Source organism: Microtus oregoni, unplaced genomic scaffold (assembly GCF_018167655.1).
Source record: "Microtus oregoni isolate MIOR12 unplaced genomic scaffold, Mior012 000016F_ref0000370, whole genome shotgun sequence".
NCBI lineage: Eukaryota > Metazoa > Chordata > Mammalia > Rodentia > Cricetidae > Microtus > Microtus oregoni.
In genome coordinates, this window is record NW_024543075.1 from 2,784,405 (window position 1) to 2,854,957 (window position 70,553).

Here is a 70,553-nt window from a genome sequence, read left to right on the forward strand (position 1 = left end):
CAGAGAGCCTGGGAGCCTGAGACAGACAGAGCAGGAGGGGGTACTCCAGTATCAGGGTGAGGGGAGGAACTCAGGAGTTCTAGAAGCTGTGGCCCACCCCTGAGCTCTGTGAGTTAAGAGGAGATCAGAAGACACACACCTCAGCCTCCACCTTTGAGCCTCCCAGGTCCTATGGGCTAGCAACTGTAGGAGCAGGTGCATCCAGATTCACACACAGAGACTGCAGGACTCCTACCATGTACCAGGTATGGGAAAACTCAGGGACAGAGGCAGCTAGTACTCCTTGCAGAGAATGAGCTGCAGAGGGTGTGGGGTGGGGGTGACCCTATGGACACTTTACCCCGTAGCTGCACAGACTGGATATCTAGGCTGGCTTCCCCTACCTGCCTCCTCATCCCCCTCAGGCTATGCACCAGATAAGGCCTGCATCCCTACTGACCACAGCTGCTCTGGCCTGTGAGCACAACTGACTGCTGTGCCCTGCCTCTAGTCATGCTGACACACACTGTCCGTTCCCTTCAGCAGCCTGGTAATTTCATAGACGTCTATATTGGACCTGAGCACCCTGCAGCACTATCTGGGGCAGGGCTAGGGGCCCCAGCATGGTGCCCCAGAGGACCGTTTACCTTGCCCACCCATGGTCCAGCAGTTATCTCTATATAGCATCCTAGAAAGCAAGTGATAACTCCAGGCCAGGTCCAGTCTCTCAGATACCAGAGGATGGTCTTAGACCCAGAGATAGCTAGCTGCCTTAAGCTCTTGCCTCACATCCAAGGTTAGGTAATGTTTGGAGTGCTGACTGGAGGCAGGGTCCAGGCTGCGCTCACACACTGTGGCCTAACACTGACCCTGAGTGGGGAGTCTTGACAGAGGTCAAGCGCCCAACTTGGTGCCGGAACCGATGAGAATTGCAGCCCTGAACCCGGGAACAGGAACAGCTCATAGAGTGGGACATATGAACTGTACGGGCAGAGCATGCCCGAAAGAGCTTCCTGGATCAGACCCTTGCAAAGGTCCTCAGTGTTCCCGTCCTTGCTTGGACATTACCTCTCAGAGAGGACATTCTCCTTAAATGCCTCTCCAGGCTGTGAACTCCCCATGATGGAGAGATGAACCCCGGCTCTCTCCAACAGCACCTAATTCAATTGCTGGCACCAAGCAGGGCGTTAAGGAGTGAGTTCATGAAGACCCAAAGTGTAATCACAATCCTGGCCTCTTCTCCCTGTGCACTCCCTTCACCTGCCTTCTCTGCAAACTCACAGATCCTGGACCCTTATATTACTAGATGCATGGTCCCAGGACAGTGTGCTACATTCTGGATCTGCATGCTAGGTGTTCTAGCCCGAGGAAGAGGGGCATCGCTCTGGGGAGGTGAGTAGGCAGTAGACCTTTAAAGAGAACGGAGGATGCGGGTCCAGAAAGGCTCCAGGGAAAGAACACAGGAGGTAAGAAGCTTGGGTTTAAGCTGGTGTCCAGCAGAGGGTCAGGGCCCATCATCTAGGTAATGAGAATCTCAGTTCTGCAAGAAGACAGGTGGGGGGGGGGGGGAGGGACAGCGCCGAGGGTGGGGCTCCCCCCACGGACGCTTCCGGGACAAGGACGGGTGCGGTCTTCCTTCTCCCACGTGATCAGTATCCAGGAATTCTCTGGTCCCGGGAAAGTCTGCGGGCGCGCTCCAGATTGGCAGTACGCAAGCCGGGAGCAGCGCACGCCTGCGCCCGGGAGGTGTTGTAGGCGGTTCCCGGGTCGTCCCGCCCCGCGCCCGCGTCCCACGTGACCGGTTCGGGGGCAAACAAGCGGTCAGCTGACTTCACGGGACTGCGGCGTCATCCCGGCTATAAGCGCGCGACCTTTATCATACAGCTTCGCTCTTGCCGGGCCACCGCTACCATGCAGACCCCCGGCTTCTTGCTGCTCGCCCTCGGCCTCCTGGCCGCGTCCGCCTCCGCACTTATCAGGTGAGGACCCGGCCTGTTCCGGTGATGTGGGGCCCGTCCTCCGGATTCGCTCGTGCTCCAGCGGGTGCTAGAATGCACCTGTGCTCTCAGCGCGGCCTTCCACAGAGCCCTGCAGACTGTGGGGCGAGAGACTTAGAATGCAGGGGTCTCCTGGGTCCCCCTTTACTCCTGTGGTCGGACGGGAGGAGACAGTAGGGTGGCCACAAATGAGTATGGCTCTAACCTCCCCAGCACGGGGGGCGGGGGGGTTCCGAGGAGCAGTGCTCCACCATGGGTGGGATTGTGGTGACTACCAACTCAGCTGTGGAAGTCGAAATACCCAGTCTGCTCGTGTCCCCCAGAACCTGGGCAGAGCTTTTCTTTTAAGGGACCCTGTTTGACAGCTGTGCACTGGTGTTTACTGAGCAGAAGTTTACTCAAAAATGTTTCCACTGGTCCTGGGTGGTGAATCTCTCCTCCTCCCTCCTAAGTCGCACAAGTCCCCAGAGAGAGGAGGAATGGAGTGGCTCAGTTCAAATACCTTGGGTCTGAGGTCAGTACCATAAGGCGCCTCTCAGGCCTTTGGACTCAGCCTTTGTGCTAGATGGGGTCTTTGTGGTGGCCAGCTTCTTCCCACTCTGTGATGGAGTCCTATTGTGGCAGGTGGATGAGGCCACAGGCGGCTGGGGCAGAGCTGGCTCAGCCGGCTGGGCACCAGGGCTGGGTGGGAAGAAGTACAGCCTGTAGGCTGCTAGCTGGGGGTGGGTAGCCTCAGTGGAGCCATTGTAGGGAGTGGCCTGGGCTTGATCCTGCCCTGGCCTTGCCCTCCCTACCCTCAGGCCGGTCTTCTCTGAGGAGAGGTGGCATTGCCAGTGAAGGAACTCCAGACTCCCAGGGACTAGGCACCAGAATCAAAGCCACTCTTATGATCCTCAGGACCTTGGGCTGTTGGCATGTTTCTTGGCCTCTGCAGGATGTGTGCCCCCAACCCACTCCCAGGCCAGAAGCCTGGCTTCTTCCGGTTCACCACTCTTAGGCAAGACTCCTCCTATCTCTCAAGAGCACTCCCTCAGTGTGCCAGGAAAGGCCAGCTGTGACCTTGAATACAAATTCCCCGGGCAGGGAAGGTTCACCAAGTGATTGCAGACTCAGGCCAGCTCCCCAGGAGCAAACTGGGGGTGGAGAGGTGACCTGGAGGACCGGTCAGAACACCTCACTTTGCTGTCTAATGGGAGAATTCCCTATTATTGGGCTGCAGCAGGACTACAAGGAACATGTGTGGACCACGAGTCTGTGTGGTGGTAGGACATGTAGGTGTACCTGGGTTAGGGTGCTGGGCCTTATGAAGGGTAGCAGGGCCAGTTAGCAAGCTCCTAACTGACAAGAACCCCCAAGGGAGGCCAGGATGATACTGTCACTGCAAGCCTGGCGTAGGGGGCACATCTTTGTGGAGTTCACGTGGCAACAGATGTCACTAAGGGCCACCAAGTTCAGTGGTTTAGTCCTGGAGCCCTGTGTGCACCTTGCTTTGGATGCAACTGTGTCACCGCCTTCTCCTCCTGCAGGGTTGGGTTCTCCAGGGCACAGGGCACAGGGCACAAGTGCCTGGCTACACCCTAAACACAGCCCACTAGCCACTAACCCAGGAAAGACTAAAGTAGGCTGACAGAGAGGACTGGGGACAAGTATGTGTGTTGTTTGCCTCTGAAGTGAGAACCACCTGACGGGGATGTGGTTGGTGAAGGGAAGGGCTGGGCATACTAGCCTGTGCTTGAATGTGGGGAGCGGGGCAGGCTGGAGCCTGTGATGGTGAATTGAGGAGTCTGTGATGGTGATGGGGTGGGCCACTGGGCCTGTGGCTTTGGGACAGGCGTTTGTTAAATGTCGTGGCCAGTTTGAGATACACGGTGTCATCTCAGTGGACATATTTTGCTAGAAGCACCGAGGAACATGGTGGTGGGGAGTCATTCTGCACTAAGAGGCCTGCCCTAGCCTCGCCCGGAGTATCCTTGGGTGGGAGGTGGGAGGACAGCAGTCAAAGCTGTGCCCTAACACACTCCTGTCCCATCTTGACAGAATCCCCCTGCACAAGTTCACGTCTCTCCGTCGGGCCATGACCGAGGTGGGCGGCTCTGTGGAAGACCTGATCCTTAAGGGTCCCATAACCAAGTACTCCATGGAGTCACCTGCTGAGACCAAGGAACCAGTGTCAGAGATACTCAAAAACTACCTGGATGTGAGTAGGGTGGTATTTGGGGGTCTTGATTTGAGGGGTGAATGTGGAAGGGACTAGCTCCCTGGGATCAGAGCACTTAGTCGGCGAGGTGGGCTTGCAGGTTCAGCCGTGCCATTCCTTGCCCAACAGCTCTTCATTCCTGCCACCCTGCAACCCTTGCTCCTCCCACCTTGACAGGGGCCTGGTCAGGCTAAAGGGTAGGTTAGGGTGGCCTTGCTTGGTCCCTGCAGAAGGTTCTTCCTGGGTCTTGAGGTTTTTCCTTTGTTTTGTGTGCGTACTCCTGAGACTAGGTTCCCATGCAGGATGGGCCAGTGCTTGGTCATTGAGCTACATCCCCAGTCATGCCCTTCCCAACCCCACATTCAGTCTCAAACACTGACTTTTCAGTTCAGAGCTGGCTTTCTAGCTCAGAACTCTCAGGACCATCCCGTGGTGTCAAACCCTGTCTGGCCTGAGCCTGCCCTAGGGCTGGGGGAGCAGTTACTGGACCTATTTAGTTGTAACTTGTTGGAACCTGTGTGTGTGTGTGTGTGTGTGTGTGTCCCAGGCCTAGGCTGATCCCCTGTCCCAGTACCATCACTTTGTCATCCTCCCCAGAATCTACCTCCTCCTTGCTTTTTTTAGGCCCCACCCCCTTCCTGGGAATTGAACTGATTAGGGCCTTGTACATGGTGGGCAATTGCTCTGCCACTGCCCTCTGTACCCACCTCTCTTGTATTTTGAGATAATTGCCCAAGCTAGCCTTGAACTTGGAATCTCTTATCTTGGCCTTCTGAGCAGTTGAGATTACAGATCTGGCTCAGCGGCCCACTGTCTTTGAAGGGAAAACATTCTGCAAGTCCCAGCTCTGTGGAAGGCTCTGGGCCAGAACCTGGCATCTCTTATGCCCCTGCCTCCAAATCGTATAAGCCCAGGGTGGCTGTGCAGCCCTGGGCTTTGTGGCCCACTGGGCCGAATTGGCAGTGCCCTCTCTCTCTTGTCTGTCCTGAGCTGTGGCAGTGACAGGAAACATGAGGAAGGTGGAAGGTCTGTGTGTCTAGGTCCAGCTGGCTAGTTCCTATATACACACACGCATGCACACAAAGTACAGTTTGCTAAGCAATGCTCTCTCCCCTGTTACTTCTCTTGGTTTTCCGATGCTGCCTGGAGTTAAGTGGAGTTGGACCCTGGGCCTTATATACACTTCTGGGGCAGACAGAGTATGGGTGACCCATAGCCAGTAGTTAACAACTAGTTTTTCCCTAAGAGGGATTTGGGAACTCTTGTGTCTGCCTAGTCCCTGGAGTTGGCAGCCCTGGAGGTCCCTGCTGTCTCTGAATAAATGGGAAACTAAGGCCAGACTTCTCTATGAAGCAGTGACCAAGTTGAGGCCAGTACCAGTGCCTTCAAGGGTACCCATCTCACCATTGATTCCACAGGACAGTCTCAGGACTAAGGCCTCTCAAACAGCAGAAGGGTCCTCCTGGCTGGTTTTAGGCATCACTGGGCTTGTGGAGGGCCAAGCCCACCTGACCATTAGTGTCACATTAGGTAAAGGGACCCAGATGTTTGGAGTTCAGTACTGGGGTCTCAGGTCCACCCTTCTAGAATCTATTCTTTGTTAAGCTCCCGTCCCTTCATGGTCCAGCAGGTAGAGATAGATGTGCTAGCCGAGGTCTCCACCCCAGGGTGCTCCCTGCCTCAGCCTGGGCCTTTTAGGCTTGGTTTCCTAGACAGCCAGAAGCCCTCTCAGGTAATCTTCTCACACTTCTGAACATTGTTCCTCCCCTAGGCCCAGTACTATGGCGAGATCGGCATCGGGACCCCCCCACAGTGTTTCACAGTCGTCTTCGATACCGGCTCCTCTAACCTGTGGGTCCCCTCCATTCATTGCAAGCTGCTGGACATAGCCTGCTGTGAGTCTCCCTGAGGTCCTCTGTCCCAGCACCCTGCCAAGGATCTAGAGGAAAGACTAAAGGCACACCCTAAGGTGCCTGGCTCTGCTGTCTTATACTATCCGCCATGCTCAGTGGCCTTTGGAACAACCAGGATGACAGAGGCCCTATTGTGGGGGCCCCTGAGCAACTGGTATTGGCTTCCATTTCTCTGGAGAGCTGGGATTCAGCCCCGTCTCTTTGAAGTCCAACCTTTCTGGGAGGCTATGGGAGGCGGGTTGGGCTTGGGATTTGCAAATACTTAGATCCAGATCACCTCCTGGGCAGTGTTTTTCCACCTGTCCACTACATCCAAAAGCCCCTGCTCTCCGGCTTGGCCCTGAGGTACCCACTTACCCGGTCTGGTCAAGGATGGAGCAAGCTGAGTGCTGGGCCACCTGTAAGGCCAGGATCACAGCCCATGGCCCACGGGGTCCTCAGTATGTAGGCATAGGTCATGGTCAGAGGCTTTTGGCCCCACAGCACCCCAGGGAGGCCAGATACTATGGTGGTGGCAAGCAGATTAACGGCCCTGCCCCCCTCCCTGCAGGGATTCATCACAAGTACAACAGTGGCAAATCCAGCACCTTTGTGAAGAACGGCACCTCCTTTGACATCCACTACGGCTCAGGTAGCCTCTCAGGGTACCTGAGTCAGGACACTGTGTCGGTGAGTTCCTGCAGCCTGTCCCAGACTTCAGAGGCCCTGTTGTGGCAAGGGGTTCATCTTGGGAGCGCCTCCAGCTGAGGAGAGAGGGCTGCTGAATTTAGGTGGCTGTGTTGGGTGGTAGGGAACAGAGGCAGACCTGTTAGATTAGGATGCCACTTGAGAAAGGCCCTGGGGCAGGAGAGCCCAGCATGCTTGGAAAGGAAATGGGCAGGACATGGGAGCAGGCGACCTTATTGTATGTAAACTGGAGGGATAGCCAGGAGTGAGTGGGAGAGACAGAGCTGGGGCGTGCGGCGTTGGCTAGTGAGGACTACAGCCCTGAGCAGCTGCTGACAAACCCTGGCCTGACCAGCAAGCCATGGGCAGATCTGCTGCTTGTTACTGGGGTTGGGGGCTCTGGCTGAGGAGGACTGTTCTGGATACTTTAGTCTTTTTATTTTTTGTTTTTCGAGGCAGGGTTTCTCTGTATAGCCCTGGCTGTTCTAGAACTTGCTCTGTAGACCAAGCTTGTGTCAAATTAGGAGAGTTCCACCTGCCTCTGCCTCCCGAGTGGTGGGATTAAAGGCATGTGCCACCACCGCCTGGCAGCCACCAGAAGGTCTAGGCCAAGGGGCCAGGCCTGGAGATAGAAAGGGTCCCTGAAACTTGTCGAGGCTGAGATGGGTTGGAAAACACTGTTCGCGCCAGAATGAATGCTATGAAGGAGCTAGGAGAGTGCGTCTGGGATGGGCTCTTTGTCTGTTTGTAGGGGGATCGTGTAGGCCAAGCCTTCTTCCTCGAGGAGAGGCTGTTCACCACTCATGAGTTAGCATCAGGACAGCAGGGTTGTAGGGGTCAGAGGGCAGGAAACTTCAAATCCCAACTGGGCCCTTTTGGGGCTGGGAGTCCAGCAGGCATTCTGTTCACCTGGTCTTTGTCTGGAGAGCGACACCTTGTTCCTATGAGATCAGAGCTCTGCCCTTTCCCCGAATGTAGAGGGCTCCTGGTGATATTTCTCAGGGGCCCCTCAGCACACAGGATGTCGACCGCCCGCATTACGTCCTTCTGACATGTCCTCGGCAGCAACTCTTTCCATTTCCTGATCTAGTTCTGTCGGCAGCCTCAGCTTGGTAGGGTGGGCGGATGGGAGTGTGGCTTCAGGGTGGCAGTTGCTGTGGCTTACGCAGCTGCTCAGGCTTGCAGGCTCATCCCCAAGTCCAAGACAAATACAACTCTGTCCTGGTGGATATAGACATGGAGGGGTGTTGGCGAGGTGGGAGCTGAAATGGTGCATCTCTGTCTCTCTGCTCCCTCTTCTCATCTCTGCCTAGCACAAAGACCTCGTAAGTCCCTCAGAGAGCTATAGTTTTTGTTGTTGTTGTTTTGTGTTGTTTTTTTGATTCCATGTCCTTGTCTCCAGTTGTGTGGCAATATTTTGTCCTCTCTGTGTGTCTGCCCTCTCTGCTTTCTTGGCTGTCCTGAGAGGGAATGTCAGCTGAAACCTGTATTCTGGCCTGCAGGTGCCGTGTAAGTCTGAGCAACCAGGAGGTCTCAAGGTGGAGAAACAGATCTTTGGGGAAGCCACCAAGCAGCCTGGAATCACATTCATCGCAGCCAAGTTTGATGGCATCTTGGGCATGGCATACCCTCGTATCTCTGTCAACAATGTGCTTCCAGTCTTTGACAATCTGATGCAACAGAAGCTGGTGGACAAGAACATCTTCTCCTTCTACCTGAACAGGTGCAGCAGGCGAGGCGTGGTTCTCACCTTCCCCTGGGCTCAGCTCCAGGGGGAGGGATATAGCTGGAACTAGAGTCTATGCTGCGGGCTTGGTCATGACATCAGACCTGAGGGTGTCTGGCATGCAGGAGTTACTATTATCTGCCTGGAAGAGAAGGCCATATGCCAGGGGCTTCAGCCAGGAGATGCTGGTGGCCTGGGTCAGAGTCTTGGCTGTTGGGGTCTTCCTCCTATGACTAGAGTCCTGAGACTGGTGGGAGCAGATGTGGTCTCCGCTTGGTCTTCTGGTTGCTAGGAGAGACATGGGTATGAGCCCTGATATGACACAACTCTGGAGCCTTCGCTGGGGCAGAGGCAGAAGTGGCGGGAGGGAGGACAGAGAGCTCTGGTTACACACTGAGAGTGGCAGACCTTCCTGTTAGCAGAGATCTCCCCACAGTACAAATGATACACACACACACACACACACACACACACACACACACACACGACCTTGCAAGGACCCTCCACCATCAGTTTCTTCCCTCCTGCAGGCCTGTCTAACAGCTTGCTTCAGGAACTTCAGATAAGATGGACAGCTGGGTACATGGGGCTCCTGGGTGTAGTAGACAAGGTGTAAGTAGGTGGCCTCCTGCTCTGAGCTGCTGCTGTTGATCACACCCTCCTTTTTCTGTGCTGGCTGACTTGCTTGCCTCAGCTAGGGTAACCTCCAAATGCCCACTGTCTACTCCATGCTCTTTCCAGGCCTGACCCCTTGCTCCTGACTGTGGGTCACTGGAACTGTCCAGCCTAGAATCTTCTAATTTTGCTTTTCTCTGTCTACTTTTGCCCCTTACTCAGCTCAGCAAAGTGACTCGTTAGAGGCAAGGGGCATGGGTGAATGGACAGGGTCATTGGACCCCTGGGCTCTGTTTTCCTAGTGCAGGAGGGGGCCCAGAAGTCGACCAGGCTGGGCCTAGTGGCACATGCCTTTAATCCCCACACTCAAGAGAAAGGGGCTGGAGGTCTCTGAGTTCGAGGACAACCAGGACTGCATCATGTGCTCTAGGACTACATGCAGAGACACTGTCTGAAAATGTTGACCAGGTCACACAGATGTGAGACCTCTGTTTTACTTTTCAATAGTGGCCCTTTCCCGGGCCCATGGCGCACGATGAGGTGACCGAGTGGTCTTCAAATACCACCTGCCTGTAAGTCCCAAGGCTCAACTGTAGGATCTCAAAATAACCTCTCTTGCTGGACTTTGTTTTCTAGGAGGAGCCCCCAGGCTCAGCAAGTTGGAAAGGATGTGGTAGCTATAGCTTAGGCCCCAGGGCGCTTACTCTACCAGCCAGGTCCCAGATTGGTGACCCACAGGTGTGACTGCTGAGCAAGCAGGTGTGAAACCAGCAGAGTGAGGGGCTGTGGCTCTGTGACCCGGTGTGTGGGTGGAACTTGGATGAGGAGGGGAGAGGCAGGGCCAGGACCCATCATGTTTCCATCTGGGATTTCAGAGGTGATGACAAGCAAAAGCCAGGCAGGGTGGAGTCTGGGGCAGGAGAGCAGGGTGAGGCTCAGGGCCTCTGAGTATAGCATAGGCCCTGAAGAAGGCAAAGAGCCCGGTTAGGAAGGCCTGGCAGGATGGCAGATCCCAAAATGAAAGTTTTCCTTCAGTTTTAGGTGATCGTGCCCCAGGATGATCCTGGCCAGGCATGACACTCGAAGTCCTCTGCCCCTTAGCTTCGAGGTGACAAGCTCATACTTACTGCTGACATTCAGCACTGCAGCTACATGCCACACTCCCTGTGTTCCACTTGAGGGCATTGCTATGGGCGTTTCCATGAGACAAAGGTGGGGAGTCAAGAGAAGGATTTGGAGGGGAAGCTGAGAGTGGGTGCGGAGAATTCCTTGACAGCAAGTGCTGTGGCCATGGATGGAGCCAGCTTAACCTCTCAGAGCTATGGCTCTGGCTTCCTAGAAGCCTGCCTTGAGTTTTGCCAGGCAGAAGAGCATCCCTGGCCTTGAGCTCCAGCCTGACTCTAGCCTTGGCTTTGGCCACCCAGCCAGCAATCGTGCAGGGAAGGGCCAGCTGTACCCAGCAGTGTAAGTGAGTCTAGGCTGAATGCCCCACCCTGGGGTGAATGGCTCCACCTTCCTCTTTCCTCTGGACCTTCCCATCCCTATGAAATCAAGGATGCTCAACAGGGCAGCATGGCAGAAAACATGAATTGTGCTTAGGATCTGAGCCCTCAGCTGACTGTACTCCAGGCAGGCAGGGCGCCATGAATGCATCGTGTTGGAAATGTAGATGGACGTGCTGTGTCTTTCCGCAGTATTAGAATTTATTGAATAGCAGTAAATTCACAATCTAAATAGGTTTTATTTACTGCAGTTTGACTGGTAATCCCAGTTTTGCTTGATAGCCAGCCGCTGGGATCTCAGGTTTTTACTCCTGGTCTTTGCATTGCTGTGTTTCTGGGTGGGAGTATTTGCACGTGAGTGCAGTTGCCACTGGAGGCCAGAAGAGGGTGTTGGGATTCCCAGGTGCTTTACAGCTGTTTGGGAACTTCCTGATTTGGGTGCTGGGGAGTAAATTCAGTCCTCTGCAAGAGCAGTAAGCTCTTTTAACCACGGAGCCATCTCTCCAGCCACTTTTATTTCGATCGTAATTACAAACACTAACAGCTCACACAATACTGCCTGTATGTTCAGGTACAAAACAGCTAAGAAAGCATTCCAGAGGCTGCAGAGCCCAGAGAGGCTGCATAGCAGCTGAAGGTAGAGTTGATACAAACACCAGGAAGAATGTAGGGAAAACCGCATAAGAAGTCTTCTGAATCACAGACAGAGATGCCAGTTGTAGGTTTTGGCAGCAGGCCCTTTTCAGGGTCACTTTGGAAGTACACTGAGTTCAGAGGCAAGAGAATCTATTTGAGCCTACAACCTGGGGACAGAATCAGGGGTCTTTTGCCATGATAGTATTCCTGGATCAGGCTCGTGGTATACCTGCTGCATTTCTGCCTTGGGTGGCCTCTTTGGAGTCCCAGGTGAGGGGTTTCCATCTGGTGTGACTGATAAGCTGGAGTCTGTTGGAGCTAGGATCTGATCGTCTCGATTGTTGTTTATCAGTTTGTTTCCTGGTGTGCTGCCGGATGGATGGTGGGGATTTGTTTGTGTAAGATGTGAGTCATTCTTATTGCTACTTCACACTCAGCATAATAACGCAGGCTAAGAATGATGCTTTATAAAGTAGAGAAACTCAAGTCTAGGCACAGAGCAGGTCCAGCTGTACTCAACAGCTCCCCAGGTCTCTCCCCCCGGGATGCCCTCCTTGGTTGCCCCACTTAACCCCTTCCTGGCTCTGTTCCACAGCCCCTGTTTCTTAACCCCTGTTCTCTGGCTCTCTGATGACCCTCCTGTCTAGTACAGGCCTTTTTTTTTTTTTTTTTTGGTTTTTTTCAAGACAGGGTTTCTCTGGTTTTGGAGCCTGTCCTGGAACTAGCTCTTGTAGACCAGGCTGGTCTCGAACTCACAGAGATCCGCCTGCCTCTGCCTCCCAAGTGCTGGGATTAAAGGTGTGTGCCACCACCGCCCGGCTGACCCTCCTGTCTAATGAGTGGAGACTGACTGATCCTTCTCTTCCCAGGGATCCCAGCGGGCAACCTGGAGGGGAACTGATGATTGGCGGCATTGACTCAAAGTACTACGAGGGGGAGCTGTCCTACCTGAATGTCACCCGCAGGGCCTACTGGCAGGTGCACATGGATCAGTGAGTCATGGGTGTGGCTGGGATTGGAAATGTTATGTAGGGGTGGCATGTGGGAAGCTGGGGGCCCTACCAGCCATTTGTGCTACTTTGCCATTTGAGTCTTCTCATTTTGTAACCCTGGACCATTCAGGGTCCTGCGTGAGTTGGTTGGTCCTGACAGTAAAGAAGCCCATGTCTCCAGGGCTGGACTAGACAAGCTGTGCCCCAGACTCACTGTGTCAGGGTGAGGTGACAGATGACTCTTGCCCTATAGGTTGGATGTGGCCAATGGCCTGACACTGTGCAAGGGAGGCTGTGAGGCTATTGTGGACACAGGGACGTCCCTTCTGGTGGGGCCTGTGGACGAGGTGAAGGAACTGCAGAAGGCCATTGGAGCAGTACCTCTTATCCAGGGCGAGGTAAGCCACGAGTCTGTGTGGGCTGGCCCGGCAGGCAGAGGCGGGGTCCAGAAGCCAGACCCTCAGGACACGTTGTCTTTGTGTCTCTCAGTACATGATTCCTTGTGAGAAGGTATCCAGCCTGCCCTCTGTCACCCTGAAGCTAGGAGGCAAAAACTATGAACTGTCCCCAAACAAGTACATACTCAAGGTGAGTGGGTGCGGGTGGCAGTGTGAATCTGGGATACCTTGGGTGAGGTGAGAGCCACGTGATGATGTGACCATTCTGGCCTTGCAGGTGTCGCAGGGTGGAAAGACGATCTGCCTGAGTGGCTTCATGGGCATGGACATCCCCCCTCCCAGTGGGCCTCTCTGGATCCTAGGCGATGTCTTCATTGGCACCTACTACACTGTGTTTGACAGAGACAACAATAGGGTGGGCTTTGCCAAGGCTGCCACACTCTAGCTTGCCCCTTGCCCACCGGCAGGGAAACGGATCAGAGTCCAGTAGAGGAAGCCAGCCAGCCCCACCTTTCTACCTGCCCCGCTCACACACACACTCACACTCGCCTGGCATTGCCGGGCCCTTGGGAGGCCTGGCTGGCACTGGTCCAGCTGTTCTGTTCTGTGGTTCTGTCCCTGGGTTCAGAATGCTATCCTCTGCCTGTCTGAAGAAGGCCAAGGCCCACCCAGTATACAGGCTGCCTTGAAAGGCCCCTACTGGTTTGGTAGCTTGCCTTGTCCTGCTTCCGTTTTCTGTGGACGGGCGGGCGGCATTCCAAAGTAGGCAAACGGGTCTTAGGATCCCTCCTAGAAACCTTACCTGACCCAGGTCCCTCACCCAGCCTGGGGATGACCAGGCTCCACTGCCCCACTGTCTGAATCCTGGCCTGACAGAGGCCTGAAGACCAGCAGGAAGGAGCAAGAGGACAGAAGCAAAAGCTATGAACCTGGGGTGTTACCTGGGGCCTGACCTCACCCACCCTGGAAAGCATGCCTTAGCCTGGGGCAGAGGAAGGATGGCTGACTGGTTTTGGCTGGCCTCTGCTGTGTTCGTTTTGGGCTAAGCAGCTGGGAGCCAAAGTTGGTATACAAATACAGTTGTTTTGGGCCTCTTTCTCTGTGTTGGTGTGCTCTGTACGCTTCCAAAATGGGGCCTGAGACTGGAGACACAGTGCTTCTGAGGGCTCATTCAGGGTCAAGCTGGCCTGGGGTGGGGTGGGGCTAGAGCCTAGGTTTGGCTTTCAGGGCTAGGCCAGCCCACAGAGGGGACTCCCAAGGCTCTGGCTTGCTGTTCAGCCTTGTGGGCAAGATGAGTCTGGCCTAGAACTGGCAGGTTCTGGGACCTCAGGCAGTAGTCAGCGGCCGGATGTGGCCTTGGCTGGAGACTGGGACAGGCCTAAAATTCTGGGGCAGGGCCTGTGTTGAATCATTTTCAGAGGTGGCCAGGCCAACACCTGCTATACTTTGCCAGGAAACCAGCCTGTCCCCAGAGAAAACGGAATGAGCCCCATAAGGGTATCTAGGGCTCCATACATTCCCATCTCAACAGTCAGTCCTTCAACTGTTTTCTGGGTCTGTGGGCAGCCTTCCTCCTGCCTGGGCTTCTGCCAGAAGCAGCCTTCTCCTTTTTTAATCAAGCCAGTGCTGAAGCCTGCCTGCCTGGGGTCTTTGGGTTCATCAGAAACCCCTGGTCATGGGCTGCAGTCACCGTGCAAGCATTAGTGTGAAGGTTGGGTCTCGGGAGAAAAGGGGTGAGCCCAGCTACCGAGAGTAGGAATTCGTGAGTCCTTACTGGTAGGGCGGGGATTCGCTTTGGAATCAGTAACCCTGTCGTCTTGGAGTCCCTTCCCCACACCAGAAGATGCAGGATATAGGAAAGTGTGACCTTTGTCACCCTTTGGGGTTGTCCTGGCATCCTTCTCCTGCTGGACATTGGCTGTAATTGTCTCAGTGGGAGGCGTGTGGGGGACTATGGTACTGAGCAGTATCAAGGATTGCTGGAAGGCTAGTAAACATGTGCCCAGTGTTCTCTGAAATCCGAGGAGTCCCGCAGGGCTTGGCAGGACTTCTAGAGACTAGAGTTATCAAAGGCTTGTGCACCAAAGCTGAAGATGTAGCTCCTCCCTCCCTTGCGGGCCTGAGGCTGAGGTGCACTGCCAGGCCTTGCTGCTGCTGCAGCCACCACTACCACCCAGGCTTGCCCTGAGGATGCCCCGGAATCTAGCTCAGGGTTCCAATCTGGTTTCTTCTAGCTGAGGATACCCTCACATCGGCCTGCAGTCCCTGGGAAGAAGCAGCACCCATGCTGCCTGTAAAACCCTGCATCCTAGCTTTCTGATGGTGGGTGTTTCTTCCCTTAAACCCCTGATCTGGTGGACAGTCAGGCATGACCATACCTGAGGCTAGCCCTTTCCTCACCAGTGGAGAGTTGGGACACTGACTCTAGAGCCCTGAAGCTGACTTTTGGGAAGAAGGCCTCCCGATTCAGCGCTTACCTTGTCAATGACCTTGCGCAGACCTGAGGGCCAAAGGACCCCTCTGCTTCCTGAAGTCTGAGTCCCACAGGCCAGATATGCCAAGGGCAACAGCTGACCCAGGTTGTGTGGCAAGGAGAAAGTCAAGGGTGCAAATGGGTGGAAATTAGTGGTATGGTACACAGCTGGGGAGGACCTTCCTCAATTCAGACCTCAGCCAGTCTGGTTGCCAGGCTTTCCGGATCCAAAGGAGTGATGAAGTTGGGTGAGGGAGAACTGGCTTTCTGGCAAGGCCCATTTGCCCCCAGGCTCATTGGACCAACAAGGCTAAGGCTCCATTAGGGAGTGTCCAGAAGAAAGCCAAGAAAAGGTAGGAGGGGTCCCTGACTGCTTGGAAATTAATTCCACCCGCTAAAGGAGGATTTTTCTTCTTTTTGTAATCTACACTTAAGATCCACTTCGAACTGAAAATTCCTGATGTGCAGAACTGAGCTGTGCCAGGGGTCAGCAGGGGTCGGAGGTGGGGTTTGAGCTGGAAAGGGAGGATCTTGGCATGGGGCAGGGCTTATCCAGGAGACAGGACTTTGGAGGACTCAGGGTTCAGAGAGTCCGGGTTCCAGGAGACCAGAAAGACTAAGGGCTTAGGCAGCCCTGGACCACTTTAGAGAGGGTCCCAGAGAAGAGCGCGCTCTCTCTCTCTCTCTCTCTCTCTCTCTCTCTCTCTCTCTCTCTCTCTCTCTCTCTGTGTGTGTGTGTGTGTGTGTGTGTGTGTGTGTCGGAATTCAAAGAAGGTGGAAAACAAGGCTCTTGTGCACAGATTGGGTAACTTGAAAGTAGGGTGAAGAGGACCTACTGAGAACACCCCACACACATGGTGAGGTAGGGGTTGTGAGGGATGGAGGACTGGACTGTTGAGGGTCTTCCATGGTAAAGAGATCCCATTGGGACTTATCTAGATCTGGATATTCAGTTTGGGACAAGTGTTCAAGTGATTGAGAATTAGGGGAGAGAGATGGAACTAAGCCATGGAGGACAATATTGCCTAGGGCAAGTAATGTGTAGGGTCAATACTGTCAGGGGACTGGGGCCCAGGATGGGGGATAGAAGGGCTTATAGGCTGAGCTCCAAGGAGACCGGTGTAGGGGGTCTCAGAAGGACCAGGGTTCAGGGCATTGGAGTAGCACACCTGGCCCTGAGGGCAGAGGGGAGCTTGGCTGTGCAGGGACAGGCCAGCCTGTTACAGGTCAGATTCTTCAAGCCAGATTTATGATGAACAGGATTAGCACGAATGAACCAGGCTTTGGTGAGGTCAGACTTGGGAGATGGGAACTCTAATCCAACAGGGCTTGGCTGGTGGATGGGGATTGAAGATTTTTGGTGAAGGGCCTGGACTTGGGGGCTCAGGAGGAAAAACTCTGGACATTGACCTTGGGGACTTGAGAGACAGGATTGAACAAAGATGAATACTTAGTTGGGATTTGGTGTGTTGCATCCCGTTTGGGTAGGAACTGTGATCTGCAGTCTGGAGGCTTCAAGGGACCCAGAGACTCCAAAAGGAAGCCTGATTAGGGATGGGGGCTGGGTCAGCTCAGACAGGGACTTAGTAGTAAGGAAGGAGCCTGGCTGGGCAGGATCAAGGTAGAGGTGGGTGGGAGCTTGGGAAGCAGGTATCAGGACAGGCCCCATGAAAAAAGGGCAAGGACTACCATGGGGACCGAGGGTGGCAGATGGGACTCAACATGGCAAGAGGAAGAGGTTCAAGGTAAAGGGTTCTGAAGGCACAGGTCTTGGAACGAGCAAGGCTCAGTGTGGGAAATATAGGGAGAAGGGATCAGCCCTGGGAACAAGGTGGAGTGCTCAGCAGACAGGCTTGCGCGGGACCTGAGGACCCGCGAGAGAATGTGAGGACAGGTGGGTTGGAGTGGCGGCTCCATGGTCAGCGGATATGGGAGTCATGCAGCTCTTGGTTTACATGGGTCCCAGCTTCGCCCAGCTAGCGACTCCCTGGGGTCCTGGCTGCCGTGCTCGCGGGTCCTCTCCCTCCCTTTGGAGGAGGGGGAGGTGTCTGCGACGCTGTGAGTCAGGCTCTGGCTGCAGCCGTGGCCGGCCTGGCGCTGCGGAGCGCGCACGGGCAGCGGGGGAGGCAGCGGCGCCAGCCCCGTTCGCTCCCCGCCCCCAAGGTTGGGCCGCCGGGAAGCGATCAGCGGACAGACAACGGTCCGGGACGGCGGAAGGACGAGCGCTCCGAGGCGTCTGGCCCACTCACCGCCGCGTCGCCAATAGGTGAGCGGTCCTGGTGGCTGCTGCAGCCGGGGTCAGACCAGGGGCCACCCAGCCCGGCCGTTGTCCCCTGATAATCTCATCACCGGTTCCAGGTGCGCCCTGTGGCGCAGGTCTCCGGCGCCAAGCTGTCTCTTGGAAGTGTCCATTTCACTGAGTGTCATTGTGGGTCTGTTGGTGGCACGGGGGCAGGGGGGAAGTGAGTGGTTCTTTGTGACCGTGTGCGCTCTTAGGGTACCCGGTGCCACTTTCTGCCGGGCTTGGGGGGCAATGTGAGCGAGTTTGGAGCCCCGCACCTGCGCGTATCCTCCGGAGATGTGTCTGAGCCTGTGGGGCGGTGCGTGTAGTGCTGTGCTTCTTGGTGGGCAGTTGTTTACCTGGCACGTCTGGGCGCGCGGGTGTGCTGGGACTGGAGAGCCGATAATGTTTGCGGTTCATCTTGGCGTGTATGTGCTTCAGTGAGAGCTGTTCATTCTGCCAGTCGGTGACTAGAGCAGTGTCACTGTAGGTCTGAATGCGTGGGGATGCAGGGGCGCTCTGCTTATTCGCAACAGGGTGTCAGTCAGGGTGCTGAGGGGGTGCTGTTGTATGTGTCAGTGGGTGCAGATGGCAAAGCGATGAAAAGCCCCGATATGCTTGCCAAGTCTACTGCGAATGGCTTTGGTATTGGCCGTGGCCGGCTGGGTGGGGGAGGCAGGTGGCAGGCAGGCTGGCAGCTGGCAAGCTCGCAAGGATTTCCATCTCCTGAAGGCCATTTATAGGGCTGCAGGGGAGATGCTGTAAGGCTCCAGGGTGGGTGCTACTGGGCTCTCAGGACCCAGTTCCTCTTCACTCTGTCCCTTCCTCCAGGCCCAGGGCCCCAGCCAGTGCCCAGCCCTGCTGGGAGCCCCGGCCAGCACCACGGACGGCACCCAGGAAGCCCGAGTCCCCCTGGACGGGGCCTTCTGGATTCCCAGGCCACCAGCAGGTTCACCCAAGGGCTGCTTCACCTGCGTGTCCAAGCCTCCTGCCCTGCAGGCTGCAGCGGGCCCAGCCCCTGAGCCCTCAGCCTCGCCCCCCATGGCACCCACTCTGTTCCCCATGGAATCTAAAAGCAGCAAGACTGACAGCGTCCGGGCATCAGGTGTCCCCCAGGCCTGCAAGCACTTAGCTGAGAAGAAGACCATGACGAACCCTACGACAGTCATCGAGGTCTACCCCGACACCACGGAGGTGAACGACTACTATCTGTGGTCCATCTTCAACTTCGTCTACCTCAACTTCTGCTGCCTGGGCTTCATTGCTCTGGCCTACTCCCTCAAAGTGAGCCTGGGTGGGGGAGGGAGCAGGGTTAACCGGGCTAGCAGGATGCAATGTCACTTAGTGAAGCCCAGGGCAGAGCATGCAAGCACAGCCGGGAGATCTGTTATGAGTTCAGAGAGGTAAGGCTGTTTGTTGGCCAGGTCTGGACAGCAAAGAGCCACTTCCCTTTCTGAGGGAAACTTGATCCAGCTTGGGGAGTGGGGTAGGGCTGTCGGCTCTGTATAGGTAGCTTAGGTAAATTATTGGGAGCAGGCCTTCAGAGCTTGAGGTCCTGTCCTCTGGTCAGGAGACATGGGAGTCAACATAGCCAGTAGTCAGTCACACCTAGGTAAATGGGATGCAGACTGCATGGAGCCAAGGGACTTGAAATCCCGTGGCTGTGGAAAGCAGAGGGGTGGTCTCAGGGCCCTTGCAGACCCTCTGATGTCAGTCCCTCCCCAGGGGGATCTGTGGCCAGGATTTGTGGTGGAAGACTAAAACCTGACCTGGGGGGGAAAGTTGGGAAACTCATCCTATCCCCACCCACTCTGTAGCCACAGTGGCTACAACTTCCAGGACCAACTCCCTTTTGCACTGGGAGTCGGTGGCTGGGAAGGGAACAGCGTGGCAAGCCTGTGGGACCCTTCAGCCACTCCTACTCCCTACCCCTTCCCATGGCAAAGTGGGGCTGGGAGAGGCTGTGATAAATGTGTCCCAGGCAAGGACTGAGCATCCTTGGACTGTGGGAGCCCCACCAGCAGGGTACGGGGATGGTGCCGGGGTGCCCTCCTCCCATCCTGTGTCTCCGGAAAGAAGGGCTTGGCTCACAATTACACAGATCATCACTTCCTGAGCCCAGACTTGAATGGCTCAAGCCAAATGCAGCCCAGAGATTGCAGCTGCCCAGCAAGGAGGGGTGCCAGGGGCTGGCAGAGTAGCAGGGTGCTGCAGGGAGTAAAAAGTGAAGGCAAGACTGACCCAAGAGGAAGGATACCCAGGCAGCTCAACCCACAATTCATCTGCATACATGAACCCCGCCTTGCCTAGCATCACATGCCTGGCCACCAGGTTCTCCCCTCCTCTGCCTGACTCATACCCAGCATATCACATTATCTTCATGCCTTCATCTCCAGGCCTGGGTTTCTCACCTCGACTGGTACCACATGGGAGTTGTGTACATAAGTGGGCATGTCTGTGAGAACATGTGATAGCATGTGTGTGCACATGTACTCACATGCGTGTAAGTTACCATGTGTGTGGAGAGCATGGGTGGGTGCATTTGAGTGTGTTGCATGCATGAATGGCTATGTTTATATGGATGTGAGTGTGTACACTTGAGAATAAGTCTGAGCATTATTGTATGCATGTAATAATATGCATGCACATATGCATGTGTGTGAGCAAATGTAACTGTGTGTAAGTGTACATGAACATATATAGAAATGTATGTCCAATTGCATGTGAGCAGTGCCAACATAATCACATGCCTACATCCATTTAGGTATATCATGAGTGGACATATGTTTGAGTAAAATATGCATGCATGCAAATATTTGTAAGTCAATATGTGTTTGCATATAAGTACACCACAACTGTGTGTGTGCGTGTGCATGTGCGTGTACATGCTTGTGCTGAGAGGCAAGATGAGAAGGGAACCTTGGGACTTGGGATGTCCTAAGGCCAGCTCAGCTCTGTTCCCTGGGGCAGTGCCAGGCAGAGAGCACCATTGCCAGGCTGTTAGTGGAACACAGACTTCTCTGGTGCTCTCTGTCCCTACACTGTCTACAGCCTGAGGATTTGGGCATGGCTGCCCAGGCTCTGGTCCGGGAGCTGTCCCCTCCTCCCCTGGCTCAGGCTGTGTCCGGCTGGCTGGGCAGGTAGCCCATCTGGTGTGGGTTGTAGGTAGGTCAGGCATTTCTGGATGGTTATGGGTTTGTATTGGGATGTGAGGTGGACACTTTGGAGAAGAGAAAAGGCTTACTCTCTCTCCCTTGCTTTGCTCCCTGAGGTCTTCGAGGGAACAGTGGACAGGCCTTGGATCTTTTTGGAGGGATGTTCAGGGTCAGCATAGGCCAGGCTAATTCTGACTGGATGCCTGAAAATCAGTTCACCTGTGTATGTAGCTTCAGCCTCCTGACCAGCTGCATCTGCCACTCATGCAGCCCAATGCAAGCATGTCCAAGGACAGCAGGTGGACCAGGGGTCAGGAGGACTTGGCAGGTTTTCTGGCTGTCTTTGCTTGCCGAGCCCTTCTTCTCATCTGCTCACAACACTGTTCAAGTGGTCACGTGATCAGGCGGGGCTGGCAGGCTGGTGTGAGATGATGGCATTCTTGCCTGCCCTGAATGTCCATCTCCCATCAGGCCCCCATCCATTCCTCCCAACCACACGGGTCAGGTCAGAGCCATGCAGCCTGCTCTCTGTCTCGGGAAGATTCAGTAAAGCCACTCTCCACACACTGTCTCATAACCACACAGCCCCACTGTTAGCTGGACGGTGCCCAGCATCCAGTTTTGGTGTCCAAGTCCCCTCATGGTTCCTCATCACCCTCTTTCTGGGGAAATACTGAGTTTTGTGCACACATTGGTGCACAGATATCCTCTTTTTTGTAAGAAGCCTGTGTTTCTCCTGCAGAGCTTCTATGGCCTTCTTTTCCTGGTTACATCTGCTTGTCCAATCCTCAGGACCACCCTTCAGTGTCCAAAGCATGGTGACCATCATGGGGGAGGCCTAAGGATATTATTTGTCTGGATAGAAGATGCCACCAGAGGGGATATATAGCCTACTTGTCTTGGAAAAGGGAAACATCAGACTGAGCTTGGGGCCAAGTAGGGGTCAGAGTAAGGGCTTCTGGGAGGAGGCAGGATTTTCTATGGCCATTAAGGGGTGGGTGAGAGGAAAGTTTTACCTGAAGAAAGGAACAGACACTAAGCGGGGGTATCCTCTGTGGGGAGCAGAAGTGTGAAGGACGGGAGCGGGAGTACAGTGCAGCCAGCATGTGGCAGATGTTTGATCTGAGCTCCAGAGGCTTGGGGACTTCCTGTGACAGGAAAGCCTGAAATGCTAGGTTAGGAGGGTAGATTCTGGTTGGGTTTTGTACGTATGTATCTGTCCATCTCGCCCTTCTGAGTATCAATGTTATCAGCCCATTCATTCACCTACCCATCCCACCTACCCACCTACCTACCTATCTACCCACCCACACCTAATCATTTATCCACTCATCTTCTTATCCATCCATCTATTCATGCACCCATCCATCCACTAAATCAGCCGGCCATCCTCCCACTTATCCATTCTAGATACCTACCTATCCACCTATCCACGCCACACCTGTCCACTTATACATTCACCTGCCTGTGTACCATCCGTCTGTCCACACGCATTCACATCTAGTTATTCATTCTCCTGTTCCCAACCATCTGCTCAGGCACTCACCCATCCACCTACCACCCAGCCAGCACTCACCTGTCCATTCGCCCATTCAACCCATCCACTCACCTACCCCGCCATTCATCTGCCTACCCTTCTACCCATCCACACATTTGTCCACCCAACCACTTGTCAACCCATCCACTGACCCACCCACCATCCATCTATCCACACTACACCCCTCGTCCTACACATCATCTCCGCATCTACCCACCTATCCACCCTACTGTTCTCCCTCTCACTGCTCCATACGTTCACAACCCACCCCTCCACCTTTCCATCTCTTGGCCATCTGCCCATCCATGTATGCGGTCACCTCTGTTAGTCAGTAGAGGACATTTCAGGCAACAGCAGGTCACATGCACAAGACTTCCTCTCCTGCTAGTGTCATCGCTGATTTGCACATAAACTCGGTGATGTCAGCAGACGATGAGGCCATCTGGAGTTTCTCAGATACCCCTCATTAAGTGACACATGGCTATGCCAATCCCTTCTCCACTCTGTTCACGACATCCAGACAGCATCGGCTTCCCACCCACCTGTTGGCACAATCATCTGTCCTTCTGACTGCCCTCCAATGTCGCACTCCATCCCTACCAACCTGAGCACGGATTCGCTAAACTTTCTCTGGTGTCATTTTCCCGTAGCACTCACCAGCCCGACCTCCCATCTGCACGTGCGTTGCACATCCTCCTGCCCGTCCATCCCTCCACTCCAAGTAGCCATGTGTGTGTGTGTTTCTCACTCACCTTCCTCATTTGCATTCTTCCCTGCTCAGTTTATACATCCTTCTATCATTTTTCTTCTATTTTCTACCCGTGTATCCATGTATCCATTCGTTTTCTCTTCTCTTCTGTAGTCCCCCTTCAACTTCACAGGCTGAACTCCCCCACCCACCCAACTACTCACCCACCAACCCATCCTCCCATTCGTTCTCTTCTCATTCCAACTTTCATAACCTCCGTTCCCCCCCCGCCCCCGTGTAGAATTTCACCCTGGCACCCATCTATCAACATCCAAATCTCTCAGCCTCAAGCATCTGTCCTGTCTCCAGCTTTATGTTCTCCCACACATTTACTATCCTATTTCTTCTTCACTCTCTCCTACCCCCAATCTCTTCCCTATCTGTCTGTCCTGTCCAATAGCTTATTGATCCACATGTAGCTGGTGGACACACGTGTGCACTGATTCCTATGTGACTGTGAACACACATGCACACCGATCCATATGTGGGTGTGAACACACATGCACACCGATCCATATGTGGGTGTGGACACACGTGTGCACTGCTCCATATGTGACTGTGAACTCACGTGTGCACTGATCCATATGTGACTGTGAACTCACGTGTGCACTGATCCATATGTGGCTGTGAACTCACGTGTGCACTGATCCATACGTGGCTGTGGACACACATGCACACTCTCACTTGCCTAGCTGCACACTCATATTTCAGCCATGTGCACATTTGCCCCGCCCCCGTACTCCTTTATTGTTCTGCCTTCTCTTAGTTTTAGACACTGACACACCCTAGATGTGTCAGATACGGTGATGCACACCTGAAATCCTAACATTTGGGAGTCAGAGGCAGGAGGATTTAGAGCTCAGGGCCAGCATCCGTTATATTAAGACCCTCTCTTTAAAAAGGGAGAAAAAAGAAAGGAAGGAAGAAAAGGGGAAAGAAGAAAGAAAATATCCACAGCATCAGCACAAATCCTACTAATGGCTCACCCAACAATCTCCTGGCTCATCTCCCTGCTTTCCTTTCCCATGTTTTATCTTTCATCCATGTCCTGCCCGTGTGTTCTTCCATCCGTTCTCCTCCCACTGTCACTCTGTCATGCCACACAGGCCGTCTGCCTCTTCTACCCTCTGGTCACCCACACACCTACCGTGCACTTTCCCCTTCCTCTTGTCTCTTCCTCACCCTCTTCTGTCCATGAACTTGCCCTGTGTCCCATGCTTATCCATTCTCTTCACTCCTGTGTCTGTGTCAAGTGTGTGCATATTCACGTTCACATATGGGGTGTGTGCATGTTTGTATGTGTGCCAGTGCACACGTGTGTAAGCAAGCATGCATGTGGAGGTCAGAAGTCGGCCTCAAGTGTCATTCCTCAGGATCCACTCACTTTTATTAAAAATGACTCACTTTTGTGTGTGCATGAATACACACTCGTGTGTATTGTCTGGAGGTCAGAGGACAACCTGCAGGAGTTTACTCTCTCCTTCTACTATGCGGATCCCAGGGATCAGACTCATATTGTTCAGCTTGATAGCAGGTATCTTGATCCATCGACCATCTTCTCAGACCCCCACTTTGTCTTCTGGGACAAGGTCTCTCTCTGAGACTAGGGGTTCACCAGTTAAATGGATAGCCATAAAACTGCCTGTCTTTGCTTCCCCAGTGCTGAGTTATAGGCACGAGCTGCTATGTCTGAAATTTGAAAAATGTATTTGTAGATGTATTGATTTTGTTTTATGTGCATGTATATTTTGCCTGTATGTATGTATATATGCCACATGCATGCCTGGTGCCCAAGGAGGTCAGAAGAGGCTGTCAGATGCTCTGGAACTAGAGTTACAGATGGTTGTGAACCACCCTTTAGGTGCTGGCAGCGAAGCCTGGGTCCTCTCTGTAAGAGCAACAAGCATTCTGAGTCATTTCTCCAGCCACCCTGGCTTTTTGTTTTTGACGTTAAACACAGATTCCTTGGATCGAATGCAGGTCTTCTTGCTTGCTTGGCAAACAGTTTACAGGAATTGAGCCATCTCCCCAGCCCCCCATCTTTCCTCACCTTGAAGCTTATGTCTACCTTCCTCTTTCTCGTCTACTCTTTTGCCCTCTCCTATGATGTCACCATCATGGCCACTCATTAAACTATCTCTTCCACCATGTAGCCACGGGTTCATCGGAACGCATCCTCCCACTACCCTGCTCACTTCTCATGCAGTGAATTACTGCCCAGTGTATGAGGAGTGACCAACCACCCTGCCCCTGACCGTAGGAGACTTCCCTCTGGCAGGGAACTCAGACCATCATAAAATGTACTTATATAACATCTGTGAAGACTAAGGGGAGTGGCTGAGATTGGCATTTCATAAAGATAAAGGTGGACTCCGACAGAAGTCTGTGCTGGTGTATTGAGCCCAAGGTGGTCCAGAGGAAGTGTATCCCAGGATGGGGAGCAGGCCTTGCAGAAGGCCAGGGACAAAGTTCCATAGCCTGTATGGTTGAAACAGGAGAGGGACCAGACATGCCGAGTCACAGCCTTGTTTTCCATGGTGAGGGTTTTGTCATCTACTGTGAGTGGGTCCATGTGAGGAAGCTTCCATGTGGTGACAGACTAAGGATGCAGAGAGACAGGGCTGGGAGCCCAGATGGGAGGAGCTTCCTAGTGATACGGAGCTGCCCAGGGAGGTGGGTGTGGAAGGCTGTTGCCTGGCCATTCCTTTAGTATTTGGTGTTTATTTATTTAGTATTTAGTATTCACACATGGGATTGGATCCACAGACACACAAGTTCGTGGATGCCCAAGTCCTTATCTAAAACAGTCCAGCATTTGCTTGGATCTCACACACTCAGATGATCTCAACCCAGGGCTCTATGCATGCTAAAGCTCTCTCCCAGCTGAGCTACATTCCCGGCCCCTTTCTGTCTACTTTCCTGTACTTCCTTCCCATCTCAACTGGTCCATTCTTCTAGTCAAGTGAGGCCTACTCCTTTCGGCCCCATCTGTTCTAAATACTCACCCCCACTCTACCCAAATATTTCACTAACACTCTAAAATCTCTGTCCATGCGTCCTCTAGCCTCTCTCCTTTCTCCTCTCACTCACCTATCTGCTGACTACCCACCATGCCACCTCCCTTGCTCATCCTTCCTGTCACACACCCCCAATCTAAGTCACCTGCTTCGGTCTGCATGTGTGAAGTGACTTCCCCATAGTTCTGCTGACCTTCCAGAACTTCACAAGGCCTCAGCATGGTCAGGCTCCAGTGAGGTCTGCACTCTTCTGGGTTGTAGGCTCTTCACATCTCTCACACATGGAAGGGTAAAGGTCATGTGGAGCCTTTGCTATGTAAGGGCTGCCCCACTCTCCAGGGCCCCACCCCCTGCCATCGCTGGGGGCCAGGACCCGCACTGTATACGCTGGTGGAGTGCACAATCAGAGCTCAGCACTTCCTGACCATTTGGTCCCCATCAGCCACCGTTTCCTTTCCATCCCTTCAGCACTGGAGGATGAGCTGGCACCCACTGGTCTGCCCACCCAGGGTTTTCCCTCTCTCCCTTCCCTTGATGGATTTATCTCTCAGACCATGAATGTTCATTAGAAGGCTGCCTGTTCATAGTCCCGCTCATCTGCCCTTCTCGTCTAACACTCTTATCGTCTTTCCCTGCTTGCTCTGATGGACTCACCCACCAGTCTCTCCAGTATGCTCCATTCTCCTCTACCACAGCAGATTTCATCTGTCACCTCTCAGGCCCATGGAGCACTGCCTGTCTTTCCTGCTTGGGTTGCTTCTCCAATATTCCGCTCCTGCCCTACCCACATACTCTGCTCCTCTTATGTTTCCTATTGCTTCTCTGTCCAGTATCCCAAGTCTTACTGCTCCCATTTGGTTTCCTGGTCTTTGAATTTGGGTTCCTCATCTTTGTGGAGCCAGCTCCCCCAGGGTCCGATGTGGTGTCTTTCACGTGTTCATCTCTGCCCTCCACCTCCTCCTTGAAAGCCGGACTCAGCAGCACTGCTGTCCCCGCTGTCCAGCCGTAAGCCTGGTGCCGGAACCTGCACTGCCGAGCTCCCTGGCTGCCCAGTTTTCCTTCTGCAGCTTGACTTTTGTTTATCCTCAGGCCACCTCATCTCAAGCCCCATCCATCTTCATACACCGTGCTGAACTCGGCATTGTCAGTGCCGCCCTCAACACAGGTCCGGAGCCCATCTGTCAGCCCACTCTCATGGCCACAGCTCTTGTCCGTGGTAAAGACCCATGTCCTCCAGGCCAGACTCTGCCTCCTCCCTGCCTGACCTGCATCCTCAGCCAAAGTCTCCTTAGGGTCTGTCTGGCTTTCCCTTTCTTCTGGCTCTATGTCGCTCTGAAAAGCTGTCACAGAGCCCCGCCATCTTCTCGATGGCTTCCCTTGATCTCCCCAACTGTGCTCTGATCTCAGGCACCCCTTATGGGTCTCTGCTCCCCTGACCTGGTGTGCTTCCCCCCATGAGACCAAACCCGTCACTGACTTGGTGGCAAACATCCACTCAATGAAGTCTCTCTGGGCTATTTGCTGAGGCTGGATCTCCCAGGACACCTTTGACCCCTAGCATCGTCAGATCTCTCTCTAGCCCCCCTATCCCATGGATACCTGCCCTGCTTGCCCTGTGCCTTGTGACTCTTCACTGGTCTGTGAACCACGAGGACAGAGGCTTTTCTTTGTTCCATGCTGCACACCAGGGCACAGCTGGGCTATGCATGGCTGCCGTTACACATCCAGGATGCCAGAGCAAGCGCGAAGTAAAGACTGACTGACTGGCTGTTTGGTTGATGAATTTGAGAGTCTGTACCTATCTTCCATTCATTAGTCAATGGTATATTCTTTTAACCTCCTCCCTCTTTCTCCTCACCCATCCCACATGTAATCTAAATCTGTTTGTCGACCCATCCCACACATCCAGCAGACATATCAGAAATTCATCCCAAAGATACAAAATGCACCACTATACCCCATCTGACACACCTTCAAAAACCTATCTGCCCACCTGCCCAACCCATCAGCATGCTTCTATCTAGGCGTCGATCCTAACTACATAAATGTGTTACTATTTCCCATGTACCTGTTCAATCATCCAATGCACCCTATGCAAGCAACATACTTCCTGTCTCCTCACACCACGTGCTCTGCTCATCCGGGACACATGTATTCATACACTCGTCTGTCTACCCACCCCCCCAACAAACATCCACTCATATCTCTCTGTCCTGCTGTTTCCATCTGACCTAGGTTCCTCTGTGTACCTCCCTCCCTCACCCAGCATATGGCCAAATTCACCTACTGTCTCTTCTGTCCATTGAACACACATCAAAACACCAGTGGCCCCACTTGCCTAAGCTACTTGGAGTGTGTGTGTGTGCGTGTATGTGTGTGCGTGTGTGTGTGAGAGAGAGAGAGAGTTTATTTACCTGTCCCCCCCACACTGTTCACTTGATATTCACTTCTGTATTTATAGCTACCTTCTAGCCTCCAGAACTGTCAAAGAATAAATATCTATTTTCTTAAAAAAATAAGATGCAAAAGAACAAGGGTGAGTCGAGGCTGTCCTGCACACTCTCTGCTACTCAGCATTGTTCTAGAATCCTCTTTGTCTTCCTCATAGGAGCCTATGAGCAAGATGCTGAGCCAGGAGCATGAGACTAATCACGGCCTTTCCCAACAGTGTGCGGTGGACACTGCACAGTCTTCACCCCACAGGCAAGCATTAGGAGAAGCCACAGGGCCCATTAACTCTGTGCGGTGACCAGTGGACACCTGCAGAGCTTCTCTACCACAGCTGTGGCCGGGAGGAGGGTCTGACAAGAGGAAGTAGAACAGCTGGTTTGTTAAAGAGAACACCTGGCTAATGATTGCAGCGGGGTAGTTGAACTAGATATGGAATATACTTGCTAGAGATTCAGTGTCTACAGCAAGCATCCATGAGGGAATGGGTTTGACATTACAGCTGCAAACCAAGTAGGCTAATACTAAATCCAAGGGAAGATAGAATTTAATTTTCTAGAGAAAATGATAAAACGTTATCAAAAACTTCACTCAAATTGCGCAAGCTAAGTAAATGGGGTCACACCTCATTCTCGGTGACAGAGATACTGGTTCCCTCTCAGATCACCAGAGGGCAGGATCTTACTCCCACCCTTGCTCTCCTGACTCCTCATTCCTCTTTCCACGGCCTCTCCATCCAGTTCACATAGAGCACAACCCACCCTCTAAGTCACCCCTGCCCTTTGCTGGATCCTTTCCCCTCCTTTCTCTACCCCAGCCCAGGCCTTCCTCCTCTCTGCTTCCTCTGCCCGCTGTTGGGTACCCATCGCACACCTCCTCCTCTCCCTTGCCCCACCTTACCACTCCTTCCTCCCCAGGACAGTCCCTCCTCCTAGCAGGCCTCAGTTGTCCTCTGCCTGTCCATATCCAACCCCATTCCTACCCACTCACCCCCCCCTCCCGCCACGCTTCCTGACTCTGGCATCAGCCAGTCCAAGTGTCTTTCTGTCCGGCTTCCTTCCTTCAACCAAACCCAGTCCTCATCTCCTGCTGTCATCTCCACCTCCATCTTCTCCTAGGCTCTGCTCTCAGCTTGCATCATGTTCAGCTGGTGCTCACTGGATTATGTCGTACACGGGGACTGTCCTAAGACATGTCTGTCCTGACCAAGTAGCCTCTTAGGAATGGTCAGCTCTGTTCTCATTTCTCTAGGATGTCTCGTCTACTCAGCGTCCTAGCTAGTGTTCAGCTAGGCAGAACTGATCACGACACCTTGGACACACACGTCACCACATCTCACGCCTACTGTTGCTGGCGTCGCAGCCCTATTCACCGTGCATCCGCTCTCTCCAGGGTCACCTTCCTCTTTCGTGTTAGATCACTTCAGATTCATTGAGCATTTGCACAAACTAAAACAGAAATTCCTGAGCATCCTCACAGGATACCTGTGTTCTTTGTTCCCCGTTTCCTTCTCTAACTAGACACTATTTACTTTACAAACCGTGAAAGATGAGTTTCTCGTTGACTATGCTCCCCAAACCGAGGTGGGGGTGCTTGTAGGACGGAGGTCCCGAGACTACTCAACGCTCACACCCCTGCTCCCCACCACTCCAACCTCCCTCCTCTACTGTCAACCTCCCCTGATGACCTCTGTATCCTTCTGCTGCTAGTCTCCATACCCCTCCTCCCATCTCCATTCCCGTTCCTTATTGGCTCCAGTTCCCCCTCCTCTGTTGTCCTCTCTCACCATCCCTCTGCTGGCCTCTGTCCTACCTCCTCTTCCGACTTCTGCCCATCTTCTTCTCCTCTGATGGCCACTGTCCTCTCTCCTCTCCTGACCTCATCCTCCTTCCTCTGTTGGCCTCTGTCCTGTCTCCTCTCCTGACTTCTGCATCTCTTCCTCCCCCTCTGATGACCATGGTCCCCTGTCCTCTATTGGTTTCCTCTTCCTGCTTTCTCTGACACCTCCCTCTTTCCTTCCTCCTCCTGCACTGACCCCTGTCTTTCTTTCTCTATTGACCTCCACCCACTGCTTCCTCTGACCTCTGCCTGTCTTCCTCCTCCTTCTGCCTCCAGGTTCGGGACAAGAAGCTCCTGAATGATCTGAATGGAGCCGTGGAAGATGCCAAGACAGCGCGGCTGTTTAACATCACCAGCTCTGCGCTGGCGGCCTCCTGCATCATCCTCATCTTCATTTTCCTGCGGTACCCCCTCACTGACTACTGAGCCCAGCAGGCAGTGGCGTTGGAGACACAGCACTGAGACTGATGGTCACTGAGATTCAGGATGCCGAGAGTGTGGGGCAGAATGGGCTTCTACCAAGGCCCAGAGCCATGCATGGCAGCAAGGCCACCAGAAATTGAGTGCCCAATGGAGCGGCACACTCCTCCCAGCTACCCTATCTGCCTCCTGCCCTGCCCTGTTGTCACTGGATCTCTGGGCTCCCTCTGTTGCTGCCTGGTTGCCAGTGACTTCCCTCCCTGACCCATGCACCCTACCCAAGCTCTTGCATCCCTTAGACCTGACACCCAGCAAGAAGGGCTTATGTGGGAGCTCCCAGAAGGGGAGCTGCCAGCACCTGGGACTCCCTCACTCCTGACCCCAACTTCCTCCAAGCTGTGATCCCTGCTCCAAGCTCTTGTATATGTGAACTTTCATTAAAACGTGTGCCCAGCTCAGTTTCATCTTCTGTCCGTGTTCCAAGCAGGGTCTAGGTGTCACCTGGATGTTTGGGGACCTTTATCAGGTGCTCCTTGCATTCCATGACCCCAGGGCCTGCACATGGTTAATTCTGCACAAGGCTTGCTCAGAAACCAAGTGGCCTTGGAGTGGCCAGGTGTGTAGGTTGGTAAAATGAGAGGTGTTAGGTGGAGGGATTCCACACAGGATGCACAGAGTTGGGAAGCCTGTAGGAGTGGGAGAGATGATGTGGAGTATCCAGGAAAACATCCTACAGTAACGGTGAAACCCTGCCAGTCTCAGGGTACTCCACAGGGTGTTGCTCAGGTTCTCACCTACTTAGCCCCTGAAATGGGGAGACTTCCTGTCAACTGAAGGTTCAAAAGTCAAGACCAACAACAGCATGTGCTGATCCTGGAAGTGGTGCTGCCCCAGAAGGGTGCTGCCCTGTGAGCTGGGGTGGGGGTAAGCTGAAAAATGGATGGTGGACAGAGTGGTCATAGCTCTTACCCTATGAGAGCCTGGTTGGTCTGAAAAAAATAGTAGATACCGTGGGGCTCAGATAGGGGCCAGTGACATGCTTAGTGGTGGGGAGGCTCGGCTCCCTTATCTGATCAAACCCTCAGCAGTGTCAGAAGTGTTGGGACAAGACAGGCACAAACAGAGGTCGTCACCAGCAGTGGGCACAGAGTGTAGATGGGGGTCAGTGGGGGGGGGGGCTGTGCACATGCAGAAGCTTGAACTTGTCTTAACCAGATAGCTGGAAGGTTAGACAAGACTGGATGAGAATGAGAGATGAAGGAGCCTGCGGTCACTGGGGTTCAATACATCCTGAGTGACATGGCAAGAAAAATAAATAAATAAATAAAAAATAAATAAATAAATAAAAAATAAATAAATAAAATTAAAAAAACCAGGCCAACCCCAAAGCAAAACGAGTCTGGGGAAATGGGTGGAATAAGGGGGAAAGGAGAACAGGAGCTGAGAACCCCCAGTCAGTGTTCTCTGCTCTCAGGTACACTGAGATGTGAATTAGCAGCCCACATTCCTCTGCCATAACCATGCCCTCCCACCCTTCAATCCCGAGCCAAGAGATACTCTGTGCTACATTGTTTCTCATCAGGTGTTTGAGCAGAGACAAGAAAATCATTGCACTTTTGCAGAAGGACAAAGATAAGAAAAGTGTATTTAAAGTGTGTGTGTGTCCGGGTCTTATTTTCAAAGCTGCAGGGGAGAGGTGACTGTTCATGAAAAATGATGGGCTATTTAGCACCTGCAGGAAATAGTGCATTTCTTGGGGCTCATCCGTAGGTAAGTTACTGGGCCATGGGGTTCCAAGAACACATTCTTTGGTAGGAGATGCCAGTTTTAAAGAGCTCATATCTCTGTTTTTATCAGAGGCTATGCCCCTGTGGCTCCATGCCCTCCCTGCTGCCTGGTGTCTGCATCTGCCGAGCTAATGGTGGTAAAATGGTAGCTTCAGCTTGTACCTCCCTGGATATTTGGCCCCTTTAGTAGAACATGGTAGAGTCCTGACCACTTCCTATGGGGCTGTCATTTTTTAGCCACTTCCTTGTCAGCCAGTGCTTGGAGGGTGTGGCAGGCAGCTCCCCACATCTTCTTGACACCATTCACATGGCTACTGCTTCTCGGTAACATATCAACAGAAGGCATTTGGGGGCTGAAGAGATGGTTCAACAGTTAGGAGTGCATACTGCTCTTCCAGAGGACCCAGGTTCGGTTCTCACAAACACACAGCACCTCAGGAACATCTGAAGCTCCAGCTCCAGGGGATCCGATGTTCCTGCATGCGTATGATACACATATATTCACACAGCAAAGGCATGGACCATAAATAAAACAAGAAATATATAGTTCTTAAAAACATATTTTTAAAATTGAAGACACTGGGATGAAAAGGCAGCTTTGTGACCATCAGAGTACCCATAGTGACTTGTGGGATGCTGGTGGGGGTCACATGAGCATTTATTTCCCAATTTTGTTTTGTTTTGTTTTGAAACAAGGTTTCCTATTTTGATTTGGAAGTCTTGGAGCTAGCTTTGTAGAGTAGGCTGGGTTTGAACTCACAGAGATCTTCCTGCCTCTGCCTCCTGAGTGTTGGGATTAAAGGCATGAGTCACCATTGCCTGGCTATTTTCCAAAGTATGAAGTCACAGGTTTTACTCTATGTAGCTTCTGTTCAACGTGCATCTGTTTATACATACACATTTATAGTATGTTGTTCATAAATGCCATAGTAGGAGACAACCAAATCACCCTTTAATATATTTTCGCATGCATAAGAATATAAAATATACGCATGAGCACATCTTGGTTTGAGTTTCCAGTAACTTCCCTGAGGGTAGTCATCCTGAAGTCATTCATAAATGATTCCAGCATAGAACAGGTGTTGTCTTTGATTTTTAAAGAAAAACTAGTTTAAAGAAATATTTGCTCATTATTATGTCTAGATACAAGCTGTCTCTGTGGAAAAAAAAGCAGGTTGAGAGAGGTTTAATGGTTATTATTAGGAACTAAAACACCTACAAAGAGAATGGGGAAAATCCATGGGGCAGGACACATAAAAGGAAGGGCAGGAGGAGAGGTTGCCAGGGACCCAGGTGTGAGGGCTGGTGATGGAGGCTGGCCATGAAGAGATAGGCCATATTAGGAAATGTGTCAGGGTTGTCACTGTCAGTGAGGATGGACACAGAAAGTCTGACAGGCTGGGAATCTATGGAGACATTGTTCACTGTTTCCCGGGCTGATGTCTTCTCCGGCTGCTCTCGTGGTAGACACTGAACCAGGCCCAGGACTGTTGCCCGGCCCCAGAAAGACCAGAAAGGAATAGGTTTTCAACGTCTTAGGTGCCATCAGTCTTTTCTGGTGGCTGTAGTGTATGTCACCTACTGGGACGTCTTTTTCTGTGAGGCAGTCCCTTTCCATGGTGACTTTTTTCCCTTTAAATCACAGACAGTCTTAACTTGTCTGCGCTTGCCTTTTAGAATTCTTTTCACATGTAGGTATACAATCGAGCAGAGTGGATGCAAACCCTGCCTGCTTTTCTGGACAGCCACTCTTTCTTTCTTTGTCCCTTCCAACCTGAGTCTTCTAAGGTTCTTCCCGGGGTGCGCTCCAGACCTGCAACCGCTGCAGAGCTACCTCGTGCTGTCCTTCTTCAGAAACCTCCTGACTACTCCACTCTGCTTTTCACTTGGTTTTCAGAATCCGTCTGTCAAGTACAGAACAAAAACAAAAGCAAAAGCCTCGTGGGAATTTGGTTAAATCCGTAGATACACCGGGGGGGGGGGGGGGCTTACATTTGTCCAACAACGCTGAATTCCCCAAATCCCTGAGTGTGCAGTAGGCTGCCTTTTCTTAGACCTCTCTTGCTTTCTGCCCAGAATGTTTTCTGATTTTCTGTACCGTCTCAAAGAGTTTGTCAGATTGATTTCTAGACAAAGAATTTTTATGTGGTTGTTAAAGCCACAGCCTGAGATATTTTCTTTTCTGGGTATACATTACAGTTGTCACGAAACATAACTGATATTCAAATCACAGGTGCACGGCCAGCATCTCTCTCAGTGGGTCTTTTGATCTGATTTTTTTTTTTCTGTAGCTGTGGGGCTCTATCTGTGTGTGCTCCCGGGGTATCTAAGCTCATCAGTATGCACTGGGTTTCTTCACTGTCTGCCTTTCCTAAGGCCTCATTTACAGTGTGGCAGCGCAGTTGGGAAAGCAGGCTTTCTCTGTGTAACCCTCACGGGAAAGATAAGTCCTTCAAGGTCATGTGACTGCCTAAGATATTTATTCTGATTATTTGCAGTTCTCTAGAATTTGCATAAGGAAGCTCACGGTTATTCATAATATGCCCATGAGGGCTTCCTTGCTAGACTGCAAAGATGATAGGACAAATTTTAGCATTCCATAAAAACATACATTAAAAAGTAATAAGCTTGGGGTTGCGGAGGCACTCAGTGGGTAAGGCGCCTGTCCTGTAATCATGAGAAACCCCAGGACTCACATGAAAGCCAGCCACTGGCACTGGGGAAGGAAGCAAAGGCAGATCCCAGGGGCTCACTGGCCAGCCAGACAAGTAGAATTGGTGAGCTCCAGCTTCATGGGAAACCTGTCTCTGAAGATAAAATGGAGAGTAACTGAGGGAGACATCCAACGTCAACCTCCGGCCTCTGCATGGCCTTCCACACCCCCATTCAAATAAGATTAAACAGTAAAACTCATACTCGTGCTGGGCACATATCACAGGGACTTCGGCACATCAGCGTTCACTGCAATACTGTTCACGATACGGAAGTTCCAGACCGGTCTGGGTGTCCATCAGCAGGAGGATGAATAAAGAAAATGTAGTGCACATGGACAGTGGTTTTCAGTCAGGGTGCAAGGCTGAAGAAGCTGGAATCTGACGTCAGCAGAGGACCAGCAACGGCAATGATATGTCATGGCCAGTCTTGGCTGTCAACTTGACTGCATCTGGGATCCACTAAAACCCAAGCTGCTGGGCACTCCTGTGATGGATTTTCTCAATCAGATTACCTGAAGCCAGAAGTCCCACCCTTCATCCGGGACACCTTCTGACGGCAGCCCATGTAAAAGGGCGTGGAAGAGGAAGCGCTGTGTTTGCCTGCTCGCCCTCACTCTCGCTGAATATCGTTCGCATGTATGTCTGCACTGTGTGCATGTGGTTCCCAAGGAGGGCATCAGCTCTCTTAGAACTGGAGGTATAGATGGCTGTGAGCCATCATGTGGGTGCTGGCAAGCAAACCTGGGTCTTTAGCAAGAGTAACAAGTGCTCTTAACCATGAGCCAGCTTTCGAGCAATTTTTTAAAAATTAATTTTTTTATTATTCTGTGTATGATGTGAGCATGGCCACACATGCGTCATAGAACACGTGAAGGTCAGAGTTTAGAGTCCGTTTTCTCTTTTTACTCAAGGTCATCCGGCTTGTGTAGGAAGTGCCTTTGCCCGCCTTGCCAGCACAATGATGTTTACTTTCTACGGAGTGCCCTGGAACAGTGTTCCTGCAGTTTTGATCTAATTGCACGAGTTTTTTCTCCCTTATTAAGTTAAAGTAGAGGTTGAAGAGAGATCAGTGGTTAAGAGCACTGGCTGTGCTTGCAAAAGACGCAGTTTTAGTTCCCAGGAGCCGCATTAGATAGCTCACAACACCTTAACTCCAGCTCCTGGGGATCTGACGTCCTCTTCTGGCCTCCTTCAACACCACATGCACACGCATGCACCACACCACACTATACATAATTTAAAATAAAAAAAAAATAAGCCGGGCAGTGGTGGCGCACGCCTTTAATCTCAGCACTTGGGAGGCAGAGGCAGGCGGATCTCTGTGAGTTCGAGACCAGCCTGGTCTACAAGAGCTAGTTCCAGGACAGGCTCCAAAACCACAGAGAATCCCTGTCTCGACAAACAAAACAAAAAAAATAAATAAATAAACCTGGAATTGTTGAGAAGGTTCAGTGGTTAAGAGCTCCGGCTGCCTTTGTAGAGGACCTAGGTTTGAGTCACAGCACCCACACTGGGCAGTTCACAACCCCCTGTAACTCCATTTCCAGGGGATCTAACGCACTATTCTTGCCTCTACAAGAACTATAAGCACTCACCCCCCCCCACACACAGACACACACACACACAATAAAAATAAATCTTAAAAAAATGATTGTAAATTATTCTATTTGTTGTTTTTTAACATTGAAATAACCTTGTGTGTCTGAACCAAATTTAAATATTCTCTTTGTATTAGTATTTTTAAAACACTGCTGTATTTGCTGTTCTTCAGACGCAGAGGCATGTGATAGACTTGGTGTTCTTCCCGCTCCCTTGGGGACATATCACTGGGAGTGGGGTGTCTTTGTGCTGTGTTTGGAGCAGCAGATGATGGGGCCACGTGCCCTGGAGTCTCTAAGTGGAAGGAGTCATGCTTTGAATTTGAAACACACTCCAGAGGCTTAAATGTATAAACACTGGGTCCCAGAAGCTGCTGCTGTCCTGGGAGTTCCCGGAGCCTTTAGGCCATGGGATGAGTCTAGGTGGAGACATAGGAGGTCCGCAGAGGCAAGACATGAGAGCCCACAGCTTGATTCTCCTTCCAGAACGACCTCTCTGCTTCCTGATCCACTGAGATGTGACAAGCCACATTTTAAGCCCAGGCTACCTGGCCTTCCCCACAATGCACTGTGAGGCAAAGTAAATCCTTTCTCCTCTTAAGGTTCTTCTTCTGGGGCATTTGGTCAGAGTACTGAGAAAGGTAATGGATACAGACAGTTTTAATTTCTTTAAGAGTTACTGTTCTTTTTGCTGTCCTGTTTGCTGTTCCTGATTCCGGTATCTCACACTAAATGGTTAGCTCATTAATCCCCCTCCTCTCTCATTCCCTCCCACGTAGCACAGGCTGGCCTTGAACTCCCTATGTACCTGATTTATCTTTGACGTTCTTCTACTGTCTTTTTTTTTTTTTGAGCTGTGTAGCTCAGGCTGGCCTAGAATTTACAATCCTCCTGCCTCAGCTTCCCGAGTACTGGGATTACAGGTGTGGGGTGCCATGTCAGTCAGCTTTTATTATTTCAGACTCAGGAAGTGTGCTGCCCTCTGAGATTCCTTGTTGTAAAAGTGGTTGGAAATTTGGACTGCCTCCCGTGGGATTTCTTTTTATTCAGTATGTGTATCTACATATGTAAACATGTTTATGTGTCCTAAGGAGGGATTTAGTAGGCTGCCTCACATCATAGGCAGTTGCAGCTCCAGCCGGAGGCTGATTTCTCGAGGGCCACTCCTGTGAGCTCATGCAGAGAGCTGGAAGAATCGGGATTCTGACATTCACGGCAGTGGTAGCAGCAGCAGCGAGGTGAGCAGCACCGTGTGCGCTGCCTGCTTTCCTCTCCTCCCACTTTGAGGATGGGTCTTTTCCCTTCACGATCTTCCCTCTGCCTCTTGGGCCAATGTCTGTGGAAACAGCCTCACAGAGCCACCAGAAGGGAGGGTCACTCATGCTCCAGGCTTCTCCCCACCCATTCTAGATGAACCGCCAAGGGACTGGGGAGACAACTCAGTCTAAAGTGCTTGACACACAAGTGTGAGGACCCAAGTTCAGATCCCCATGTAAGAAGGTAGATATGGTGTTAGGCATCTGTCGTCCCAGTGCTGGGAAGGTTGGGCAGGAGGATCCCTGGAGCTACGTTGTTGGGAACTGCTCTTTCGTTCCCAGATGTCCAGACCTGAATAATCACACACAAACTATATTAATTACAACCCTGTCTGGTCCATACCCTTAGGTGTATTCCCAACTAGCCCTTACATCTTAAATTAACCCATTTCTATTAATCTGGGTATCGCCATGAGGCTGTGTTCTTCTTCCAGTGTGTTCTTCTTCGGCAGTTACATGACATCTCCCTGACTCCGCCTACTCTCTCTCTCTATCTCTGTTCGGATTTCCTGCCTGGCTTTACTCTGCTAAGCCACTGGCTTAGCCACAGCTTCTTTAATAACCAATGCTGATGAAACAAATGCACCGCATTCAGAGAGGAATCCCACATCAGATCTAATTAGCCAGCCAGGTTGCAGAGTGAGCAAGCTCCAGGTTCACTGAGAGACGCTGTCTCAAAAAACATGGAGAGAGTGATTGAGGAAGGACACCCAGTGTTGACCTCCGGCCTTCACATATGTGCACACGCACATGCACGCGCATATATGTACACCCACACACATGGACAAACACCAAGGGAGTAAGTTTGGCATAGCGAACTTCAGACAAAAACATGGGGCTGTGCTTTCTGTCTAGACCACTGCCACTTCACAAAAGTCTTAAAATCGGTCAATTCCCTTTCCTCCTAACTGATTTCTTGTTTCGGAGTTCCTTTGGATGCTCCTTTCCCCCCTCTCCACATACATTCCACTAACAGTGTGTCTATCTCTACATAGAACCCCGTGTTGCTCTTAAACCCCAGTGAGTCTGAAACTGGGTTTGAGGAACCTGACATCGTCTCTCCTCCGAGTCTTCAATGGAACCCTCAGGGCATGCTCTTTCCACGCACATATTCATCGATTCCTCCAGTCAGTATCTTGTAATTTGTAGTAAACAAATTCTGAACATGTACAGTTAGATTATCACTAAGCCTTTGATTGATTTTGTAAAAATAGGCCTCATTTTTTTCAGTAGCTTTGGGCTCACAATTGACTTGGGCAGAGTACACAGACCCAGTGCGCACCGGACTCCACACACGTTCGTCCCCCACCCCACTCACGTGTCTTCCCATGCACCCGCAGTCTCCCCACTTGACCCACCCCACTTGACCCCACTTGTCCTTCCATCTGCCTCTCACCCGCATGAACCAGTCATCCCCAGCCCCCATATACAGCTTTACCCATTATCACTGCTCCACCCCAGAGAGGGACACTTGTCACAGTCTAACGGGTCACGTTGACACGCCTTTGTCAGCAGAGCCCCTAGTTCACACTGCTTTTCTGTCTTGGGGGGAGATGTGTGTGGCTTCTGACAGGTGTATTGTGCCAGGGACTGGCCACCACCGTGCCAGGCAGAGTACTTTTTTCCATGCTACCATCCTGGTTGTTCCACGGCTACCCCCCTCCCCTTCCCTGGAACACCCTAACTGCCTCACGGTCTCCACCGTTTGTTTCTCTTCTCCAGAATGTCATATGGTTGGGTTATGGCTCATTCCTATTCCCAATATACACTCAAGATGCCTTTCTCTCTGTTCATGGTTCCATAGCTATTTTTCAGTTGAGCATGAGGTGCGTGTGTGCACACATGCGTGTGTGTGTGTATGTGTGTGCACATGTTAACATATCAAGTGTCTCCCTCAGTGGCTCTTCACTTTATCTTTGAGTCAGGGTCTCTCACTGAAGCTGAACCTTGTTGGTCCAGTAAGAATAGCTGGCCAGCCCAGCCTTGGGGCTCCTCCTGACTCTGCCTCCCTAGTGCTAGGTTAGGGAGACTTGTTGTCATGCTTGGCTTCTTATGTGGGGGCTAAGGATCCAAATTCAGGTCCTCATGTTTGCAAGCCAAACACTTCACCTATGAAGCCATCTCCCTATTATTTTATATCGTGTCAAAATGCACATGGTATTTGGCATCTTTCTTATTTTTATTATTTGCTTATTTGATGCTTTTATTCAACTTTTGACAATTTAATACATGAATAAAGTGTCTTGATCACCTCCACCCCACCTGTCTACATCCTCCCATTTTCTACAGCAGTCCCCACAGCCAGTCTCATTATCTGCCTTCGAGCTCTCTCATCTTCTCATGCTGGAGATCTGTTGCTATAAAACACTGACACTCATCTCCAGCCACTGGCTCTCACCCTGCCCTGTGGATGCTTCAACTCTGGGGGTCTCGCAGGAGTGGGATCCCACAGGGAGTGGGTGGGTGTTCCCCTGTGGCAGGCCTGTCTTAGTCAGCAAGCACAGTGGCTTTAGGTCCATCCCCATTTTAGAAGATGTCAGAACCCCTTCCTCTTAGAGCTGAACTCTTCTGTGTGCATGGCCACACTGCCGCCCTGGTCATTTGTTGATGGACACTACGGTCACTCTCGAGCACCGCCGTGAATATTGCTGCGTATACAGCTCGCTACCGACGCCTTGCTTTCAGTTCCTCTAGGTATAAACCTTGAAATGGGATTCCTGGGTTACGTTGTGTATTAGTTTCTTTTCTTCTAACTGTGATCAAAATTCCGACTAGAAGCATCTTGAGGAAGGAAGGTTTATTCTGCACAGTCTGTTCAAGTGCAGCAGATCATGGCAGGGAAGGAAAGACATGGTGACGGGCCAGAGAATCCTGGCAACAATACTCTACAGTCAGGAAGTAGAGAGTGGACAGGAAAAGGATCTTGAAGGTCCTCCAATGAGGCCTTGCCTCCTGAAGGATGCGCAACTTTCCAAAACCGCGCCACCTCTGGGCATCAAGCATTCAGGCATATGAGTCTACATTCCACCCTCAAATCACAGAGGGTGGTTCTGTTTAAGCTTTGAGGGACTGTACAGATCATTTCTTCATTGTGCTGCGGGAGATGGAAGCCAGAGCCTTGAGCTGCATCGCTGAGCCTCACATCCCAGCCCTAGTTCACACCTTTCTATCGCTGCATCACAATCCACTGTCTGGATCGACCTGTTTGTCTATCCGTCCACACGCAGAAGGGCAAAATCTGGCTTGCCTCCAAGTTTCAGCAATTACGGCTGTCACGAACACCCACACGCAAGGCTGTGTGTGGATGTGTTTACAAGTCACTTTGTGAACACAGCTGTGTGAGATGCTGTCAGCCCATCTGCCAAGTGGCCGGACCAGTTTGCATTCATTCCCACCAGCTGCGGATGAGAGCTCCTGGTGCTCACGTCCACACCAGCCGGGTCCTCGTACTGCGTGCGCAGCACTATGCAGTGCATTGCGTTGTTACTAATAAGAAGCAACTCCCTAAAAACCAATGACATCATGAATATTTCAGAGGCCTATTTGTGTAGGAGCCATTTTGAAAGATATTTCTAATAAGTTTGGCCTCTCACTGTTTCTCACTGCCATACTGAGTCATAAAAGTGACTGTCTTTGTTGTTGATTTTTTTTGGGGGGGCATTATCCCATACCCTGTGATGTTGATTTCACTTAATAGTTCCAGCAGTTATGGTGCAATGATGTGACTTTTAAAATCGCAATGATTATGACATCTGAGGACTGGAGAGATGGCACAGCAGTTAAGAGCACTCGTTGCTTTTGCAGAATTCCCCAGAAACCTCATGATGGCTCCCAACTACCTACAACTCCAGTTCCAGAAGATCTGATGCCCCTTTTTGTGAATGTGTGTGCACTTGGACCACAAAGCATACACAACACACGTCACATATTTAAACGAATGCATAACTACAACACTGGTGGATCAGCGGGTTTTCTTTTTCCCTTCTATCCCTGTGTAAGAGGGTCTTCTCCTGAGCGTGAATCTTCCTGACCCTACCCATCCCCCAGCACCAGAATCACAGGCATGTGCCACCCTTCAGCTTTTGTGTGGGTGCTGCGAATGGAGCTGGGTCCCCAAGCTTGCCCAGCAGGCACTTTACCCAGGGAGCTGTCGACATCCCTGTGCTCCTGGGTGCCTTGCAGTTGAGCAGGTTGTGTCAATTAGGGTCACATTAGGAGCGAGAATGGACTTCCCTGTCCAGTTCCTGACCACATAGTAAATGCCACCCCCCCCCCCCGCCTTGATTCTCCAGTACACTGCTGCTGTGGGCTTGCGGGTGTCTCAGGCCAGTGTCCTTGCCTTCCTGTGAATGGAGCTGAGGTCTATCCAGTAAGCCTTTCCAGCCTCTTGAGTCTCTCTCTCTCTGTCTCTCTGTCTCTCTCTCTGTCTCTCTCTCTCTCTGTCTCTCTCTCTCTCTGTCTCTCTGTCTCTCTCTCTCTCTCTGTCTTTTGGTGGTTTGTTTGTTTGTTTTCGAGATAAGGTTTCTCTGTAGCTTTGGTGCCTGTCCTGGAACTAGCTCTTGTAGACCAGACTGGCCTCGAACTCACAGAGATTCGCCTGCCTCTGCCTCCCGAGTCCTGGGATTAAAGGTGTGCACCTCCACTGCCCAGCTTGAGTCTCTTCTTATGGCCAATTACGCTCAAGTCTAACCTTTTCCCAGCCTTGCTTTCCTTGAACAATTGCCCTCAACTGTGGAGTGGGCTGACGTGGATGTGGCAGCCATGGTGGACACTCCCTAGGAGTCTGTCTCTGTGTCTGTGTCCACATGTCTAAACCTGCTTGGTTTGGTTTGGGTCCTCACTTTAAAGAAGACGAATTTGAAAGTGGCACTTCCTCTTCTATTTTTGGGGAAAGATGATGTGAAATTTGTATTATTACTTCCTCAACAACTTTCTAGACTTCACTAGTGAAAACAGGCAGACATGGAGGGCTTTCTTCTGCATTTGCTTTTGTTTTTCTTAGACTTTAAGGCAAAAGATGGTTCCGCTCATCCATTTTCTCTTGAGAGCAGCTGGTGACCGGTGTCACTACAGAGCTTGGTTCATTTCATCCCCATTGGGAAGACCTGTCTATTTACCGTGTACGGTGTTATGGTTACAAAGTTCATGGCTCCCACTGTGAATGAGAAGGTGAAGAACTTCTCCTGAGCCTGGCTTACCTCGCCAACAGTGCTCTCCAGCTCTGTCCATTTTGCTGCCAACAGCAGGGGTTCATTCTTCTTTACAACTGAGCCATACTCAAGTGTGCATACATACATTCCTTCTCTTCATCCATCTGTCCATTGATGGACTCCTGGGCCATTCCACATCAGGACTGAAGACAGCACGGACCTGCGGGTATCTCTTTGTGTGTGGATTTAATTTCCGTTGGCTATAAACCCTGAAGTAGAATAGCTGGATCATGAAGTAGGTCTATTTTTAATTCCGTGGGAAGTCTATGCTGTTCTCCTTAATGGCTGGACCAGTTTACATTCCCGTCAACAACACACAGACATACTCTTCTTCTATGCTGTTTCAGAATGTTTTGTCTTTCTCCTTTAATATTAATTCTTACACTGTAGCCCAGATGGGTCTCAACTCAATGCAATCCTCCTGTCTTCGCTTACCAAGTAGTATCAGGTGTGTGAGCCATGTTGACCACATCCCTGGCTTCTTTATTTTTACTAGCCATTCTCATGGGATGAAACAGTAGGTTGGTTTGTTTTCTAGCAGTGCTGGGGATGGATCCCAGGGCTCCGAACTGGGTAGCTGAACTCTACCATTGCATACACCTGGTCTCTCTGTTGTTTTGACAGGCATTTTCTGTATTTGCATCACATGTACTCACGTGTGAGAAGTGTCCCATTTTGGGTTGGATTAGTTGAATTGGGGTTGGTTTTGTGTCTTGCATACCCTGGATGTTAATCCATTGCAGCTGGTGACTCCTTCCTCCCACCCCACAGGATGCCTCTGCTTTTTTGATTGATTCTTGAGCAGGCAGAGGCTTTATTTATTTTAAATTGTGCCTGTGCACTTGTGTGTGCACCATGAGTGTGTAGCACCTGCAGAGGCTACAAGAGGATTATACAGACCTTTATAAGCTACCCCACCCAATATGAACACTAGAAATCAAACTGAGGTCCTTTGAAGTAGCAGCCTGTGCTTTTAACCTCTGAGCCATTTCTCCACCCTCAGATAGACATTTTTTTTATTTTTATTTTTTAAATTTATTTATTTATTAAGGATTTCTGCCTCGTCCCCACAACCGCTACCCATTTCCCTCCCCCTCCCCCGATCAAGTCCCCCCCCCTCATCTGCTCAAAGAGCAATCAGGGTTCCCTGACCTGTGGGAAGCCCAAGGACTGCCCACCTCTATCCAGGTCTCGTAAGGTGAGCATTCAAACTGCCTAGGCTCCCACAAAGCCAGTACGTGCAGTAGGATCAAAAACCCACTGCAATTGTTCTTGAATTCTCAGTATTCCTCATTGTCCGCTATGTTCAGCTAGTCCGGATTTATCCCATGCTTTTTCAGACCTAGGCCAGCTGGCCTTGGTGAGATCCCAATAGAACATCCCCATTGTCTTAGTGTGTGGGTGCACCCCTCGTGGTCCTCAGTTCCTTGCTCGTGCTCCGTCTCCTTCTGCTCCTGATTTGGACCTTGAGATTTCTGTCCGGTGCTCCCGTGTGGGTCTCTGTCTCTGTCTCCTTTCATACCCCTGGATCCAGCAATACCACTCTTGGGAATATACCCAAGAGAGGCCCTATCATACAACAAAAGTATATGCTCAACTATGTTCATGGCAGCATTGTTTGTAATAGCCAGAACCTGGAAACAACCTAGATGCCCTTCAACGGAAGAATGGATGAAGAAAGTATGGAATATATACATATTAGAGTATTACTCAGCAGTAAAAAACAAGGACTTCTTGAATTTTGCATACAAATGGATGGAAATAGAAAACACTATCCTGAGTGAGGTAAGCCAGACCCAAAAAGAGGAACATGGGATGTACTCACTCATATTTGGTTTCTAGCCATAAATAAAGGACATTGAGCCTATAATTCATGTTCCTAGAGAAGCTAAATAAGGTGAATCCAAAGACAAACACATAGGCATCCTCAGAAATATTAACCTTCATCAGATAGACATTTTTAAAGCTTGAATTAATCCTGCTTCTCTGTCCATGGGGTCTGAGATGATTCCCTTTTCATTTCTGATATTGGTCATCTGTCAGGGACCAGCCTCGACAAAAATACCTCTTGCCAAGGTAGAGGCATGGGGATTTAGAAATATAGTAAAGAATATAAAGACACCCTTAAAAATAATAAGATAGAGAAACATAGAATAGTATCGGGAGGGAGTTCCAATGAGTACTGAAATCTGCCCGCGTTTAATTTCCAATTGCTTAAAATACATCTGCTTACTAAAAGTAGGACCAGGACAAAAACTACATTAGCCCGATACAGGGAAATGAACAGACCCATTGAAGGTCGCAGGCTACATCTATAGTTAAATATTCTGTTGCTAGAACAAAACAAGTCACACTCATACCCTGGACCAAAACATTCTGTAGGCACACCACGCCCTGGGTAGAATCCGAAGTTATCTCCTTAAGAGAACTGAAATTTAGTTGGATCCAGAGACTTCTTTAAATACAAGGTCTGGCTATTAGCCACACCTGTTGACAATAACCTTGAGAGAGCAGAACTTCCCTAGCTAAATCTAGGCGGTACCTTTGTTTGAGGTGGAAACACAATAACCCTGAAGGACTAGAGGTAAGTAAGTTCCAGCCCTCTGATCTTTGGTCAACGTGGACACAGGCTCATATTTTTGGGGCCTCCACAGTCATCTCTGTCTCCTTTCTCTTATCTGGTATGTAAGTGTTGCTGGGATTTTATTAAACATCTTGATGTTCTAAAAGAATCGCTTTGACTCTCTTCCTTGCGCTTGTTTTTCTAGGATTATGGGATATGTAGTTCCCTTTCACTGGCTAATTAGAATCAACATAATCCTGCCTTTGGCGAACAAGGAAACCTCACCTTGCACTGTCCTTTCTTGGGTCCCTTCTGTACTTGTCTCTTGGTGATGTGCACATAGAGTCCTTAAACAGCCTAACTTTCCCAGTGATGAGTGGCTAGGTCCCTTCCTGGGAGCATGACTCAGTAGAGTGCTTTCTTAGGATACAGGGAGCTCTGGGCTTGGCCCTTAGCACATATCAAGTAAATGTGTGATGGTGACACACACATAACACCAGAACCTGGGAGGTGGAGGCAGGAGGATCAGGAGTTCAAAGTCATCCTCAGCAACATAGAAGTCTGAGGCCAGCTGCATGATTCTCCTTACCACAACTGGAAGTCACTTTTTGTTCTGACCAAGGTCCGAAGGAACCAAAGAACCCACTGGCTCAGCTGGAGAGATGGTTCAGTGTCCAAAAGCATTTGCTGTTCTGGGCTCAGTTCCCAGCACCCACATGGCAGCTCACAACCACCTGTAACTCCAGATCCTGGGAATCTGATGCCTCCTTTTGGCTTCTCTAGGCACCCACATATACATGGGATACACGCTTCCTCTCTCACACATATATACACAAATAAAAAAGAGAATAAATATAAATGATTTTTTTTAAAGCTAACTGATATTTTTTGTCATTGTTGTTATAGAGTGGTCAGTTGAGGGCCTCCCCCTTGCACATCTCTTCTGTCCCTAGTTTTGTCCGAAGCTGCTTCTTTCCCCAGGGTCTAGGTATGTGTGTCTAGAGCTCAGACCCTTGGAGCTCTGTGGTCCTGCCTAGAATTTTCCTGTGCCTTCTGTAGGCAGCTCTGGGCACAGCTGGGGATTCTGGATGCTCACACCTGTGAGCAGGTGGCCCTGGCCTACTTGCTCAGAACAGTGCCTGTCCTTGCCGTCCTCTCTGACTGTAGCAGACGGTCTGGACCTACCCTTTCCAGCTGTAGCGTCCTTTCCCATGCAGGAATCCCAGCTCTGACTACTCATATTCCAGGCCTCAGACTCCTCTTTGCCTGCCTGCCAGAGTTCTCAGTTTGTTCCCACAATGCACTGCTAGATGGGTCACAGAAAAAATGGCAAAGGAGCTGAACCAGTGGGGACAGCATGCTGAGCTAGGGGGCTTCCCCAAAGGCCGGTGAAAGTAGTAACAGCAACAGCAAAGCCAGACTTCTTTCAGCCCTTCTTCTTCTTCTTCTTCTTCTTCTTCTTCTTCTTCTTCTTCTTCCTCTTCTTCCTCTTCTTCCTCTTCTTCTTCTTCTTCCTTTTGAGATAGCATCTCCTGTAGCCCAGGTTATCCTTAAACTGACTATGTAGGCAGGATGACTTGATCCTCCTGCCTCTACTTCCCAAATGATTACGGGGTACACCACTGTATCTTGTTTCCGTGGTGCTGGGGATTGAGCCCAGGACTTCATGCGTACTTGGTATACCTTCTTCCACCCCAACCCTGCAAAACCAGTACTTGATGAGAGAGTTCAAGGTCCTGCCTGTGTGGAGGTGGTGAGACAGAGGTGTTCTGGGTGAGCTGGAATGTTCTCAATCTTGGTCTAGGAGGCTGCCCAACTTGTGAAAACTCAGCTAAGTCCAATGAAGATGTTTCTGCTTTGCATTGTTTGGCCAATGCGATGTGACCACAGCGCAGCGAGGACAGTGCCTCAGGAGTCCTAGATGGAGGATTAAGACTCAGAGCTACAAGCCCCAGCTTTCAGTTAGTCTTGTGAGCTCTGCTCAGTCTAGAAAGGGACATGCCAATTTTACCCCACAACCGCAGCAGGCAAAGGGTCTAAAGCCAGTTGGGTGGGTCAGCAGGAGTCCATCTTGGAGGACTTGGAGACCTTGCAGGGTCTCTACCACCCCCTTCCCCCAGAGGATGGGGCAAAAAACAGAACCAGGGACACAGAAAAGGGACTGACGAGAGTGTGACCTCGTTCCTGGCCTCTGTCCTCTAGTCTCCTGACCATTTGATTCCAAAGCAAAGATGAAGGTAGGGCCTTTGCCCCCTGGTATTAATGATGCAGTGGCCACAGAGGCACCAAGGAAACTGTATCTGCAGAAGTCACAGTGTGAGTCCCAGAATGCATCTGGCCAGTTTACATTGAACATCTGCCATAGGCCCCACAGCTGGAGCCTTGACCCCCAGAACAACCACAGCAGCTCATGGTTCTGGCAGTCAGTTGATGATGGAGTAGATCAGAGGAGCAAGGAGGGAGAGGGGTGAGAGGGTTGTGCAGATGTGGACCCCCTTTTTCTTCCTGCCCAGCATCAGGTTGGAGGTTGGCACACAGTCACTTCCTGGTTCCTGGTTGTGCTGTTTCCTCAGAGAAAATCTATTTGTTTTGGGTTGAGATAACCATGCTAGTCTCATAAATTCTTCTTATTAGCTTATGATTTTCCTCATATGCTCTTGAGATGGTAGCGAAGTCCTGGTGGGGTGAGGTGCTGTGATGAGACCCAGCTCTGTCCCTTTCACGCATTTGCTGGGCTGTGCAGCAAATGATCCATTGGGTGGCTTCAAGATCAGGCCCTGGTGCTGCCGATAAAGCATAATACCCCATCACTCAGGTAAACTCTAACTGTGGCAGTGTGTACCCGTAATCCCAACCCTGGAGTGACAGACAGGAGGATCTCACTGGTCAGCCAGACTGCTGGAACTAGAGAGCTCCAGATGCAATGAGAGACTCTCTTAGAAAAGTAAGCCAGAGGAGACTGAGAAAAACACCAACATTGACCTCTGAACTTCACACATGTGTAAGCACACAGTGCCCCCCCCACATGTGTGCACACAAGCATAGACACACGCAGGACCAGGTATCTGCTACTACTGTAATACAGTTCTGGAGGCTGGAAGGCCAGGATCAAGGGCAACAAGGTCATGATTCTCTAAAAGAGGATCCTGTCTGCCTATTCCAGCTTTTGACTGCTAGGTAAATTGTTACGTTCCTGCGTTCCCAGTCTCTGTGACCATCCTCACACAGCCCTGTCCTCTGTGTTTATGTCTCTGTTGTCTCCCACAGGGCAGGACTCGGGATCAGCTCAGGTCTCAGAAATAGGACAAGACTCCGGATCAGGGCATGCAGGGTACATGGGGAGAGTCAGAACAGGACTCAGGATCAGGGCTCGGGGGGGGGGGGGGGTCAGAACAGGACTCAGGATCAGTGCATGGTGTGAGGGGAAATAGGGGAGAGTCAGAACAGGACTCAGGATCAGGGCATGGTGGAGGGGGGAATAGGGGTGAATCAGAACAGGACTCAGGATCAGGGCACCGGGGATGGGGTCATAACAGGACTCAGGGTCAGGGCTCCAGGGTAGGTCAGAGTAGGACTCAGGGTCAGGGCACCGGGGATGGGGTCAGAACACGACTCAGGGTCAGGGCACCAGGGGAGGGGGAGGGGGACTCAGAGCAGGACTCAGGATCAGGTCCCTTCGGGACTCAGGATCAATGCATCACGGAAGTTCAGAGCAGGACTCAGGATCAGGGCAACGGGGTGGGGGGTGTCAAAACAGGACTCAGGATCAGGGCACCGGGGGAGGGGGACTGGGCACCAGCAGGACTCAGGATCAGGCCCCTTGGGGACTCAGGATCAATGCATCACGGAAGTTCAGAGCAGGACTCAGGATCAGGGCAACGGGGTGGGGGGTGTCAAAACAGGACTCAGGATCAGGGCACCGGGGGAGGGGGACTGGGCACCAGCAGGACTCAGGATCAGGCCCCTTGGGGACTCAGGATCAATGCATCACGGAAGTTCAGAGCAGGACTCAGGATCAGGGCAATGGGGTGGGGGGTGTCAAAACAGGACTCAGGATCAGGGCACCAGGGGAGGGGGACTGGGCACCAGCAGGACTCAGGATCAGGCCCCTTGGGGACTCAGGATCAATGCATCACTGAGGTTCAGAGCAGGGATCAGGACCAGAGCAGGAATCAGAATTTCCCAGACACTGTGGGATCCTGGTTGGATTGTGGAGGACGTGTACAGCTTAAGAACTTGGGTCCTGCGGAATCAGTGCTCTAGGACTGGCTGACTCTGGCTTATCTAAGACACTGAGATGGTATGGCATTCCACACCTTGTGGTCACTGATGGCACTGGTTGGCTGACTGTCAGATATGGATACAAATAGAAACAGGCACAGCACACAACAGCTGGCAGGGAGGCACTGTGGCCAGCCTGCCTCTTAGGCCGTCACAGTGACCAGAGCTCTGAGAGCCATAGCTGTGGAAGGCCTGTCCCCACCCCATACATAGGACAGTGGTCTTTGGAAGAGAAGCACCATATGGTCTATCCAGGTGAACACTAGAAAGATCCAAAGAATGTGGGTGCTTACATAGGTAGAGTCCCAGCCCCATCAGAAACCAGGGTCAAGGAGACCCTTTAAGTGTGTCCTTGGGATCCTTAGGTCCAGTAGCCAGAGCACAGGCATGTATAGACATATGCTAAAAACCTAGTGGTGTTATTGATGTTCATCTGGGAGGAACTCAGGTACTCAGGTGAAAATCTGGGTGCTTCACCCAGGGCATCTGTGCACCCCTAACAAGCAGCATTCTACTCCAGGGCTCCAGGGAGCACCTCAGTCCCTCAGATGGAAGACACGCATTGTTCTGTCTCCATGGATAAGGCCGCAGTGACCATCCCGCCCACCTCCTTCAAGAATGGAGTCTAGAGGCTGAGTGGCTGGGCCCTCTTCCCCCAGCTACACAGCATCAAGCAATCATAGAAAGCCTCCAGGCCTCCATCTCATCTATCAGAAAAAGCCAGTTTGATGGGGTGGGCTTTGCAAATCAGAGAACACGAAGAGCAGATTGCCAGCTCTCTGTGAGAGGCTAGTGTGTCCTCTGGATCCAAGCATCCTTCTTCTGCTGCTTCCTCTTTCCTAGACACAGTCTGTCTCTCAGGTGAGACTGCAGAAGCCAGTTCTGGAAGAGTCCACCAAACCAGGCAAGGAACCTATTTAGACAAGTTGAGTAGTGCGTGGGCGCCCCCTGGTGGCTATATGCTCTGAGACTGTGGTCCTGGGAAGACAGAACCTGACTTTGCAGGCACTAAGGCAGGGGCCTCAGGGTTCCAGGTAGGAAAGCTCAGAACCCTCCAGTGGGTGCCTAAAGGGTGGAGCTTAGGCTGGTGCATGGAGGTGCCCACTGACCCATTTGTGGGCCAGGCTTTTAAGTGCTGTGATCTCCCACTCCCCTTACCCCATGACCCACCTCCTTAAGAATCCCTGAGTTGATTCAGGCCCAGCAGGAAGAGGCTGACAAGGAAACAGGAAGAGGCCGTGGTAAGGATATGGACCTCTGATCTCTGGGAAGACAACAGCTTCTTCTTCTTGCAGTGTCTCTGACTGTTCTGGGCCCTGCTGAACCCTGTCCTGCCTCTCTACGCACCGCTCAAACCCACAGGGAAGTGACTCTGCCCATCCTGTCCCTTCTGCAGCATCCTGCTCCTTGGTCCAGATGGGAATTTAGAAATGGAACAAACCTTGCTGTCCCCTGGGGCCTGTGTCCCCAGTGCCTGTGTTCTGTGCCCATGGTGCCCCTCTGTCCTATGTTCTGGGTTTTTCACGTCTCCACAGTCCACTCAAATCCACACTGCCCACTCTGAGTCCCCATGAGGGCCATATGGGGTGGGCAGATTCGAAGGATGCTGCTGACCCGCCTAAGGGGGCCCAGGGAGACCTGCAGAACGTCACAGAAAAATGAAAGGCAAAGAGACAGAGAGACAGCTGCGGCCTCCTGTAAACAGTCTGATTTCCCAATGCGAACCAGATTGCAGCCCAGGACCTCAGGTAAACATGTGCGTCAGTGCCCCCAGCCCCTGCCGCCCAGGAGGCCCAGGGTCTGCATGGCCCAACTCTGGGACGCATCACCGTCACCGCCCAGACGGTTCCTAATTAGGTAAAATTAGGCCTTGCATTCCTCCAAAATCCCCAAGATCTCTGCAATTTCAGGTCTTCCCCAAAGGAAAACATCAGGTAATTAAACAACATGAGCAAGAATGGTATAGAATGTTCTCTGGCTGAGGAAGCAGCTCTGGTTTCCCACCCACCTTGGCTGGACAGAGGATCTGCTGGGAGGTGGATTAACCATGGCCTTGTTCTCAGGGCCTGGGTGGCCGTGGGACTGGGGGAAGGGGGTAACTAGACCTGGTCTTGGATCTCTGCTGGTGGGGTGCGGGGCTATTAGGCCCCCTTGGCCTGTGTCGTGCCTACAGGTAGCACCAAGGACAGTGTCTTCGACAGCAGGGTTAAGTGGGGCCCGTGCAGTTGGCATAAGTGCCCACCCAGCCCTTCACTTCCCAACCCCCCCCCCCCCCCCCCAGGAATCTGCCAGTGCAGGGTGAGATCCTGCCCAGTTGCGTTCACAGCCTTGGGCCTTCAATGGACTCATTGTTTGCTTTCTATCTTCAGTCTTTTTGCATTTTTTCTTGTCCTTTTAAATTGTGTTTCTTCTCTTTTGAAGAATAAATGTTAGAATAGCTCCTGAGGGGGTGTCTTCTTTCTTCTGTAGTATTATCTTACTTTATTTTATTTTTGAGACAGGGTCTTACGACATAGCCTGGATGTCTGGAACTCACGACCAGGCTTTGAATTCACAGTAATCCTCCTGCCTCTGTCTCCTGTGTGCTGAGATTATAGGGGTGCCACCATGCCTGGCTTTTCTTCCCTGCTTTTACAAGCATCTGGTTTAGTCTGTTTTATCTTTTCTACAGTGTCTGTGAAACTAACCAGATACATGCTGTTTTCTTCCCCCCTCTCCTCCGACCCACAAGGCCTCTTACCCAAAGTTGCCTGCTAGATGTTGGCCTCTGATGGTGGCTTCTGCTGTGCTTTTTGGTTTTGTTTTTGCTGTTCTGTGCATTGAACCTGGGGCTTCATGCACAGGAGCCAAGCGACACTCTTAGTCCATATGTATATATTGTTGTTGTTATTTATTATTTAGAGACCTACTAGTAATGTAGCTTAGGCTGGCCTCAAATTCACAGTCCTCTTGCTTTAGTGTCCCTAGCACCAATATTACAGCCCAGGTCATGATGTTTGTGTACATGTCTGCATGTATGTATATATCTGCATAGACACACAGTGGTGCGTGCGTGCATGTGAGTGTGTGTGTATGTAGGTCAGAGGTCAGCATCAGATGTCCTTCTCAATGCTCTCCATCTTGTCTTTGAGGAAAGTCTGTTGCTGAAACTGGTGTTCTCTGATGAAGTTAGGCAGGCTGGCTATGGAGTGCCAGGGATCCTCCCGCCTCTGCCTCCCAAGCGCATGCCGAGATTATAGGCATGTGCTGCCATACCCAGCCTATAAACCGAGGGCCAAAGGTCAAACTCAGGTCCTCACTCCTGTACAGGTCCTTCATTGAGGGAGCCATCTGCTCAGATGAATGGTTTTTAATAATTAGGGTCACAGGAAATTCCTAGCACAGCTTGGAGTCCCCCCCCCACGCTGCCACGCTGCCACAGTGTCCCCTTTTGACTTTCTTGTCATAGGGCACCCAGCTCACAGCAAGCAGAGCCCTGCAGTTGTCATAGTGACACAGACAGACTTCTGTGCACACCTCACTCCCATCTCCCATGAAGCACTCAATCCCTCTTGTCCGTTTCCAGGGGCCACAATCTTGTCACTTTGAACGTGATATAGGAGGGGACTATATGGAACTAGTCTTCTTTGTCTTTTCACTGTGCGATGTCCTGAGAGCCTGGCTGCCACTGAGTGGACGGTTGTGCTTCCCACCACAGACCCACAAGCTCACTCCCCGCCCCCAGCAAGGACACTTTAATTATTTCCAGTTAGGGTTATACATCAAAGAGTGTAGGTGCAATTGTGTGCGGGCTGCGTGCGAACACACATGTTCTCGCCTCCGGGCTGGGCGCCCAGAACTGGGGCTGTTGGGCCGTATGGTCAGTGTATGTTTAGTTTTTTGAGAAACTGTCAAACAATTTTCTAGAGATGAAGTGCTATTCTACCTTCCCACGGGCAGAGTGGGGGACACCTCGTTCTTCTGGCTCCTTACACAACGCCGTGTGGAACTGCCATCCGTCTTGCTGATGGACTTGTGTTCCTTGCAAGGCAGCGCAGGCCGCTCACTCTGCTAGTTCATTTGCCTTTGAAGCATCTCATTTACACCCTGTCTCTTCAGGGCCTGGTATCTGCTTGAACTGGTTCATCTGCCTCTGCACAATGTAGTATTTTGTGTGTAGTTTGGTTTTTCTCTGAGCTAGTATCTCCCTATGTAGTCCAGGCTGCCCTCGGATCCACAATAATCATCCTGTCTCAGCCTACCAAGTTCTAGGATTACATGTGTATACCACCATGTCTGGTTTAAACTATGTAGTTTTGAGAGTTCCGTTTATTTTAGAATTAAAGCCTTTATCAGATATGTGTTGGCAACTTCTTTCCCCTGTTGAGAGCTTCCTTCTCGTGCTGCTTGAACCAGTCTGTCTCTCGATGTGTGTATGTGTGAACGCGTGTTTGTGTATGTGGGGGTATATGTGTAGAGGGAGTGCGCGCATGCACATGGAGGCCAGAGATGTGGATTAGATGTCTTCATCAATCACCCTCTACTCTCTTTGCTGAGCTAAAGTCTCTCATTGAACCCGGAGCTCACTGGTTTAGCGAGTCTAGCTAGCCAGCTTGTTCTGGGCAGCCCTGGGACTACAGGTGCGTCCTCTTGCCTGTGAAGAAAGTGCTTTACCCACAGAGTCATCTCTCCAGCCCCCTATTCGTGATACCGGGGCACGGCCCAGGGCATGCACATTCGCTCCTGTGTGGATTTTCATCTGTCAGAATTATGCAGCTTAGGTCAAGGCCAGCTTTGCTTATTTTATTCGTGTTTTGTGTGTGAACAGGCAGGTGGAGGCAGAGGTCAACCTCGAGGGTCATTCCCCAGGAGCCGTCCACCTTGACTTTTCAGATAGGGTCTCTTGTAGATGGAAGTTTATGTCCCACCCGATCCGGCAGTCATTCTGTCCCAAATAGACACACAGAGGCTTATATTAATTATTAACTGTTTGGACTATTGCTCAGGCTTATTACTACTTGGCTCTTTCAGCTTAAATTAACCCATAATTCTTATCTATGTTTAGCCATGTGGCTTAATATCTTTTCTCAGTGAGGCATTCTCATCTTGCTTCTTCTGCTTCTGGATGACGACTGTGCCTTTACGTTTCCTCTTCCCAGAATTCTCCTAGTCTGGTCACCCTGCCTATACTTCCTACCTGGCTACTGGCCAATCAACCACCATGACTGATGATATTAATGATATTAATTTAGTGAGAAAATGCCAAGAGTCCCCACAGAACCCGAGTCCCATGAGAATCACCTGTTCTTTCCTGCCCAGTTTCTGTTGCCTGTTGATTTGTGTAACTAATTTGGGTCTTAAAAGTAGAGAGTCAGAGGGCTGGAGAGATGGCTCAGTGGTTAAGAGCACTGGCTGCTCTTCCAGAGGTCCTGGGTTCAATTTCCAGCAACCACATGGTGGCTCACAACCATCTGTAATGAGATCTGTCGCCCTCTTCTGGCGTGCAGGCATACATGGAGGCAGAACACTGAATACATAATAAATACATAAATCTTATTTAAAAAAAGAGTTCCCGATAGAACATCCCCATTGTCTCAGTGTGTGGGTGCACCCCTTGTGGTCCTGAGTTCCTTGCTCGTGCTCCATCTCCTTCTGCTCCTGATTTGGACCTTGAGATTTCTGTCCCGTGCTCCAATGTGGGTCTCTGTCTCTGTCTCCTTTCATCGCCTGATGAAGGTTAATATTCATGAGGATGCCTATGTGTTTGTCTTTGGATTCACCTTCTTATTTAGCTTCTCTAGGAACATGAATTATAAGCTCAATGTCCTTTATTTATGAAAAAGTAGAAAGTCAGGAGGCTGGAGAGGTTAAGAGCACTGACTGCTCTTCCAGAAGACACAGGTTCAATTCTCAGCACCCACGTGGTGACTCACAACCACATGTAACTCCAGTTTCAGAGGATCTAACATCCTCTTCTGGCTTCACGGTGCACAGACATACATGCAGGCACACATTCGTACACATAAAAACAACCTAGAAAGAATAGGAATTCATGGTTTTGTTGTTATAATTGCTGGAAACACTTTCTCTTCTCTTGAAACATTTTATTTATGTTTAGTTTTGGACAGGGTCTCGTGTAGCCCAGGCTAGTCCTGAAATTGCTATGTAACTGAGGATGGCTTTAAACTCCTGACCCTTCTGCCTCTGCTTTCCTACTGCTGGGATTCCACGTGTGTAGGCCACCATGCCTGGCAATCATGTACCTTCTTTATTGTGATGGTCAGTGGAGAAGTTACTATGTTTTGGTAGTCAATTCTCTTGCATGTTCACTGGTATTCTGTTGCATCCTCCCCTACCCCACCTCGGGGTCCCCTTAACTTTCCCTGGATGTTCCTTCAGAACCGCAGGGCTTTTATATTTCAGTTTGGATTTTGGTTCTATAGATTCTATATAAAAAGAGCAGGAAACACCGAGGTGGTGGCGAGAGGGTCCCATGCTTAAGTATGTTTCCCGCTCTTACAGAGCACCCAAGTTTGGTTCTCAGAACACACATCAGGCTGCTCACAACCACCTGTAATTCCAACTCCAGGGGATCCTGGACTCCTCAGGCACCTTCACACGTGTACACACAATGTCCCACACAAACACATACACAACATTAAAAACTAAAAGTTAATCTTTTTTAAAAAACTGGTTTAAGACCAGAAGGGAATTCTATGTTAAAGTCCCTGACCCACAGAAATGACCAACACTCTGTGCAAAGTGGTTGATTGAGTGGGCCGGCCCGGCCTGCTCAGGAGGTTACACCTGTAGCTAACGGTGTCCTGACACAGCCGCACACTGCTGTGGTGGTTTGAGACTGATGAACCCACCAGCCTTCAGCAAGGAAGCCATAGTGGCTCCCAGCTCCCTGCCCAACCCCCAGGCTGCTGTGGCTTCACACTGGCATCAAAAATAAGATGGGAGCATCAAGGGGCCTGGAGTCCGGCATTTCTCATGAACACTTATGGAACAACCTGGCACGTCAGATCCAGTAACATATACAAAGGATTAGCTGTGGTGGAGGCACAGAGCCTTTACTAGGAGCAAAGAATATCCGGGTATTTGAAGTCAGCAAATTCCCCATATAAACAGACCAGATTCACCATATTAACAAACGAAAATTCCCACGGGATTATAGTCATCTATATCAGAAAAACACTGGAAAAAAAACCCAAAAATCTATTCAGCATAAAACTCTCAAGCAGCTGGGAGTTCAAAGGCATTTTCTCCATCTGATAAAAAAGGCATCTATGAAAAATATGCGGTGGACTTTGTAGCAAGTTCTGGGAGATTAAATGCTTCCCTCAGAGATAAGGAACAAGGCAGGAATGTGGTTCCCCGGCCCTGTCTGCCACCCTTTAAGGAAGGGTCTGGCCTGTGAGGCATGAGAAACAAGAAAGGCGACAGATTGCAGAGGAAGATGGAAGACAGGCTGCCTGCCTGCCCATGTGGAAATTCTGCAAGGGTCATCAAAAAGCTGCGGGCAGAAATGAATTATGGGTAGTGTGCAAGGCCGACACTGAAGATGACAAACTCGGTCTAAAGAAACGATGGCACCATCAGAGCAGACAGGTTCCAAAGGACATGTTTCAGATAGCTAGCGTTAGACAATGGCCTCACCTTGTTCACCAGTGGGCAGTGCAGAGTGCAGATCCAAACCTCACTGAGAGAGGGGCTGGTGGGATGGCTTAGCATGTCAAGACACTTGCCACCAGGCCTGTTGACCCGAGTTCAGACCCTGGACCCGGATACTAGGAGGGGAGAATGGTCTCCAGCAGGTTGTCCTCTCCACATAGACACCAACATTCTCTCTGTGTCTCTCTTTCCCTTCTTCCCTCCCTCTCTCTCTCTGTCTCAAACAAACACATACAATAATTTAAATAAATCTTTCTGAGAGCACTGAAGTTTCGTGGGCAACAGGAGAAGGCAAGGGTGTGGTGGGGAGACGCGGACCCTGTATGTTGGATGGTCTTTTAGATGGTGGTGCGGCTCTGGCAAATGACTTTGCTGTGTCTCTACACACAGTACACACAGACTTCCCACATGTTTCAACAGCTGCACCTGAGCACGCCATCCGGAGAGGAAAGCATGTGTCCACGTAATATCTGGCTCACACATGGGCCAGTGAGATAGACTGGCAGGTGAAGAAGTTCGCCACCAACCTGAGAACATGAGCTCAATCCCTGGGACCCACAATGGGTTAAGGAGAGAATCCTCACGGGTTGACCTATGACCTCCACTCACACACCACGGTACACGCACGGCCTCCTCCATAAGTAATAAATGTAAAAATTATTGTAAAAGTTTTGCGCACATGGGTTCATAGCGGTCACGTTTACAGAAGACCCACAGTGGAAACAATGAATGCCCCTCCGTGTATACGTGGGTTAACTCATGGTGGTTTATCCGTGTGATGGAATTGTATTTGGCTGTAAAAAGGTATGAGACCTGCATGAATCTGGGGTTAAAGAGACCAGTCACAAAAGATCACGTCCCAGGTGAGTACGCGAGTATTCAATTTCTTAATTAATTAATTTTTTAGAATTTCATTTTCCATTCCAACCACAGTTCTCCCTCCCACTCCTCCTCCCGCCTTCCCTTGTCTCCCTCCCAGGCCCACCTCCCACCCACTCCTCCCAACGGGTAAGGGCTCTGATGGGGAGTCAACAAAGTCTGGCACATTAAATTGGGGCAGGGACCCTCCCCTCTGCATTAAGGCTGAGCATGGCATCCCACCATAGGGAATGGGCTCCAGCAAGCTAGCTCATATTCCATGGATAGACCCTGGTCCTTACTCAATTTCTATCATGGTCCAAGGGAGAAAGAGAAAGGGGATTAGCGGCTGTGTAGCCTTGGGGTGATGGTAGGGAGGCAGAGTGGCTGCTGATGGCTGTGTTCCTTCAGGAATGGACTGTGGCGATGCTGCCCAGCTTTGCGACTGCGTCCAGATTCACTGATTGCGCCATGTGTGAACTGTGCCTCACAGAAGCTGTGAGTCAATCGGTCTGCATTCTAGAAGTAGATGACTGCAAAGCTGAGCCATTGTTCTTTCCTTAGGCATGGTCTCCTGTGGCTCCCAGGCGGACTAGAACTCCTAGCCTTCCTTCCCCTGCCTCTCCAGTGCTGGGACTGCATGCATGCACCACCACTCCACCTCCGTCTCTTACACAGCTGATCTCTCCAGCACCCTGTGAGAGAAAACAAGATCCTTTGACCTGTTAGACCCACACCCTGCTACCCCATTTTCATTCCTTTCTGTGCTATCTCCTGCCTGCTCCACTGCTTCTTGTGAGAGGACCAGACAAATGAGTCAGTGCTGGGACCACAGTCCCCAACACAGGCTCAGTCCTGCACCAGTGGGAGAATGTGCATGCCTCTCCCAATGTGGATCTCTCTTCCCTTCCCTTCCCTTCCCTTCCCTTCCCTTCCCTTCCCTTCCCTTCCCTTCCCTTCCCTTCCCTCCCCTCCCCTCCCCTCTTCTCTCTCCTCTCCTCTCCCCTCCCCTCCCCTCCCCTCCCTTCCCTTCCCTTCCCTTCCCTCCTCCCCTCCCCTCCCCTCCTCTCCTCTCCTATCCTCTTCTCTCTCCCCTCCCCTCCCCTCTCCTCCCTTCCCTTCCTTTCCCTTCTCTTCTCCTTCCCTCCTCCCTCTTTTGGTCCCTCACTCTAAGCTGTCTTTCAAGAAGAAGTCATTGCAAAAGTCCCTCTTTTAAAAATCCCATCTTCAGGGCTGGTGAACTGACTCAGCGGGTAAAGGCACTGATGCTGGGCCCGACAAGCTGAGTTTGGTTCCCTGGACCCACACAGTGGAAGGTGAGAACTGACTTGTGCGAGTCATTCTCTGACCTCTCCATGTGCCAAGGCATGTGACTGTCCTTCCCCCACCCCATAATAACTATACTATATTATTTATATTATATATTATAACCCATAATAATGTGATAAAATGAATATTTTTAAATACCACTTAAAAATATACAAAGAATTAATAGCTTTCTGTAATATTTTTTAACAATATAAGAATTTGGTGGTACAGTTTCAGGGGAGCTGGCATGGCGGGACTCAGGGGTGAGCTGCAAGCCTACCTCTGATGGCTCTCAGGAGCATGTGGCTCTGAAGATGGCCTCACAGGTTCTGCTCTGTCACTGGATTGTCACTCTGCTGCAGTCACTGCCTCTGTGGTGACAGCTTCCATCTTCCAGTTAACTCATGGCCCTAGAAGACACCAGCGTGATACACATGGCCATGGGACCGTCTTTACGGCCTTTCTCCTTTCTTCCATTCCATAGGAATGCTGTTTCCTAGCAAGATGGAGGCAAAGTGTGCTGCCCACACCCCACAGAACCCGGCCTTGGCCCCCAAGAAGAGCTCACTTTCTCTTGTGAAGGCCATCTTGTATCCCTCCAAAGCAGTGGTCCTCCACCTTTCTAACGCTGTGACCCTTAATGCAGTTCCTCATGTTGGGGTGACCCTCAACCATAAATTACTTTCATTGCTCCTTCATAACTGTAATTTTGATACTCTTCTGGGTTGCGATTATCTGTGTTTTCCAATGATTTGGGGCATTGTGACCCACATATTGAGAACCACAGCTCTAGAGGGTAGGTGCAGCTAGGTCCGAGTGCTTGGGGGAAGCAGATTACAACCCCACTGTGGGACACTTGGGGGTGAGAAGCCAGGGACAGGCAAGCACCTGAAGGCCAGGGCAGGAAAAGAGTCTAGTGACTTTCTTACATAAGAGGGCAGACCTGTGTGTGTAGGGCCCACCGGCAGGCCCCACTGTGAGCGGATTCCCATGGAAGAGCCATGAGGAGTGACCCTGACCCCGTGTACTTTTCCCACGCCAGAGGAGAGCCATTCCTGGCTCTGGAGGATGGTGTTGGACCAGCATCTGCTGATGCTCATGCTTGACATGTGGTACAATCAGGACTCCCCAGGGAGCCAGCCTCCTCCAGCATGGTCAGCATGCCTGCTTGTGATCTGGCTGAGCCACTTCCAGGCCCTGCGCCTCGATTTCCTTCGACGGGAAGGGAAGGGCCCAGGGGATGAGGCCAGCCTCAAAGCTGTCCTGAGAGCTGGGCACACACAGCTGATAAGGGACTACCTTCTCAACCCTCACCTCTTTCCCTACCCTGTAGCCTGAAAGCCTGTGTTGGGAGTGGCCTCCCTGCAGGATGTGTCAGCGAGATTTGATAAGGGTAGTTACGTCCAGGCCTCTTAGTCTCACATAGCCGCAAACCAGAAACCTGGTGTCACTCACTCATTACTGACGTGTGTGCCTGTTTGTACGTGCGTGTTTGTGAGTTAGCACTGAGGCCTCAGGGAATGGGATGACTTACCAGAGAGGCAAAGGTAAAGTCAAATGACGAAAGTCACAGCGTTACCTTCCGGCTGACCTCCCCTCCCTAGGAGATGGTCTTCCTGAAGCCAACAACGAAAATCTGCTGTGCTCTGAGTGACCACCCAGCCTTTCTTGCCGTGTGGTCCCCTTGTCTCTGCCAATTGCTGTGATAGCCTCCTTCAACAGAAAATACGTTAATGCCCCCCTGACACAAAGCCTCCAACCTCCACACTCACAATGTTGGAATCTGGGCAAGTCAGTGAAGGTGTCAGGAACACATAGGTGTACTGTCCTTAGTCCCTGGTACCAGCTGAGTATAGACCCCCATCCCCCTTATCAGGCCAGTAGGCCCCATGGCTTTCCACCCCTAACAGTAAGGCCACACCCACCTCTCCCTGAAACCATACTGCTCACCTCAAAAGCGTTATAATGGTAGCAACGAGTCATCTATCCTGTGTGTGAGTATACCCCAACATGGTGTCAGATCAGTCCTCACAGCAAGGACAGCAATGTCCACCTCTGACTTGTCTTTGTGTCACATGGAGACCACATCATCTGACATGTGAGCACACACAGGACTATGTGCGGAGAACTGTGGGCCTAAGTCATGAGCACAGCCTGGCAATGTTCTGGAGAAGAAATGGAGGGGACGTTGACTTGTGCCCACAGTTTATACCCCTCTTATCTGAGAGAGGAGACCACGGAGTGCCATAGTGGCCACCTTTATCCCATTTGAGTGGATTAGATTGTCCCCAAAGACTGAGATTGTCCCCAACAGCTGGCCCACAGGCAGGGGGTACTCTAGAATAAGCATAATATGTCTCTACAATCCACTCTCCTTTAATATGAGAAATCCTACCACAACCCCAGATGCGCAGGATACAGAGAGATGTGTATTCATATCCCACCCCTGACAAGCTCACCTTCGACCTGCTGTCGGGAAAAAATAGGTATGCATATCAAACATTCGCCGATAATTAATGTAACATTAAAATTTACACAAATAAAATTATTTTAAAACAATTCTTCTGTGTACATATAATTTTACCACTTATTAAGGATGAGAAAATTGCTAGGGTGAAGAGATGGCTAAGTAGGTTAAGGAACTTGCTGTAAGAAAGCCTGGAGCCCTGAGTTGTCCCAGGACTCACAGGAAGGCAGGAGGGAACCAACTGTGCTAAGACGTCTTTTGACTTCCACGTGTGTCATGTGTCACACCACATACCCGCACATGAGACACACCACACCCTCCACACGCACCCTACCCAGCCCTGAAACCGTGCAAACACACCACACACGTGTACATTAAAAGAAAAGAACATGTGCCGGCCTCACCAGAAACACCATGGATTCACGACACACTTGATTTTGATTGAACGCTTTGTCCTTGTGAGTCCCTAACCTGTTCTGCTCTCACGCTCTCCCCCTACCCCACAGCCCACAGTGTGAGAAGCTGAGCACCTGTTTTTATGGGGCAGAATGTCTAGGGCCCAAAGGGTCTAGAGACAACATCCCCACATGCAGAGTGAGGCCTGGAGTGCTGGCCCACACCCTTACACCAGCCCTCAGGAGGCAGACACAAATCGATCTCCGTGAATTAGAGCTGGTCTCTTCTACATAGACAGTTTCAGCGAAGGCTCAAACAATAAACCAACAAAACCAAAGCAACACCTTGGATGAAGCAAAAGCCCTCTCAGGTAAAGCACAGAAGCTGAGGTAGGGAGGGTGGAGCGTCACAGAGATGAAGACCCTGCCCTTAAACTCCACTCAGAGCCAGAGGACTTCACTGTGCAGGCCTGAGCCTTGTTCAGTAGGCTTTGTCTGTAAAGGGCTCAACAACAAGCATTTAAAAAATTTTTCGGTATGTACACACACGTGCACATGTGTTCCTGGTGTCTGGAGAAGCCAGAAGAGAGTGCTGGATCTCCTGGAGTTGGATCTCATATAAGGGTTAGATGAGCCATCCAACATAGGTGCTGGGAACCAAACTCAGCAGCAAGTACTCTCAATCACTGAGCCAAGTGATCAGATGACAGGTTGGGGTCTGTGGGGAGGGGGAGGATGATTGCCGTCCCTATGCAAAGTTAATACCTCTTTACAGAGTCCAGGTGAGGGATTTCCACTCTTTCCTTGGTCTGGTTTGTCTGGTGAATTCTTGGGCCTGGATTCCCTGGTATGATTAGAATCTACCCATGTTTTCACTTAACTCTGATAAAACTAGGGTGTACCCTTTCCACTCCCAGAGTAAGTTATTTATCAATGTGGTGCTGGATGGATGGTGTTGCTCATGTGTCCACCAGGCAGTCATCCTTCATTCTCAGAATAAAGTCAAAGACTACTCATAAAATGGAGTCTCTCTGGACAACACACAACCCGAAAAACTACAGTTTTATGCAATATGGAGTCATTTATGTTGGGACACAGCTTGATCTCAACAATTCCCTGTTGGAAACACTGTCCTTGGTGCTACCTGTAGGCACGACACAGGCCAAGGGGGCCTAACAGCCCCGTACCCCACCAGCAGAGATCCAAGACCAGGTCTAGTTACCCCCTTCCCCCAGTCCCACGGCCACCCAGGCCCTGAGAACAAGGCCATGGTTAATCCACCTCCCAGCAGATCCTCTGTCCAGCCAAGGTGGGTGGGAAACCAGAGCTGCTTCCTCAGCCAGAGAACATTCTATACCATTCTTGCTCATGCTGTTTAATTACCCGATGTTTTCCTTTGGGGAAGACCTGAAATTGCAGAGATCTTGGGGATTTTGGAGGAATGCAAGGCCTAATTTTACCTAATTAGGAACCGTCTGGGCGGTGACGGTGATGCGTCCCAGAGTTGGGCCATGCAGACCCTGGGCCTCCTGGGCGGCAGGGGCCTGGGGGCACTGACGCACATGTTTACCTGAGGTCCTGGGCTGCAATCTGGTTCGCATTGGGAAATCAGACTGTTTACAGGAGGCCGCAGCTGTCTCTCTGTCTCTTTGCCTTTCATTTTTCTGTGACGTTCTGCAGGTCTCCCTGGCCCCCCTTGGGAGGATCAGCAGCATCCTGCAAGACCAACCATCCTTTGATGTACCCACTGCTCTCACCACGGCAGGGGGATTGCTATTGTGGAGACTGTGGGCACATTTTGTCCAGGGATTTCCAGAAGAGTGTCTAACCTTCCAACCAATGTCAGTTAGCACTCTGCACCCATGCAACAGCTGACTGCAGTAGATGCTTCACTCTGCACCCATGCAGCAGCTGACTGCAGTAGTTGGTCCACTCTACACTCATGAAGGGACCACTCATGCAGATACTGTCTGTAACTGTGCCCTAGTAAAGCAATGCCCCAGGGATGATGGCACAGAAATGCCTGATGCTTATTGCTTTCTTTCCTTCCTTTCCCTTCCCCTCCCCTCCCTTCTCCTTCCCTGCTCCCCTGCATCCCCCTCCCCATTTCCTCCTCTTTGTCCCTTTCCATTGTGGTTAGGTGCAGTTCGTACCTTTAGTCACAGCTCCATGACTTCCTGGGTAGAGCATTTAGCTCTTTAATAACTTCTGAGAGCTCTGGGTGTCCGTGAGACCGGCTTTGACCTCCTGGGACATATTTGTCACTGTTGGCATTCGCTAGTTGTCATCTTAAACACTTTTATTTGTTCTGTTGACCACAAAAAGACAGGCATTCGGCAGCTCAAGCAAGCTGTCCCCTGTGTAAGGAAGGCAATGGCAGATCGCTGCCTTCTAACTTGACTCCTGGTGGCAGCAGGATAATAAACATTGCTAATCACTCCTATAGTGATGAGACAAGGTTTTGACCCCAACACAAGGTAACCACCACTGCCCCAGGGGGGAACCCCAAGAAACTCGTGCTTCGCTCCCCAGAGTCCTGCATTCCGCCCACACCCCGAGGATTGGCAAAATAAGACATGATTGGAAGGGACAGATGCTCTGGGCTCAGGATACTACCTGCACCAAGATGGAGGTTCCCGAGCAGAGGGTGGCTTCCATGTTGTGAGGTGGTAGCTACGGGTCTTATAGAGAGGACAACACAGCCAGGTGAATGTTCTCCCGGAACTCCGGCCTTGCTGGAGGAGACACCATGAGCCTTTAAATCCTGCACAGCTCAGACACTTGGGGCATAAGGCCTAGTGTCTTCTCATGGTGTTAGTGTGTATCCTGGGCTCACAATATCACACAGTGCAATAAAGACTGTCGCCTGTCAGCTCTGCATGTCCCTGCCTGGGGCCAGGCCCCTCAGCCTCACTGTCCTCTGGTGATGAATGGTTTCTGTGAGGAAGTGACAGACCGCAGAGTGCATGCCTGTGCCTGCCTCAGCTTCTGGGCTGCGAGGGACACTTTGTTGCTGGCTGCCATGACACATGCTTCGTGACAGCAAAACCGCTCCACGTGATGTCTTCTGTGCTCACTGTCTCAATGTCCCATTCCCCTGCCATGGAACCCAAGGTCACAGGGAACTGGAACTGAGCCCAACACCCTTGACTGTACCTCTGTCTCCCTGCATAATGGTCCCTACATTACCTGCCCCCCAGTTTCATTCTGCGTGGCCACAACTCTAGCCTTTGTCACCATCCTGTGTACAAGCAGTCTTCCTGTCTTTTGTGGTTGGTTTCTTCCATAGCCCTCCCCTCCACGACAACCCTGCAGCAGAGCATGACAGGGCCTCAGCCCCACCACCCAACACCCCTTGCCGACTATGGGGACTTCCTGCCATCCCTGGGCTCAGGGCATGACTCAAGTCCCTGAGAAGCCCGGCACTGAGGGGCCTCACTGCAGCACGGACTTCCCACAGGACATGGAAGATGTGCTTTGTGTGCCTGGGCAGAATGGCCCACAAGTTGATTATAAAATCTGCTGGCTCAATCAGTTTTTCAGTTTATTGCCCAAGGCTGCAAACCTTTTTGTGTTTAATTGATTTCTGCCGCCTCCACCCTCGGCTATGTTGTTGTCAAGGCTCTGTGTATTTATGCTGTCAAAGCTGCCACCCCACACATCAGCACTGTCTCCCAGGGATGGAAAACCTTGTCCTGCCGGGGCCAGTGTGCTCCACCTTGAAGGCAGCTTGCTTTTGTCTCTGGCTGGGGGTGGGCCTGTCAGACACTAGTCCCCGGCCCTCACTCTCTCTGCTTTCAGCGTCTCAATTTTCCTTCCTTCTCATCTTTACCAAGGCCCTTCTTCTCTTAACACGTAATTAGGTTACAAGCTTGGCTCCTACTTTCTCTACAAATTCTCTTAAGCCAAGTGCCCAGGATAGGCATACCACGCTGCTTCCTGGCACTCTTATTGCCTCTGTTTGATGCACAACTCTAATTATGGGATGGATATTTGATCACAGAGCTCAGGCGCCAATATCCTGGTTAATAAGCTCACAGCAAGGACCGAGAATGTGGCTCAGTTGACAAAATGCTTACCTTGCAAATAGAAAGCGGGGGAACTGAATTTGGAACCTGTGTAGTGATTCAGGAGCAGGGGTACACATTTGTTATTCTGGTGTGGGTCAGATGGGATGCAGAGGCAGGGGGCTTCTTGACAGATGGCTGGCCAGTTAGCCCAGCCTATGGGATGAGGTTCCAGGTGGATGAGAGACCCTGTCTCAAACAAAGGTTGGAGGTGTCAGGGGACTGACACCTGGGGTTGTCCCCTTACACACACACACACACACACACACACACACACACACAGAATGAAAGTTCCCTCTGAATCCTTCTCACCCTGATCTTTGCACCAGCCAGTCTGTGCCCCAGTACCCACAAAGAGACAGAAGAAGACATCAGATCCCCTGGAAATGGAGTTACAGATAGCTGTGAGCCACTATGTGGGTACAAACCTTGGGCCTCTGCGAGAGCAGTCAGTGCTCTTAACTTATGAGGCGTCTCTCTGGACCAATGTTTCCTTTTTTGCCCACACAGTCGGGACACAGTAAGGTCAATGTATGTAGCCAGTACCACAACTTTCTTCAGATTTCATTGTGAGTCCAGGTTGCTTGATACAGCTTGATGTTGTGCTGTTGCGGAGACACAGGTACTTCTGCATACGCCCTCTTTGTGACCATCTCTGTGCTGACAAGTGATTGTTAGAACTGAGACCCAAGCTGTGATACGGGACCCAAGGGCTATTCACACTCCAAGTTTAAAAGACGAAGATAAAGAGCCTAGCAGAGGCGTGAGCAAGTTCGGTGCTCAGAGTCCTAGGCTCACTAGGAAGAGGTCCCACTGCTGGCACTCACAGGAACCTATGCAGTGGAAGGGCCAGAGAAGACGGGCTGCCAGCTGTCCAGAAGAGCTGGGGTGGGGTGCCTGCCACCAGTCAAGGGTGATAGGTGGTCACGTGACTTAGTCTAAGCGCCTCTTTTTAACACCAAAGATTCAATAAGCTCCCTCACCTGGACAAATCAGGTGTGCTGACACCCACACTGCAGTGACCCAGCAAAGCAAGCCTGACACCGGCCACACGCTCTTCCCTCCCCAGGTATCCGGAGTGTTTCCTGTGCAGCTTGTATGGTCCTCTCCCACTGTGTGCTGAGACTCACAGCCGCTCACAGTGGTGACAGAGGCTCCTGGCTGCCCTCTTCAGTGACAACAGTTTGAGCTTTGAATCTGAACCTGAGGGGGCTCTCACGCTAACTCTGAGAAAGTTCTGACTGTTTTCATGTTCGAGCATTTCCTTTCTGCTTTTGAGGTCGCATCCTTTCACAGGCGGCTGCTGTGCTTTACAGGGGCACCTGTCTTGGGCACGGTTACAGAATCCTTGCAGTTTAGGCAGAAGTCATCTTTCACGGCTGCTCCTTTGAGGGGAGGCCCGAGCCTGGGTGACATTTGCAGGCCAATAAGCTAGGTCTTTCCTGCCTCTCGCAGTGGAGGTCAGGTAAGCTGGGGTCTGGGGGTCATAGTGACAGTAGAGTCTAGTTTACAGGAGACACCTTCTGCCCACTGCCACTCTTGCCCACATCTCTTGCCCCTGTCTGAGTGTACCTAAGTTGAGTGATGAGCGTGCTAGCCCCCAAAGTTCTGTCAAGAGAGTTAGGAGTGACCTACGCCTCTCTAACTAGGCCATCGTGTGTATCTCCAGGTGCAAAGCCGTAGCCCTGACGTCAGGCAGGATGAGCAGAGTCTTGTGATAAGGTAGGCCTTAGGGGAAGACTTCCCACGTCCAATAGGAATGCCTGTTCTTATGTCATGAGAAAGGCCCCAGGCCTGGAGCTGCGTTCCAGCACGTAGCAAAGAGGATGTGAGCCTGGGCCCGAGGCTTTGTGACTTCTGACTTCCATACCTGGGACCAAAGACAAAGGCAGAAACTAAGCAGGGTCATCAACATCTGGCTATGGAGAGCCAAGCCCACCCCAAGGTCCAAGGGCCCCTTCATGTCCTACCTGAAGTGTGGGTGCTGAGCGTCAGTCCAACCGGGGTCTACTGAGGCCAGATTCAGGACTTTGAATGTGGTGTGCTGCGTAGGTAGAAAGGGGCAGCTCTGGGACACAGGGACCCCCCTCCCACCCTGATTACAGAGTTTCAGCTGGAGACAAAGGAAGCCCTGGGGGCAGGCTGGGGCTACTGAGACAGCTGTCACATCCTGTTCTCTAATGGAAGAGTTGAGCCCACGTCCATAGATTACCTTCACCTCTCAGAAAGAACTGACCACCGTGGTAGCATGTAGCCAGTCACCCATAGCTCTGCCAGTACAGCCTCTCAATGCTGGTCCAGCTCAGGGTCCCTCACAAGGGCACTTAGTTCAGTGTGGTAGCTGCTGGGTGAGGGGCTCTTTGTCCCAGCCAGCCAGGGTTTGTTCATTTTTCTCAATCAACACTGACACCTGGTGGTGCCTCATGCAACTGCAGCCAGCCGGTCTAGTTTCCAAGCCTGAGACTTTGGGTCCTTCAGGAGCCCAAAGCCCTCGTACAAGGCATTTTGTTTGTTTAGTGTTGTTTACTTCACTGAGACAAATAAAGACATCTGTGCTGCTGACTGCTGCAATCAGGTGTTGAAGTTGGGGCTGGAGAGAGCTCACCGCTTAAGAGCAGTTGCTTCTCTTGCAGAGGGCATGAGTTCAATTCACAGCACCTACATGGTAGCTCACAGCCACACCTGCAGCCTCACTTCCAGGGGATCTGATGTCCTTTTCTGACTTCCTCAGGCAGCAGCTCCACTCTGGCAGAGGAGGCAGGAGGGTCAGGAGTTCTCGATCATTTTCAGCTACATGATGAGTTTGAGGCCAGCCTGGTCTCCCTGAGCCTCTGTCTGAAAGCCGTATGTGTTCAAATCGGTTCTATCTGTACATAAAACATTCAAAGTCAGAAACACACAAGTAGCTGGGCAGTGGTGGTGCACACCTTTAATCCCAGCCCTCAGGAGGCAGAGTCAGATGGGCCTCTGAGTTTGAGGCCAGCCTGGTCTACAGAGCGAGTTCCAGGGTGGTCAGGGCTACACAGAGAAATCCTGTATCCAAAAGAAAAAAAAAAGAAAAGAAAAGAAAAGAAAGAAACAGAAAGAAACACATAAGTAAAATGCTCCGTGCCAAGCGCCTGCTCAACAGACCACAATGGAGACGGAAATCGGAAGCCATCTTAGGTGGAAGTCATTTTTACATTTTCCCTTAATTCTTTAATTTCTCACCTGTATATCATTTGTAAATTAGTCAGTGGTTTCTAACACTGGGCGAGGCTACACTAAGGTCCTGAAGAAGATGGCTCCTCAGCCACGCCTTCCTCTTCTCCAGGCCCTGAGGCGGCAGGGTTTCTCAGCAGTCCATCTTTCCTGGTGCTGCTATGATCTCTGTTGAAGATGGTCACACAGGTGTGGGCAACCTTTACACACATAGCATCATACCATACCATCCTTTACACACATATCACACATGCATTCATACACACACACAGTCCCACTCACACACCACACACACATACACCACACAGACACACACATCACACACTCCACACACATCCACACACACCCCACACATCCCCCACACCCCACACCCCCACACACCCCCACACACTCCGCATACCCACACACACCTCACACCCACCCCACACACCCACACACACCTCACACACACCCCACAATACCCCCACACCTCCCACACCCCACATATCCCCACACACTTCCCCACCCCACACATACCCCACACACCCCACACACCCTCCACACCCCCCCCCACCCCCCACAGGTGTCATTCCTTGGGTGCCACCCAACCTGTT

The 70,553-nt window shown here is 51.2% G+C and overlaps 2 protein-coding genes across 4 annotated transcripts; both read left to right on the top strand.

Moving 5' to 3' along the window:
* Nucleotides 1–1,794: 1,794 nt before the first annotated feature.
* On the top strand, nt 1,795–13,717 carry Ctsd (cathepsin D). Its single transcript, XM_041667123.1, has 9 exons — nt 1,795–1,958; nt 4,014–4,173; nt 5,945–6,068; nt 6,637–6,755; nt 8,255–8,475; nt 12,101–12,223; nt 12,477–12,621; nt 12,713–12,811; nt 12,899–13,717. Exons 1-9 carry the CDS (start codon nt 1,891–1,893, stop codon nt 13,064–13,066), a joined length of 1,227 nt encoding a protein of 408 aa, XP_041523057.1. The 5' UTR covers nt 1,795–1,890; the 3' UTR covers nt 13,067–13,717.
* A 3,284-nt stretch (nt 13,718–17,001) lies between these two features.
* On the top strand, nt 17,002–31,015 carry Ifitm10 (interferon induced transmembrane protein 10). 3 transcript variants are annotated; one of them, XM_041666810.1, is made up of 3 exons: nt 17,012–17,452; nt 18,207–18,659; nt 30,396–31,015. In XM_041666810.1, the coding sequence occupies exons 2-3, from the start codon at nt 18,417–18,419 to the stop codon at nt 30,543–30,545; spliced, it is 393 nt and encodes a 130-aa protein (XP_041522744.1). In that variant the 5' UTR covers nt 17,012–17,452; nt 18,207–18,416; the 3' UTR covers nt 30,546–31,015. The 3 variants fall into 3 exon arrangements, with proteins under 3 accessions (XP_041522745.1, XP_041522744.1, XP_041522742.1); XM_041666808.1 differs by having other exon boundaries at nt 17,012–17,360; XM_041666811.1 differs by lacking the exon at nt 18,207–18,659 and having other exon boundaries at nt 17,002–17,360; nt 30,396–30,533.
* The last annotated feature ends 39,538 nt before the right edge of the window (nt 31,016–70,553 follow it).

Bases quoted from the DNA above. Each gene is read 5' to 3' on its own strand.
- Ctsd (XM_041667123.1), top strand. From the start codon at position 1,891: ATGCAGACCCCCGGCTTCTTGCTGCTCGCCCTCGGCCTCCTGGCCGCG. The intron at 1,959-4,013 runs GTGAGGACCCGG...CCATCTTGACAG, and splicing joins TCCGCCTCCGCACTTATCAG to AATCCCCCTGCACAAGTTCA. The intron at 12,622-12,712 runs GTAAGCCACGAG...TGTGTCTCTCAG, and splicing joins TACCTCTTATCCAGGGCGAG to TACATGATTCCTTGTGAGAA.
- Ifitm10 (XM_041666810.1), top strand. From the start codon at position 18,417: ATGGCACCCACTCTGTTCCCCATGGAATCTAAAAGCAGCAAGACTGAC. The intron at 18,660-30,395 runs GTGAGCCTGGGT...TTCTGCCTCCAG, and splicing joins CTCTGGCCTACTCCCTCAAA to GTTCGGGACAAGAAGCTCCT.